At 36.0% G+C, this 72,089-nt stretch overlaps 1 long non-coding RNA gene across 1 annotated transcript; it reads left to right on the top strand.

The window, feature by feature from the left end:
* The first annotated feature begins 50,056 nt into the window (after window positions 1–50,056).
* Window positions 50,057–63,195, top strand: LOC140509697 (uncharacterized). The gene is made up of 3 exons (XR_011968886.1): window positions 50,057–50,250; window positions 62,792–62,867; window positions 63,042–63,195. It is a non-coding gene; the product is annotated as an uncharacterized lncRNA (long non-coding RNA).
* The last annotated feature ends 8,894 nt before the right edge of the window (window positions 63,196–72,089 follow it).

Raw genomic sequence — 72,089 nt, 5'->3', positions numbered from 1 at the left:
CCCTACCTCACTCTCTGGGTCATCGTGAGTAAATTATTGAACCTCTGAGGTCTCACTTTCCTCATGTATAAAATGAAAGAATTATACTGAAGGTTTTCTTAGATCTCTTTCAGTTCTGAAAAATTGTGATTCTGGAGAAATGTTTATATCATGTTGGGGCATGCACACAACTGAAACAGAAATTAATCCACAAACTGTGTAGTGTTAGAATACATAAACTAAAGACAGACTGAAACACTACAATTCTCTTGAGAAGAGGATTTCCAGTAGGGAAAACAAAAGTGAAGAAGAGCGGAAAAAGTTTATAATTCTCAAAATGAAAGCACAAAAATTCTTTCAAAATTATAAGGGAAACAGAATCATTTTAAGAGGACTTTTTAAAAAGCATTATATCATATGAAAAAACAAGCTTCTTTGACCTACTCCATGATGCCATCTATACTCATAAGAACCTACTGAAATGTACCAGAGACAGGAAGGGTTCAGAATCTACCAGGAAGTGAACACCAAGGGAACAATTTAATCAATTAATTGGAAAGCACCTTAACATGTACCATGTACTATGCTAAACAATGATATGACAAAGACAACCATAACTCAGTTCCTATTCTCACGGTGTTTACTTCATAGTAGGAGAGGAAAATACATACATATATAAGCAACTGTACCTATATATGTATGTATGTATATATTTATGTGCATATATACATACATACATACTTGTATATATAACATGTATATGTGCATATACATATATATGTATTGTGTACTTGTAAGTCTTTATAATTGTACACACACATACACATACATGTTTGTATGCCTGGCATAGAGGAATTGCTTAATAAATGTTTGTTGTCTGATGAATTGACACCCTGAGTGCTAAACTTAAAAATCCTTACAAAAAATAATAAGAAGGACACCAGTACATTGGATAGATGCTCTGTGGAGGATTCACAGAAAAGAATGGACAAAAGAAGGCATGCAATTAGCACTAGTGAAGGGAGTTCTCATATTGATAAAGTCATGGATGCATATTTAAGTATCAAAGAATATGGATAATAACCATGCATAGAGCAATTGATGAACAATACTATATATTTTAAACTTTGGCAAACAGGTTAAAACATTTAAATAAATTTTTATGTTTTAGGAAATGATGAAACAGAGTTTTAATTTTATTTTAATTTATATTTTTTCAACATTCATTTCCACAAGATTTTGAGTTCCAAATTTTCTCCCCATCTCTCCCCTTCCCCCACCCCAAAGCACCATGCATTCTGATTACCCCTTCCCCCAATCTGCCCTCCCTTCTTTCACACCCTTCCCTTCTCTTATTCCTATCTTCTGTCTTTTCTTGTAGGGCAAGACAGATTTCTATACCTCATTACCTGTATTTCTTACTTCCCAGTTGCATGCAAAAACAATTCTCAACATTCATTCCTAAAACTTTGAGTTCCAACTTCTCTTCCTACTTCCCTATCAACCCATCCCCATTGAGAAGGCAAGAAATTCAATATAGGCTAGATATGTGTAGTTTTGCAAACGATTTCCATAATAGTCATGCTATGAAAGACTATATTTCTCTCCATCCTATCCTGTCTCCCCATTTATTCTATTCTCTCTTTAGACCTTGTCCCTCCCCTAAAGACTTTACTTCTAAATACTTCCTCCTCCAATTAGCCCTCCCTTCTGTCATCCTCCACTTATCCCTTTCTCCCCTACTTTCCTGTAGTGTGAGATAAATTGTTATGTTAAATTGAGTGTGCATGTTATTCCCTTTTAAGCCAAATGTGATAAGAGTAAGCTTCACTTTTTCCCTCTCATCTCCACACTTTTCCTCTCCATTGAAAAACTTTTTCTTGCTACTTTTATGAGAGATCATTTGCCTCATTCCATGTCTCCCTTTCTCCTCACCCCTTAGTTTTATTTTTTTTGGATAACATCCCTTCCTATTCGACTTACTCTGTGCCCTCTGTCTATATATAAAGACACACACACACACACACACACACACATATATATATAGAGAGAGAGAATGTATATATATATATATATATATATATATATATATATATATATATATATATATTTATATCTATATCTACAAATATCTGTGTGTGTATATATAATCCCTCCAATTACCCAGATATTGAGAAAAGTTTCAAGAGTTACAAATATTATCTTTCCATGTATGAATGTAAACAGTTCACTTTAGTAAGTCCCTTATTTCTCTTTCTTGTTTACCTTTACATTTTAGCAATGCTTCTCTTGATTCTTGTGTTTGAAAGTCAAATTTTCTATTCAGTTCCGGCCTTTTCATCAAGAATGCTTGAAAGTCCTCTATTTCATTGAATGACAATGTTTTCCCCTGAAGTATCATACTCAGTTTTGCTGGGTGGGTGATTTTTGGTTTTAGTCCTAGCTCCTTTGACTTCTGGAATATCATATCCCAAGCCCTTTGATCCCTTAATGTAGAAGCTGCTAGATCTTGTGTTATCCTGATTGCATTTCCATAGTACTCACATTGTTTATTTCTGGCTTCTGGCACTATTTTCTGCTTGGTCTGGGAACTCTGGAATTTGGCTACAATATTCCTAGGAGTTTTTCTTTTTGAATCCCTTTCAGGAGGTGATTGGTGGCTTTTTTCAATATTTATTTTACCTTCTGGTTCTAGAATATCAAGGCAGTCTTCCTTGATAATTTCATGAAAAATGATGTCTAGGCTCTTTTTTTCGTCATGGTTTTCAGGCAGTCCCATAATTATTAAATTGTCTCTCCTGGATCTATTTTCCAGGTCAGTTGTTTTTCTTGAAGTCTTCTCTTCAGTGAGCTTTTGAACCTCCTTTTCCATTTGGCTAATTCTGTTTTTTAAAGCATTCTTCTCCTCATTGGCTTTTTGGACCTCTTTTGCCATTTGGGTTAGTCTATTTTTAAAGATATTTTCTTGGGTATTTTTTTGTGGTCTCCTTTAGCAAATCATTGACTTGCTTTTTATGATTTTCTTGCATTGCTCTCATTTCCCTTCCCAATTTTTCCTCCACCTCTCTTAGTTGATTTTCAAAATCCTTTTCGAGCTCTTCCATGGTCTGAGACCATTGTATATTTATTTTGGAGGTTTTGGATGCAGAAGGCTTGAGTTTTATGTCTTCCTCTGATGGCATGTATTGTTCTTCCTCATCTAAAAGGATGGAAGAGTATATCTGTTCACCAAGAAAGTAACTTTCTTTAGTCTTATTTTTTCCCTTTTTTGGGCATTTTCTCAGACAGTTACTTGACTTTTGAGTCCTTTTTTCAAGAGGAGGGTATACTCTAGGGACCTGTAAGTTCTCAGTTCCTCCAAGGTGGCACAATCAAGGGAGAGGAGTTTGATCCTCTCCTGATCTGTGCTTTGGTCTGGGAGTAACCATAAGCACTCTTCTGCCCAGGATCTGTGAGCAAGATTTCCTGTCCAGAACCTCCACCAGTCAGTGCTCCTCCTCATCCCAGGGCCACCACTCATGGCTGAGATCCAGATCAATGACTTGATTCCTCCAGGTCTTTAGGCAGAGGGCTACAAAATTGGACACTGCTGCTGCCTGGTACCAGGGATAGACCATGTTCCTTTCTCACTCAAGTGAAAGCTTTCTCACTGACTTTTAAAGCTGTCTCTGGCATTTGTTGGTATAGGAATCTGTGAACCTCAGCTGCTGCTGGGGATTTTGCCCTCTGAGGCCTGCTTCAGTCCTGTCCCTGCCAGTATCCTGAGGCCAAGGTTGCGCTGCATTCCGCTCTGAGCCCAGTGTGATAGACCTTTCCTGTTCAGCCTTCCAGGCTATCTTGGGCTGGAAATCTCTTTTACTCTGTTGTTTTGTGGTTTTTGCTGCTCTAGAATTTGTTTAGAGTCATTTTTCACAGATAGTTTATGGGCTGTGGGAGGAGAGCTTTTACAAGTCCATCCTTCTACTCCACCATCTTGGCTCTGCCCCCCTGAAACAAATATTAGAAAAAAAAAACTACAGAGTTGCTTGTCCATTTCTCAAGGAGTTTACAATCTGATAGAAAGCACATGGTATGTATACAAACCAATTATGAGAATAGTAAGGAACAAAGTGATAAAGGCAGTATGGTGCACTGTGTGGAGAGTCCCCTATTATCCTCCCAAAAAATCATACAAACAAGCAAACCAAAAAAAAAAACAAAACACCTTGGTTTAAGTCCTACATCTAACTCATGCTGACTGTGTGAACTTTGGCCAAGTCACCTATTCTCTTGGTGCTCTAGGCATCCTCTTAAGACTATAAGTGAAAGTAACAATGTGAACTGGTAGAAGGAGTTTCCTTATCTGAGAATTACCCATATAATGAATCACAAGTCTAGACCCTGTCCCTATTCCTACTTTATATATACAACATTATATTTGGCAGAGAATATTAAATACCTTATTCCAACTGAGTTTTAAAACAACCCTCTTAGGAAAGAGATGAGAAAACTGAGGCCCAAAGAAATTAGCTAATATACCCATGGTCACACACTATTAAGTTTCTTAGGGTTGGGGGAGAGTATGATACAAGGATAGAAGGTACAATATATACAGAGACTTTTTGTAGTAGTAAAGACCTGAATGGGTAAGAGTGTCCATCAATAAAGAAAAAATCAAATAAATTATTCAATTACATGATTTATTTATAATAATACTGTTAGAAATAGCAAATACTAAAAATTTTGAAAAACTTGTGAAGAATGGGATAAAGTGATGAAGACTGAAATAAATAGAACCAGGGGGACATGACACACAGTAACAGCAATCAAGTAAAAGAAAATAACACGAAAGACTTCAGAACTCATATTGGTCATGCACAGGAACCAATGTCAATTTCAGAAGACCAAAGGAAAAGTATGTCTGTTGCCTCTTGACACAGAGGCATTGGTCAATGGAAATACAAGGAGAAAATGATTTTCAGACATGGGCAATTTGTTGAGTTGTCTTGCTTAAAAGCACCTCTTTCTAAAAATAAAAGATTCTGAGAAAATAAATAATAAAAATTATTAAATTTCCCAAGAGAAATTAGAGAGCTGTTTAAAAGAACATCACCAAAACATTTAAAACAAATATGCTGGGGCACTGATAGTTCTTTGGCAAAACGCTGACTGAACTTTTGTTGAGGATGCTGTAATTTTCAGTAGGGTTCTTTAGGAAAGGTTTCATGGAAGATGTACCATCTCATTTGGGTGATGGATAGAGTGCTATTCTTGGAGACAGGAAGACTTGAGTTCAACTATAGTTTCAGACACCTCTTCGCTGTGTGACCCTGAGCAAATATCTTCAACTCTGTCTACCTCATTTTTCTCAACTGTAAATAGAGATAATCAGTAAATATTTTACCTGGAAAGGTCCTTGTGAAGATCAAATTAGGTTATATTTGTAAAGTGCTTTGCAAACCTTAAAGCTTTATGCAAATGTTACCCATTATTATCTGAGATTGTGTTTGTCCTTCGTTGTGGAAGAAGATAATGGAAGAAGACCATGCCATTATATGAGATAGGTCTCAAAGGAAGAAACAGACTTTAGTTGGTGGAAATGAGGGAAAATGTGTGTCCCAGGCAAAAGAGATGGCCCACATGAATGTACCAAGGTAAGAGACTTTAGAACAGTAGTTGAGATCATTGGCTAGTAATCAACTTTAGCTGAAATTTAGAGTGAAAGAGGGTGATGTGATATAAAGCTAGGATATGCTCAAATAAGATAATGCAAGCCCTTATATGCCAGACTAAGGGTGAGGGAGGAGTCTTTAAAGGATTTTTAGCCAGAGGGTAAATAGTCTCAGACTCTTGAAAGAGATGTTAACCAACATTCACGGTCATATTGCTAGTAAATTTGAAAGCCAAGATTCAAGTCTTTTTCCAAGTTCTCTACTAGTACTCCTTCCATTACCATGACTTATTTATTGCCTTATGACTGACATCCAACAAATTATACAGTAGAATGAAAGTGCCATGAGGTCTGGAATTGTCTCATTTAAAAAAAAAAATTGTCCCCAGTACCTAGCACAGCACCAGAAACATAATAAAGTCTTGTTGACTGATAAAAAAATCTAGAAATATAATTGTATAAACACAGAAGATTTTGAAGTTGAAAAGGACTTCTGTTTTTGTTCAGTCATTTCAGTTGTGTCTAACTCTTCATGACCCCATTTAGAATTTTCTTGATAAATATCCTGCAGTTGTTTTTCATTTCCTTCTCCAGTTCATTTTACAGATTAGGAAACTGAGCAAACAGGGTGAAGTGACTTGCCTGGGGTCACACGGCTAGTCAGTTTCTGAAGCCAGATTTGAATTTAGACCTTCCAGATTCCAGGCCTGATGCCACCTAGCTACCTCCAAAAAGTACTTTAGAAATCAATTAATTTATACCCCAAACAGTCAAGTGGCTTGCTCTAGGGAGTTTCAAAGTGATTAACTGGCTTCCTCTGGTTAGAAAGCAGAGAGGTTGAAGAGCAGAACTGAAGGGAAGGAATGGGGATCATTATTTACATGAAACAGAACATTGAAGTCACTGGATCAGATATGATTACCAGGTGTCCCAATCTATACTAATACAGGGTGTGCCTGTACCAGGAACTTGCAATTAGAGGACCTGAATTCAAATCCAGACTGACACTTACTCCAAGTATGAATTTGGACAACTCAGTTAAAATCAATGGACCTCGCTTTCCACATCAATGAAATGAAAGTTGGAACTGAGGATCTCTTTTTCGCTTTCCGGATCTAAATGAATAAACTTGCCAATTCATGACGTCAGCCACTGTTCTTTTTCCTGACTATTCAGAACCTCAGTCTGCCTCTCTTACATCGCTTTTTTTTAATTTAACAAGGTGAGACTGAACAAACTATGGATTGACATTTGTCCTTCACTAAACAGGAAGAGGGGGAAATATTTCTCAGTAAGGGAGCCATGGGCCAAAGAAGTCAAATAATGGAGCCCAAGGGATTGCCTTTAGGGTATGTTGAAAAGATGAGAAACTGAGAGGCATCTAACATTCCTTCCTTCCTTCTTCCCTACCTCAGGGCCTAAGGTGCTCAAAACTAGTTTCTTAATTCTTTGGAGGCCTAACCCTGAAACCTGCTCTGACCTGACTATTTCTTGTGAGTTAAGAGACTAAGCAAGGGGTTGTGGGAAAACTTCTGACCCTTCACTTTACCTAATCAAGAAAAGCTCTGCTTTTCTGTCCTCAGGAGTATTGCATTGACACTCTCCACCAGGAAGAGGATTGAAATACCCTTTAACCCTATGATTAAACCGTTACTCCTTTGAGCCTTTACCAGCTCTTCTCAGTCTGGGATTTGTAGCTTGCCCTGGATACTTCAAACCTCACATTTCCCTCACTTTAATCTCTTGCAGCAAATAGAACTTCAGGTGTTCAAAGAGGAAATAAAAAACAAAATCTAAAAATCCTACAATTGAAGGGATTTCCAAACACAAGCTAACTCATTCTAATATCTCCATACTTACAGAAAAAAAATGTAGCTGTACCTGATTTGTCTAGTTGATATCTTTCCCCAAAGCATATTGATAAGTCTCATATTAAGATTTCTCATGGGAAATCTTTTTACAACTTAAATCATTCCCAATTTATCTTTTTTAAAATAATTCTTAATATCCGTATATCAGATTCGCCAACTGAGTAGATCTACCTTTGAAGCCCACTCTTCAATACTGGCCTTCCATGGTTCCTTCACAAGAAGCTGTTAATGGAGGAGTCAGCTTAGTCCAAAACCATGACTGGGGTTAACTTAGTCTAGCTGCACAGCTAAGGGGAAAAGAGAACTTAAATATAGATATTTTGACTCCAAATCCATTTTTCTTTCCATTGGACTCTGTTGCTACTTGAGTTTGTTGTGAATTCTAAATGTTGGAATATTATGTCAGATATGACCTACTAAGGTCTCATCCTTAGGTGGCTCAGTGGATAGAGTGTCTGGCCTGAAGTCAGTCTTCCTGACTTCACATCTGGCTTCAGACACTTACTAGCTATGTGGCGCTGGCCAAGTCACTTCAGCCTCAGTTTTCTCATCTGTAAAATGAGCTGGAGAAAAATTAACAAACCACTCCAGTGTCTTTACCAAGAAAACCCCATATGAGGTCACAAAGAGTCAGACACCACTGAAATGAATGAACAACAAGGTCTCATCTAGTTCTAACCTATGGCTCCACTACAACTTCCAGAAAGGATGTCCAAGTTGCTGAAAAGATGTAGTTAACATAGAGAACGCAATACTTTAAATTCAATTCCCAGGATAAGAGATTTAGAGCTGGACAAGATCAAAGATCACTTGTCCAATTTTTTCATTTCATAGATGGGAAAACTTGACACCCAGGGAGATTAATGAACTTGCCCAACGTACCACAAATACTAAGTACCAAAACTGAGATTTAAACTCTTTCTTTCTTTCATTTTAATTTCAAGCTGAGCACATTTTCCACTATACTATCATGTAATAATTCGGTGACAAAAAAATTACATTCCTATGCTACATACAGAGAGTAAAAAACTGATCCATGAACTTCTTTTCCCATCCCACCTTTAACTTAAGCAAAGCACATACTATATAAAAGTTGGAGAACTTTAGGAGCTGAGATTGAAGACAACTTTTGAGAAGCTATGGAATGACTGAGGCTTAGTTTCACACCTGCAAAAAAAATTGTTACCAAAACTACTCTAAAAATTTAGCAGTCTCTGGGTAAAAAATTTAAATGCCATGAAGAGCATCAAGTTATTCTGTCCCTGATTCTCCTGGATCTGGATTACATTTTTAAAAAAATATTATATCATCTCCAGAGAGGAAAAGAATGGGATTTTAGAAATCTCCGATTCCCATCAAATAATTAAACAGTTTTGTTATTAAGAAAGAATTACTCTCCTTTTGAGTAGTTTCTCTGGGAGTGGGGTGGGGCGGGGGGAGATAATCAACAGAGGCATATGGCTTCTTTTTGACCATTTCAGGGATCTTTTTGAGAAGGTGTATAAGACAATTTTAAAAATTATTTTTAATTAAAAAAGTCAATTTCTTGTGTCCTCTCTTACCTCTTCCACCACTGAAATAGAAAAAAAAAAACTTTAATAATAAATATACATAGTCAAGGATAGCTTGACTGTTATTTGATATAATTATGGAAATGCTAGCAATAGCAATAAGAGACAGACATTAAAGGCATGCAAACAAGTAAAAGGAGCGGAAATTATCCCTATTTGCTGATGATATAATGGCATACTTGGAAAGTCCCTAGTAATTATCAATATGTACTAATCAAGACACTTAATAGCTTCAGCAAAGTTGTAGGTTACACAATAAATCCTCAAAAGTTAATTGCATTTCTATATAATAATAATGAAATCCAAAAGGTAAAAAGTTAAAGAGAATCCCATTTCAAATAACTACAAAATACCCAAAGTAGTTAGAGATCAATCTACCAAAGCAAACAAAAGACTTGTATAGTTTTAATTGTGAATGTTTCTTTAAGTAACATCTTAAATATCTGGAGGGATATTCAATTCTTATGACTGAACCATGCCACTATAATAAAAATGGCAATGCTAGAAAAATTTAATATACACTTTAAATGCAATACTAATAAAACTACCAAAAGGATATTTTATAGATCTTGATAAAATAATAGCAAAATTCATTTGGAAAAAGAAAAAAAAAATCTCCAGTATCAAAGAAAATAATGAAACAAGGAAGGAAGAATAGTACTTTCAGATCTTAAACTATATTACAAAAGAGGAGTCATCAAAACTATCTGGTATTGGGTAAAAAATAGAAAGGTAGATCAATAGAAAATAATAGGAAAGGAAAAATCAGAAACACAAAAATTTCAATAACCAAATGTTCAACAAAACATAAAGTACTTAGGAAAAAATAAAACTTTATTTGATTAAAAAGAACTATTGGCAAACCTTGAAGCAGTTTGGCAGAAATTAGGTTCAGACTAAGACTTTACACTATACCCTACAATGCATTCTAAATCATTATATGACCTAATATTAAAAATCAGATGTTTAAAAACAAATAAAAGAGAAGCAGATTATTATCTCTCACACCTACAATTAGAAGATATATGCTTAACCATACAAGAGATAGAGGTAACTGTAAAAGATAAAATACATTTTTTGATTATATGAAACTGAAATTTACATAGACAAAATTAATGTACTTAGAATGAGAAGAAAAGCTGTAAAATAGGAAGATATTTGTATCACTTTTTTTCTAGCTTTTTCAACTGCATGTCCAATTCATTGATCTCTTCTTTCTCTATTTTATTCATATAGACATTCAAAGATATAAAACTTCCCCTAAGAGCTGCTTTTGCAATATCCTATAAGATTTGGTAGATTGTCTCATTATTGTCATTCTCTTCAATGAAGCTATCAATTTTCTATGATTTGTTGTTTAACCTACTCATTCTTCAGGATTAAATTACTTAGTTTCCAATTAATTTTCGGTTTATCTTTCCATGGCATTTTATTACATATAATTTTTATTGCATTATGATCTGAGAAGGATGCATTGACTATCTCTGCCTTTCTGTATTGATTGTGAGGTTTTTTGCCCTAGTACATGGTCAATTTTTGTATTTGTGCCATATACCACTGAGAAAAAGGTGTATTCCTTTCTATCCCCATTCATTTTTCTCCAAAGATCCATCATATCTAACTTATCCAGGGTTTTATTCACCTCCTTAACTTCTTTTTTGTTTATTTTGAGGTTAGATTTGTCAAGTTCATAGAGCGGGAGGTTGAGAACCCCCACTAATATAGTCCCCCACTGGTACAGTATAGTCCATTTCTTCCTGTAACTCCCTTAACTTCTCCTCTAAGAATTTGGATGCTATACCACTTGGAGCATACATTTAGTAATGATATTGCTTCATTATCTATGGTGCCATTTAGCAGGAAGCAATTTCCTTCCTTATCTCTTTTGATTAGATCTATTTCTGCTCTTGCTTTGTCTGAGATTAGGATTGCTACCCCTGATACTTTTACATCAGCTAAAGCACAGTATATTCTGCTCCAACCTTTTACCATTACCCTGTATGTATCCCCCCATTTCAAATGTGTTTCTTGTAAACAACACATTATTGGATTATGGTTTTTAATCTATTCTGCTATCTATCTCCATTTTATGAGAGAGTTCATTCCCTTCACATTCACAGTTATAATTACTATCTGCATCTTTCCCTTCATCCTCTTTTCTTCTATTTATGCTTTTAGTTCTCCCTTCTCCCTTTCCCTTCACTATAGAGTTTTAATTTTTGACCACTGCCTCCTTCAGTCTTCCCTCCCTTCTTTCAGCCCCCCTCCATTTTACTCCCCTTTTCCCTTACTACTTCTTCCTTCTCTTTTAGGCTCCCCTTCCTTTTCTTTCCCTTTTTGCTTCCTACTGTCTATAGAGCCGGTTAGATTTCTATACTTAATTGAGTTTGTTGTTGCCTCCTTGAACCAAATCAGATGAGAGTATAACTCAAACTATACTTATCTCCCTCCTCTTTTTCCTTCTACTGTTTTTGTGCCTCTTCCTGAGATGTAATTTACCTTTTTTCTGCCTCCTCTTTTTTACATCTCCCATTACAATCTCTTTACAAGCTTAAATCACATTTTTATCATCACATTCTTTACTTTATACCACCCTATCTATGGATATCCCTTTTATATATCATAATTAACATACAATTCTCAAGATTAACAAGTATCATGATCCCTTATAGGGATGTAAATGGTTTGCCCATATTTAATAACAAGTTTTTTTTCCCTCTTTTTTTATACCTCTCTTGAGACTTGTGTTTGAAGATAAAATTTTCTATTGAGCTCTGGTCTTTTCATCAGGAAGGTCTGGAAATCCCTTATTTCATTGAATGTTCATCTCCTTGCTGGAAACATTATGCTCAATTTTGCTGGGTAATGGATGCTTGGTTGTAGTCCCAGCTCTTTTGTTTTACAAAATATCATATTCCAATCCCTCTGATCTTTCAGTGTAGAAACTGCAAGGTCCTATGTTATCCTGACTGTAGCTCCTTGATATTTGAATTGTTACTTTCTGACTGCCTGCAGTATTTCCTCCTTCACTTGATAGTTCTGGAATTTAGCAATGATATTCCTTGGTGTTTCCTATATCCTTTACTATATCCTATATCCTTTGGAATCCCTTTCAGGAGGTTAATTGTGGATTCTTTCTATGAGTATTTTACCCTCTGGATCCAGGACTTCTGGGCACTTTTCCTTGATGATTTCTTGGAAGATATTGTCCAGACTCTTTTTTTCATCATGGTTTTCTGGTAGACCAATAATTCTTAGATTTTTCTCTCCTGGACCTATTTTCCAGATCAGCTAGTCTTCCAATTAGATAGTTTACATTTTCTTCTATCTTTTCATTGTTTAGATTCTGTTTGACAAACTCTTGGTGTCTCAGAGAGTCATTAGCTTCTACTTGTCCAATTCTAATTTTTATCAAATTGTTTTCTTCAGTAAAGTTTTTCAACTCCTTTTCCAATTGTCCAATTGTTCCTTTTAAGGAGTTATTTTCTCCAGTTAGTTTTGTTCTTCCTTTTTTATTAGTCCAATTTTCCTTTTACGTTCTTCTGTGATTTCTTTTTTTCACATTTTTAAAATCATTGGCCAGTTTTTTTCTACTTCCCTAATTTGACTTTTAAAATCCTTCTTGAACTCTTTTAAGAATGCTCTTTGCACTTGAGACCAGTTCATATTCCTTTCTGAAGTTTCAAATGGGAATGCAGTCTCAATGCTGACCTCTTTGGTATTCATGTTTTGCTCCTTGTCCCTACAGAAAGATTCTATTGTCCTATCTTTTCTGGTTTGCTTCTTGCTCATGATGATCACCCTTTCCCTGATTTTTAAAGTGGATATCTGCAGCTGGGGCATAGGGGGCTCTGTCCCACTGTTCTTGTGCTTAGAACTTGAGACTTTGTGTATTGTCGCCTCTGGTTCTTTCAGCTAGAAGCTAGAATGCTGTAGCTTACCTGGTGCTGAGCTGGCTGATGTGCCAAAGCAGAGGACAGATGAAGTTTTTCTGAGTTACCCTACGGCTAGCTCTGTTAAGTGGGGGCAAGGATGGTCTGGCCACAAGAGGTCTCTCCTGAGCACAGACAGGCTCAGTGGTTGGTGAACCCCATTTGTGCTGGTATCTTCTCTATTCCCCTGGCTGTGCTGAGGCATGCCTGGGGTCATAGTGCATATAACTGCAAGCTCTACCACCCTGGGGATCAGGATCTCCTCCTGGTTGACTGAGATGGGGCTGTCTGGGACAATTCTGGCCCTGCAATAGTCCCCTACAGCCACAGCAACAGGGACCCCTCTCTTAGATTTTCCTAGCCTCACAGACTAAGAGACTGTTTACCCCTTCAGCTGATCCCATTGATTAGGGACTTTTCCTGGGCAAATAGTCTCTGGGTTTTGCAAGGTCAACAAGGGGAGAGCTAGAGCATTTGTCAATCACTCTGCCATCTTGACTCTAGGAAGTTGCAGAAATTTAATCTGCAGGCTGATAATCTCAGGAGCAGCTGCTACAGTTACCTAGGGTTCTGTGGTTCTCTCTCACTCAGCTCTACTGGACTCCTGTCTTGAGCTGATATGTTTGAGATTTTGCATGCTACTGCTGCTTCAAATCGCCCAGGGCTTCCTACTCAGCTGTGCTATGGCAGGGTCTACTGTGCACTGTGCACTCCTCCAGCCTCATGCAACACATCCATCCTGTTGACCTTCCAGTCTGTTCTGTGTTGGAAATCTGCCACACTTTGTCTCCTACTGGAATCTGCCACTCTAATTTGTTCAGATTCTCTTTTCAGAGGAATCAAAAGGAGTTTTCTTAGCGCTTCTATCACTTTTTTTATATAAAGGTTTGGTATCCAAGATATATAGAAATTAATATATACATAGAAGACACACACCAAATTATAGCCGTTCCTAAAAACAAAGGTGGTGAAAAGATAGAAACAAATGATTCTCAGAAGAATTGCAAAATATTCATATCCACATGAAATATTCCAAATCTCTAATAATAAGAGTAATTCAAGCAAAAGAACCCTAATTTTTACCTGATACCTTTCAAATTGACAAAGATGACAAAATATAGCAACGTTAACATTGAAAGGTCTTGGGAAGAGAGATACACCAGTGCATTGTTGGTAGAGCTGTGAATTAGTTCAAACAGTGTGGAAAGCAACTTGAATTTATGCAAAGGAAGTTACCAAAATATCCATATCTCTAGCTCAGAGATTTCCTTATCAGGTTTATACTCCAAGGGGACTAGTGATAAAGAAGAAAGTCCCCATGTATACCAAAATATTTATAGAAACAATTTTTTTTTGTATCAGCAAAGAATTGAAAACAAAGTAGATACACTTCAAATGGGGAATGATTAAAGAAACCATGGCACATGAATGCAATGGAATAATATCGTTCTATAAGATGTAATGAATGTTATGAATACAGAAATGGATGGAAAGATGTAGAGTCAATAAGCAGAATCAATAAAATAATACATGCAAAGACTATAATAATGTAAATGGAAAAAAAATCCCTCTCATACAAAAACAAAAGTCAATGTTATAAAATTACAAGGAAAAACATGGCTGAAAAAAAAGGAAAGAAAAGAGAGAGATGAGAAGGCACTCTACCTCTACATTTTTGCAGAGATTGTGGGTCTGAAAGTTTTGCACATTGCACATATTTTCTGACTTTTTCAATGTATTGATGGTTTGTACTGAATTTTTCCTCTCTTCTTTATCTTTAAAAATTCCTCGTTGTAATATGAGGTGGAAGAGGTAAGGATAATAAGCTAAAATAGGTTATATAAAAAACAGAAGACATAATTGCAACATTAGAAACATGCATATTCAGAGAAAATTAATTCTCACATTGGCCATGTTAAAAAATATATAGGTGCTATTCTGTACCCTAAATTCATTACCTCTCTATCAGTAAGTGAAATCATATTTCATCATTGGACCTCTGGAATAGTCATTATGTTAATCAGAATTCTTGAGCTTTTCAATTTTTTTGCTCTTACAATGTTCTTTTTACAAATTATGGCTTGTTCTGTTCACTTCACTCTGCATCAGTTTACATAAGTTTCTCAAGTTTTTCCAAAATCATTCCTTTCATCACACTTGTCAAAATAATATTCCATCATATTCATATATAATAATTTGCTTAACTATTTCCAAATGATGGGCAAATTTTTAGTTTCTAGTTCTTTGTTATTATATAAAGAACTATTATAAGTAATTTTGTACATACAAGACCTTCTTTCTTTGATGATTTTGAATTGTACTGCACCCTGTTCCAAATTACTTTCTTTAATAACTATACCAACTCACAGCTTCACCAATAATGTATTAATATGCTATTTTCTTCCTATGAAAACTGCTTTGTTCATATCCTTTGACCATTTAAACAATGGATAATTTTTATAAATTTGAATCAGTTCCTTATATATCTTGGAAATGAAATCCTTATCAGTGAAGTCTGCTGCACAAATTTTTACCCCCACATACCTGTTTCCCCTACAATTCTAGGATAATTTGTAAAATTCAGTTCAGTTTCTCCAGAGGAAGATGGGAAAAATAGAAAAAAGGAGGGAGTGGAGTATATCTTTGAACTCTAATATTCAGCAAGTGGTGTTGAGTATAACATATAGGGATCAAAGATGGGGCTTGGAAGGGGAGGCAAATATGAGTAACTTAACATGAACCAACATTGGGCAAAAGAGATTTATTTGAATGATCAGAAAAGATGTTTCCAAATAACGATCATGATATTATTACTATAAATAATGATATTATTATAAATGATAAATAATATGTAAATGTATTTGTATATATAAATGTAAATAAATATACAAATAATAGATAACAAACAATAATATTATTATAAATCTTTCACAAGGAGGTTTGTCTCGTAGACCTGTGGGAATGAGGTATAAGTCACAGAGGTTGCATAGGTCTATACCAATTGGAAAAGGTGCATCGTGTTCTTGTCTGAGTTCAGAGGTGAATCTTTGATCTGTGGTAGTCAGCAAATAATGCTTTATTAAGTGCTTTCTATGAGTCAGGCACTACATTAAGCTCTGAGAATACATATACAAGCAGAAAGAAATGCAGTTCCTGCTTTCAGAATATTTTCATTGTAGAAGAGCTATAATAATAATTCTATGTAGCATAGAAAAGGAGTCTGAAAAGAAGGAGACAGAGGGGGTGGCATCAAAGGTACCAGGAACAACCATTATTTCTACCAAGAGAGAAATCAGGAGTGCAACCTGAAGAGAAATGAGACACACATTGGTGCCTTCTATACATGGAGGTTCAGGTAGAAGTCATCCAATCAGAGGCAAAGGCCAAAGGAGGGGAGGTTATGTCCAATGTGTGAATTCCAGAGCTGAAGTCTTCAGGGTGAAGAGTTGGGGAAGAGTAGAGGAAGGCTGGAGTTTGTAAAGAATTTGTAAAAAGAGAAAAACTTTTTTCTAACTTTTGAGCTTTGTGAACCTTGTGTACTTTTAAGAAAACTGGGTAGGTGCTGAGGATCCCCCTGGCTTAGAAAAGGTGGATGTTGGTGCTTCTCTCTCTGGTAACTACGTATGTATGTAATGGTCAGACAGCTGGATTTGTCTGTTGATTTACGATGTATATATTGCTTATGGTCAGACAGTTGGAAGCCTTGTCTGTTGGCCTTTATTTCTCTGCTTGTATTTTCTCTGTTGGTATATGTGCTTGATTAAACTAGATTGTTGACTCCTCAAAAGTTGTTTTTAGAAAAGCATATTTAAGAACCTGTAAAGTAGGCCCTGCTGTGTATGTCGGGGCCTTTGCTGGTACAATGCATGAACTGAATGAATCACATTACACAATAAACAAACAAATTTAGCTTGGAGGCACTCTGACTGAACTTTCTTTTGTTTGTTTTGAAGCTAGTCTAGTATAAGGCAGTGACTAATAGCCCCTGTGGCTTTCTACCAAAAGAACTCAACCTACTCTTGTCTAAAGAGGCATTCTAGCCACTGAACTATACTAGATGAGAGAGAAAGAGCCAGCAGATAGTCCTGGAGAAATGATGCCTGACAAGGCTTGGAGGCAAGATGTCCAACACAGGAACAAAATACCTAATGTAGATAATGAACTTTAGTAGAAAGGGAAGAACGTGATCATATCACCAGAGAACATCAGCTTGAACAAGTTGCCTGAGTCCCACATATACCATGAGTAACCTATGTATGCACCTTCCAAGCATGCGCATTGACTTTTTTTTTAAGTCTATGTGGGCACATGCCCCATTGCAACATGGCAACTCATTGTAGGTTGGATATAACTTAACTTGTGTGGCAAAATGGGACTAGAGGAGGATGGAATATTTTCTTGTTACTTTTTTGCTGGGATTTTAAAATGATTTTTTAATCTGATATAATCTCTGATGGTGGGTAAAGGTCAATACATTATTTGCGGTTCTGGTGAACTATGGTTTTGAATGACTGCTAACCCTTTGGGCAGCTAAGTGGCACCATGGTAGAGTAATTGACCTGGAGTGAGGAAGATCTGAATTCAAATTCAACCTCAGACACTTACAAGTTTATGTGAGCCTGGGCAAGTTGATTAATCTCTCTTTGCCTCAAATTTCCTTACTTGTAAAATGAGAATAATGATCATGCCCACATTTCAGACCTTCTTGTGAAGATAAGATCAGATAATATTTGTAAAATGCTTTGCAAAACTTAAAATGATATATAAACGTAGGTTGTTTTATTATTAGTAGTAGTATTATTAATTAAGTGGAGACACATTGCGAGTGAGTACCCCAAGCAGTACCCTCCAAACAGAGTATTCAAATAAAGACCTTGTGGGAAAACCTTCAATGAAGTATCAGAAATGTTCAGGATTAAGCCCAAAGGGGTACAACATTGTGTCTATCTTTCGATCTAGCAATACTGCTACTAGGTCTCTATCCCAAAGAGATCAGAAAAAAAGGAAAAGGACCCACATGCACAAAAAATATATTTATAGCAGCACTTCTTGTGGTGGCAAAGAATTGAAAGGTGAGGGGAAATCCAATCAATTGGGAAATAGCTGAACAACTCATGGCATATGAATGGAATACTATTGTTCTATAGGAAACGATGAACAGGCAGAGTTCAGAAAAAAAAATTCAGAAAAAAAAAACAACCTGGAAAGAATTACATGAACTGATGCTGAGTGAAGTGAGCAGAATCAGGAGGACATTGTACACAGCAACAAATTGTTGTCATCAGCTTTGATAGATTTACCTCTTCTCAGCAACAGAGTGATCCAAGACAATTTCAAAACACTAATGATGAAAAAGCTAACCACATCCAGAGAAAGAATTATAGAGCCTGTATGCAGATTAATGCACACTAATTTCACCTTTATTTGTCTTTTTCTCGTGATTTTTCCCTTTTGTTTTGATTCTTCTCTCATTACATAACTAATGTGGAAATACGTTTAGCATGAATATACATGTATAACCTATGTCAGATTGCTTGCTGTCTTGGGGAGGGGAAAAGGGAAGAGAGAAAGGGAGAAAAAATTTGAAACTCAGAATCTTACAAAAAAGATAGTAGAAAACTATCTTTACATGTAATTGAAAAGAAAATACTATTAAGTAAAAAAATAATAATTTGGATGCTAAAAAAATGTTCATGGATGCACAGAGACAAATCCTTGAATTGAAGGTAAAAACATTGTTAACAAAAAAAAAAACAAAAAAAATCCCCACCCCCAGCTGTGTAATGAGGAGACTTTAAGAAGTGATAGGATGGCAAGAGCTACAGGTGATGAAAAGGAGTTCCAGGCAGTAGGAACTGTCTAAAACGAGGTTGAAAGTAACAACCTGCAAAAAACTTTTTTTTAAAGTAGCTTTTCTTTGAAAAGTACAGTCCTTAACTCTCAACAAATAACTATACCAAGGATCTTTTTTAAAAATTGCCTCCAGGAGTAATGCTACATTTCTCTCTGCTCAATTCACTAGGGAATCAAACTCCAGAAGCTAACTTTGACCATTTAATTCATTGTAAATCTACATCTCCATCAATGTGTTAGTGTTACACATATAAAAAGACTTCTTAATCATTAGCATCCTCACTTTGTAAGGGAAGAAAAACATCTTTCTTATTATTACCATACCAAGGAAATCAATTAGAATTGGATTAGGAGCAATATGAACAGACAAACAACACTATTGCAACAAAGAGCAGGTAAAACAACGCCCTAACCATTAGAACTATCCTAGTTTTTGTTTTTTTTTTTTTTTTGCTCTGGATTATACAAGCCGTATGTTATATACACATGCAAAACCTTATGTTCTAGAAGCATGATATCATGGAAAGACCCTTGGCTTGAGAGTAAGGAAATGGGATTATATGTTGGACTCTGCCATATCCAGGAGATATAATCATGTCCCCTAATTAGTTGTGTGACCTTGGACAGCTCATGCAATCTCCCTAGGCCTCTGTCTCCTCTGTAAAATTCAGGAGGCAAACTCAGTGATGTTTTTCAGAATTTTTCAAATTCTAATAATTTTTGAGCTTTTATATGAAAAGCTGAATCAAGTAGGAAATATACCTTTATTCCAATAACGTGAAAGTAGCTGTTAAAGCCAAGAACTCTTCACAAATATTTGACGTGCAAAGGAGAATCAAAAGTGTTCCAGGAGAACAATGGTTGAGAGAAGGGGTAGACACAGTAGAATAAAGCAAGTTGGTTGTACCAATGACAGTCTCTCTTACTACACTCTGCTTATTGATTGATATATTTGTGGTTGTTCAGTCATTTCTCAGTCATGTCTGACTCTTTTTGTCTGACTCCATTTGAGGTTTTCTTAGCAAAGACACTGGAGTATTTGGCTATGTCCTTCTCCTGCTCATTTTACAGATGAGGAAACTACTAAGTGTCTGAGGTCAGATTTGAACTCAGGAAGATGAGTCTTCCTGACTCCAAACGTGACACTCTATCCATTGTAGTACCTAGTTACCCTAAGATCTTCTTTTTTCCACCGCTGATGATATTCCTCACTGTGCAAGGTACAGACCTTTTTTTCTATCCTTAAGTTTTTAAGTCCTCTATACCTTATCTCTCTGAGATGGTAATTTTGTCTTTCACTTAGTAGATCAGGGACATAAGATACGAGTACCCTCATTTTCCAGATCTCAATCTATGGTCTTTGCTCTCCACTTACATGCTTCTTAAATATCTTCATATCGTATCTCCTCTTCTCTTCCTTTTCTAGTCTAGAGGAATCACAAAATACCTTTCTTGGAAGGGACCCAACATATATATATATATATACACACACACACACACACACACACACACACACACACACACACACACACACACATATTCAAAATAAAGACATTAAATTCATCTATATTGAATTTTATCTTATTAGATTCAATCCAACATTGCATCTTCTCAGTTTCTTTTTGGATCCTGACTGTGTCATTTTAATAATCCTAAAAATCTAAGAAGCTTTTATCATCTGCTATCCATGAATCAAATGAAATAATATTTGTAAAGAGCTTAACACAGCCCCTAGCATGTAGGAGGTGCTTAATAAAAGTTTGTTCCATTGCCTTTCACTTCTCAAGTTAGTCATAAACATTTTCAAATATCATAGAGTTAAGTACCAATTCCTAGGTCATTCTATTGGAACCCTCCTCCCAAGAAGACATTAAACTATTAAGAAGTACTCTGAGTTTGACCAGCTTTCAATCTGTTCAGTTGTACCATTCATTATCTAACCCATATTTATCCACACATTATACAAGGATGAGATAGTTTTTCAAACTCTGCTATAATCTGTAAACTTTATTTATAATATTTCCCTGATTTACTAGACTAACAACTTTGTAATTTTTTGCCATTTATTTATTTGATAACATTTCTTAGTGCAATTCCTCTTCATAATTCTTTGGAATTATGTTCTAATGTTGGAATGTTGTACCCTGCTCAGTACTACCATGGGTTTTTTCATTGCACTCTGAATGACATTTATGGGTAGTGTTCTACAATTCACAACTATACAACAATAATTGTATAATGTGACTATTAAAAGAATGAATCTTTGTTTCACATAGAAGTTTGGGTTCATTAAAGGAACTTGCAATTCCCTGAAGGCAACTCAACCCATTCTCTTCCTGTTTAGATTTTGGGCCAAACCTTGTGTCCATTTGAAATATCTGTTGAAAATAGAGCAAGTACCTAATACATGTTTGTAGAATTGAATTAAACTGAAATGAACAAAATGGATTCTGCATCCTTCCCCTAGGCACACATGCAAAGAACCAAGAATCTAAGCATAGTCCCTATCCTGATATCTAACTTAGAGATTTGAAAAAGCATTCATATATTATATTCATAAAATATATTCATAGTCAATATATTCATGTTTCAAAATAAGAGCTCCTGAGTCACAGAGTTGGACCTGCTGATTCAAACATAATTTAGATTAGCAGTGAACCATAGGATATACCAGTTGACACAAGCACTGAACCATTGGCAAGGTGGATGTCTGTGACAATAAATGTGAATACAGTCCCTGCAGATATAGGGAACTGATTCAGAAAATTGGAATTTTCTTGTGCACGTAGGCAAGTGTGTGCCAGAAAGTATCACTCTCACTGTGGCAATTCTTCTGTACTCCCAGCCCCAGGTGATGCTGCACTAAAGGAGAAATAAGGAGTGTCTTTCCTGGACAGGACTTTAGAAAATAAAACTCACCATTTTTTGACAGTTTGTATCAGGCTATTTCTCTTTACTCCCTTAGGAGCCAGAGTTTAGCCTACGCTTCTCCACACCTAGAATGTGTATTGACTCCAAAGGGTATTTGCTGTATGAAGCTTAAAGTGGAGTTCTTATGTGTCAGAGTGTTAACTGATTTAACCAAGTCATTTTGACAAGGTGAATTAACAGCTTTTCAGCAGCAGAGTCAATATTGCAAAGTACAGGCAAAAATCCAGCTGAACTCTCCCAATATTCCCCTCCAAACAACTTTAAAATACTCCTTATATCAAATTTCAGGGTCACTGAGTCATCAAAACGTCAGAGTGAGAAGGTTTTTGAGTCAAAAACAACATGGGAGGTCAGCAGGAGAGGTTGGGACAACCAGGTTGAGTGCAGAGGTTGCAGAAATAATGGCCATGGCTGGCCTTAGAGATGGCTTAAATAACAGCATATTTGGGAGTTCTCAGCCCAGAGATAGGAGAGGGATCAGACAAGTGGTCAGAAAGAGATCACAGGAGACCCTTTGCTGGCACTAAATGCAGTTGGATTGATTGGCAACTTTACTGCCCATAGCAATTCTGGGTCACAGTTTCAGGGGACAGAGGAGCTTGTATGGTTTGTCACAAGGAAGCAGGGGACCTTCTTTGATAAAGGCCAGGAGAGCAGTGACCATATCTCTGCCCAGATCACATTACCTTAGAAGCACTGAAAACTTCCAGACACCCAAAACTAGCTTGAAAAACACTAGCATGAAAAAGGTTGAAACTCTATGTGGTGCCATCTCAATCTCAGGTGAGCAGTGCTTAACATTAACAAAAAAATTAAAGTCAACAAATAGGTTAGAAAAATGAACAAACAACAACAACAACAACAACAACAAAAAGAATTTGACCCTAAAAAGCTACTATGGAGGCAGGGATGACCAAGACATAAGTCCAGAAGAAGACAACAAGGTGAAAACAGACACTAGCAGAGCCTCAAAAACATATGTTAATTGGATCCAAAGGCAATGAGAATTCCTGGAAGAGTTAAGGAAAGAGATGAGTGATACAGGAGAAATTGGGAAGAGAAATGAAAGTGACACAAGAAAAATATGAAAAGAGAATTAACATCTTGGTAAGAGGCACACACAAAAAATATTGAAGAAAATAACACCTTAAAAAACATAATTGGCTTAATGACAAAAGAGGCACAAAAGTTCATTGAAGAAAATAATTCCTTAAAAATTAAAATTTGGGAAGTTGAGACTTTCTAGCTGTGTGACCCTGGACAGGTCATTTAACTCCTACTTGTCTCAGTTCATTATTTGTAAAAAGGGAACACACCAGAGAAGGAAATGGCCAGGCATTGCAGTATTTTTGCCAAGAAACCCCATGGTCAAAATCTATGGCTTCACAAAGACTTGGGAATAGTTAAATAACTGAACAACAGCAAAAAGTGGAAGTTTATGACTCCATGAGACATCATGAAACAATTAAAACCAAAAGAATGAAAAAATAGAAGAAAATGTAAAAAATTCATTGGAAAAACAACTAACCAGAAAAATAGATCAAGAAGAGATAGTTTAAGAATTATTAGACTACCTGAATGCCATGATCATATTTCAAGAAATTATCAAAGAAAACTACCCTGATATCCTAGAACAAGAGGGTAAAACAGAAATAATCCAGCAATAACCTCCTGAAGGAGATCCCAACACGAGAACTCCCAGGAATATTATAGTCAAATTCCACAGCCCCCAGGTAAGAAAGAAAGCAAGTAGCAAGAAAGAAATAATTCACAGTCAGGAGTCAGAAGCAGGATCTTATAAGATTTGTTAGCTTCCACATTAAAGAAGCAGAAGCCTTGGGATATGATATTCCAGAAGGCAAAGGAACTAGGACTACCACCAAAAATCACTTACTCATCAAAACTGAAAATAGTCCTTCAGGTAAAAAGGGGATTCTTAATGGAATAGGAGACTTTTAAATATTTTTGATGACCAAAGCTGAATAGAAAATTTGACATTCAAACACAAGACTCAAGAGAAGTATAAAAAAGATAAACCTGAAAGAGTAATCACAAGAGACTCTGTAAAATTAAACTGTTTACATTCCTTCATGGGAAGGTAATATTTGTAATTTCTAAGAACTTTATCATTACTAGGGCATTTAGGAATCTACCTAGACAGAGGGCATAAATCAATTATTTTGGGATGACCTCAAAAAAAAGAAAAGATTGGGCAATAAAGAGGGATGCAGTAGGAGAAAGAGGAAGGAAGAGATAAGATGGGAAATGTTTTTTTTTTTTAAATATATAAAAGAGGCATGCAATGAAGAGATTTTATTATAGAGAGTAAAATGGTGTGTATTACAGTACTTAAACCTCATTCTCATTAGAATTGGTCCAAAGTGTGAAGCACACACACACATGTGTATATGTATATATACACACATGCACCCATACACATGCATGCATGCACATGCATCCATATACATTCAAACACATGTATCCATGCACACACACACAAACACATCTGTTAGAAATCTTTCTTATCCAATAGGGAATAGGAGGAAAAAGGGGAAAGAGACATGAGTAAGGGGATGAAAATAGAGAGGGCAGATTAAGGGAGGTACTTGGGAGAGACAAAGCAGACTTTTGAAGAAGACCAGGACAAAAAGAGAGAGAGAAGAAACTAGGATGGAGGAAAATGTACAGTTAGTTAACATAATTGCAAGTGTGAATGGTATGAGTTCACCCATGAATCATAAATGGATATCTGAAAGAATTAGAAACCAAAATTCAACAATGTTGTTTACTAGAAACACTTGAAAAAGAAAGACACACACAGAGTTAAAATAAAGGGCTGGAGAAAAATCTTTTATGCTTCAGTGGAAGTAACAAAAAAATACAGGGGTAGCAATCATGATCTCAAACAAAACAAAAGCCAAAATAAACCTAATTAAAAGAGAAAATTGGAGAAATTGCATTTTGCTAAAATAAAAAAAGTACCATAGATAATGAAGTAATAAAAAATTATAACAAGTTTCTCTGATAAAAGCATCATATCTCAAACATACAGGGAACTGAGTCAAACTTATAATAGTAACAGTGATACTCAAACTGATAAATGATCAAAAGATATCAACAGGCAGTTTACAGAAAAAGAAATAAAAAGTATCTATCGTTATATGAAAAAGTACTCTAAATCACTTTTGATTAGAAACATGCAAATTAAAACAATTCTGAAGTCTCTATCAGAAATGACAAATGGTGGAGGAGATAAGGGAAAATGAGTCCACTAATGCACTGTTGGTTGAATTGTGAATGGGTCCAACCACTTTGAAGAACAATTTGGAACTATGCTCAAAAGGCTATAAAACTGTGCGATATTTTCAACTAGCAATACCACTAACAGGTCTGTATCCCAAAGGGATCAAAGTAAAAGTAAAATAACTTACATGTACAAAAATATTTAGAAATTGAGGGGATGCTTGTCAGCTGAAAATGAACAAATTGTGGCATATGAATGTGATGGAGTAGTACTGTGCTATAACAAAGGATAAGGGCATAGTTTCATAAAAAACATGGCAAGAATTACATGAATTGATGCAAAGTGAAGGGAGAACTGGGAGATAATTGTCACAGTAACAACAATGTTATGATGATAAGCAACTGTAAAAGGCAACTATCAGAATCAATAAATATATAATACAATATCAATACAATAATATAATACCAATAAAATGATGCAAGACCATTCCAAAGAACTCATGATGAAAAATGCTATCCACCTCCAGAGAGAGAACTAATGAACTCTGGGTGTTAATCAAAGTATAATTTTGTTGATTTTTTTCTCTTTCTTTTGCAATATGGCTAATATGAACATGTTTTGCATGATTTCACATATATAATTTTCCTTGCTTTCTCAGTGTATGTGGAAGCAAAGCGAGGGAGAGAGAGAATTTGGCGCTGAAAATTTAAAAAGAAAAGATTATTTAAAAATAAATAAATACTAAATGGTAGAAATTTGGCAGCTTGTCTTATCTGATTCTCTATGACAAGTCTGTCATATGGAGATTCCATGACATTTCCACCATCTGTTATCCAATCATCTGATTGCTATGATTACCCCCTAGTGATACTGACTTGAGACTAAAATTTATTTTAAGTTTTCTTACAGTCTCTTTTTTTCAACCCTTGCTCACTGGTTACACTTGCATTTTTGCAATCAGACCAAGACTATAGAGTCAGTCTGCATTCTAGCAATTTTCGTAGGTCTTTAATGATGTCTCAAATTCTTCTCTCTGGGACCATTTCCTTCTCTGCAGTAGCAACCTGGCATTACCATTGAAAAATTTGTTCTCTATTATTTCACCTCTGTTTTGGAAGTAAGAATTTTTCTGGAATAAAAAGATGTAGGAATCCCTTCCCTGGGATATTTGATCCTCTGGACACCTTTTGAAAACTAGTTCAGAACCTGAATATGAGGAGAGGGGTGGAGTAGCAGCAAATGGAACAAAATGTAAACAAGGAACGTCACCCAAGGGTAGAAGAAGGCAATTTCTTCTCTTGAAGTGAAGGATAGGCACAGGACACCATGTACTTTTTCATTAACCATCTCCAATACGAGGAGTAAACCAAGGAAATAGATCTTCTCCCTGATGTGTATAATCACAGTGTAATACAAGCAGAAACCAATCAGGTGAAATCTGCTTGTCACTTCAAGTGACTCCAAGTGAAGACTCAGGAATTTTTTTCTGTCTCTTTCTACACAGTGTCCTAATATAGATTTTCAGGGCACAGTATACGAAAGGGAAAAGAAAAATTAGTGAATATTTTCACTTCTATATCTCTTCTTTCAAAGGGCACTTTTAAGGTTGAGAAAAATGTGTGTGGTGTGTTGTGTTTGTATGTGTGTATAATGTTCCTTTTTTTCAAAAGGAGGACAAAAGCAGAATTTTCAGCTTCAACTCAGGAACTCAAATAGTATGATCTAATTGGTGCAACTTTTCCTCCATTGATGTAGATTGCAACCCATTCATAGCCACTGTCTGGTGCAATGCTTGTCCATGATCTCCTGTACACCCTTTGTATGTCACTGAATAAAGATATCACTTTTAGAGTACCAATAAATAAGTTTTTTTAGAGTACCAATAAATAAGTTATCTGAGTCCTCCCTTCACAAAATAGGAATCAGGAAGTCGTGAAGAGTCATGAAAATCAGTGTAGGAATTAAAATATAGCATCAGTCGTTCCTAAGCTAACCACTAATGTGTGACATATTAGGAACAGAGAACATACACATCATTTTTTAGAATAAGTGGCCATTATGAATGCATCAATTTCTAAATCAAATAGATGTGACGGTCCCTGTGGTTCTTTTCTACGTTTTCCAAATGATCTCTTGGGGCCACCTTACTTCTCACTACCATGGTTCAAAGGGCAGCTACCTCAGGTAACATTTCTCAAACTTTTGGATGGACAGTATCACTTTTACTGAGCTGTTCATTTCATCTGAATGACATAGGCATGCAAATGAATGGAGACAAGATTTTCAGAGCATTGCAGTTTCAATGGAAAAGGCAGAAAGCTGAACAGATTTTTATATAAACTTGATCTCTATATATATGCATGAATCTTCAGGAAATAATTTGTCAGATTAATATCTCAGAATAGTTAAATTACTGTTCATATACCTTTGAAGGATGTGGATCACAACTCATCCGTGTTTCCTTATTCTATGAAATTATTGTCTATGTCTGCCTCTAAGTCTACCGAGCTCCCCATTCAATGTGTCAAGGGTTTTTCTCAAATTTTCTCAATATTGCATTGATAGGATTTTATACACACACACACACACACACACACACACACACACACACACACACACACACACACACACACATACACATACATTGATCCTCAGTCTTGATACTTCACCAATTTGTTTTTTTTTTTTTTTACCTAGTCATTCTTTTCTTCAATGACATTGGCCGGATAGACTCTCTTCTTTAATTTGCTTCTTGTAATGTATTGGAGCCAACTCATGCCTGCCATGCACCTTTCCCTTGTTTTCTGGGAGAACCTCAACTCAAACACTTTGGAGATTGTTGTATTACATGACTCATAGCCATACAATACCACCAGTAGACTAATTTGATTATAATGATGAGAACTTGAGACTAAAAGCAATTCCCCAATTGATAAATATCACTTTTTAGAGGAAGAAACCCAAGCTATAAATAGCCATATTTTAAGAATGCTCTAAGTAATTCATAATTAGAAAATTGCAAATTAAAACAATTTGGAGGTGTTACCATACACCTGTTGAGTTTGCAAAATTGACAAGAAGGGTAAATGACAATTTCTTGGAGGGGTTATTAGAAAACAGACACATTAATATACTGTCAGTAATATAAATTAATGTAACCATCTGGAAAACACTTTCAAAAAGGTTTTAAATTCTGAATTCTGTCCCTCCCTTTACCCTTCTCCTACCTATTTTCAAAGCAATCAATGTCTATCAATTTTATATGTAAAATCATGCAAAACATATTTCCATATTAACCATACTGCAAATAAAATAAAATAAAAATAAAGTGAAAAAATATGTTCAATCTAAATTTAGACTCCATTAGTTGTTTCTCTGGTCATGGGTAGTATTTTATTTTACTGTAAGTCCTTCAAAATTGTCTTGGGTCATTGTATTGGTCAGAATAGCTAAGTCATTCACAGCTGATCATTTACAGTATTACTCCTACAATTTACAATGTTCTCCTAGATCTGATCACTTCACTTGGCATCAATTCATATAGTTCTTGCCAAGATGATTTTTTTTCCTGAACCCCACCTTGATGTTTCTTATAATACAATAGTACTCCATCACATTCATATGCCACAATTTGTTCAGCTATTTCCAATTGATGAGTATTCCCTCAATTTCCAATTTTTTGCCACTACTGAAAAAAACTGCTATAAATATTCTTATACATATAGGCCCTCTTTCCTTTATCTCTTTGGAATGCAGACCTAGGGATAGTATTGATAGGTCAAAGGGTTCTCAAAACTTCATAGCACTTTTGGCATAGCTCCAAATTGTTCTACAGAATGGTTGGACCAGTTCCCAATTCCACCAATAATGCATTAGTGTCCCATTTCCCCCACACATTTCCTCCAACATTTGTAATTTTCTTTTCTTTATTTTGGTCATTATAGTCAATTTGATAGTTGGGAGGTAGTACCTCAGAATAGTTGTAATTTGCATATTTCTAACCAATAACTATTTAGAGCATTTTTTTTCATATGACTACATATAGTTTTGATTTCTTTTTCTGAAAACTGCCTGTTGATAATTTTGACCAGTCATCAATTGTGGAATGACTTGTATTCCTATAAATTTGACTCAGTTCTATATAAATTTGAGAAATAAGGCTACCAGAGAAAGTTGGTATTATTTTCCCCTAGTTTCCTTTTGATTTTAGCTGCATTTTTTTGTGTGAAAAACTTAATGTAATAAAAACTATTATTTTAAATCACATGGTCCTCTCTGTCTCTTGTTTTGTCATAAATCTTTCCCTTATCCACAGATAAGACAGATAAAATTTCCCATACATTCCTAATTTATTCATTACTCCCTGTATGTCTAAATTATATACCTATTTTGACCTTATCTTGGCGTATGGTGTGAGATGATGTTCTACATCTAGCTGTTGCCAAATTGTTTTCCAATTTTCTCAGCATTTTTTGTCAAATAGTGAGTATTTTTCCCCAAAGTTTGGATCTTTAGGCTTACCAAAAAATAGATTTCTATGGTCATTTACTGTCATGTTGTTTTTTCTTGTTGTTTTTGTTGATGATGATGAGGATGTTGTTGTTGTTGTGTTGTTGTTGAGTTATTTCAGTTGTATCCAACTCTGGGAGTTTATTTGGGATTTACTTGGCAAAGATACTTGCAATTTCCTTCTTTAGCTAATTTTTCAAATGAGGAACTGAGGCTAATAGGGTTAAGTGACTTGACTGAGATTACACAGCTAATAAGTCTCCAAGGTTGGACTTGAACTCAGGTATTACTGATTCCACAGTTGGCACTCTCCATTGCACCACCTAACTACCCAGTTATTATGTATATTACATAACTAATCTATTCCTCTAATCTACCACTCTATTTCTTGATCTGGTCATAACATGATCTTTGTGATATATTTCTGTAATCTCCTTACTAGTATCATTTTTTTCATCAATATGTTAGAGAAATTAGTCATTAGTTTCCTTTCTCTGTTTTGACTCTTCCTGGTTTAGATTTCAACAAGAGGATTTTGATAGGACTCCTTCTTTGCCTGTTTTCCTAAATACTTTATATAGTATTAGAATTAATTGTTCTTTAAATGTTTGGTAAAATTCACTTGTGAATCCATGTGATCTGGGGGGATTATTTTCTTAGAGGGCTCATTTATGGCTTGTTTGATTTCATTTTCTAAGATAAGAGTTATTTAAGTATTCTATTTCTTCTTCTGTTAATTTTGGCAATTTATATATATATTTTTTCCAAATATCCCTCTATTTGACTTAGTTTGTCAGATCTACTGGTATATAATTAGGCAAAATCACTCCTAATAATTGCTTTAATTTCAGTTTCATTGATTGTCCATTTACCCTTTTTCCTTTTTTATGTTGATAATTTGGCTTTCTTCTTTTTTAAAATCAAATTAAGCAATGTTTTATTTACTTTAGCCTTTTCCCCCGTAAAACCACCTCCTAGTTTTATTTACTAGTTCAATTAGTTTCTTACTTTCAATTTTTTTAATAGCGCCTTTGATTTTCAGAATTTCTAACTTGGTGTTTGACTGGGGATTTTTAATTTGTTCTTTTTCTAGTTTTTTTTTTTTTAAATTGCATACCTAATTCATTGTTCTTCTTTTTTTCTATTTTATTGATTTAGAGATTTAGATTGTTTTCCCTAAGTACTGCCTTGGCTGTATCCCATAAATTTTGTTATTTTCTCTCATTGTTGTCATTCTCTTCAATAAAATCATTTATTGTTTCTATGATTTGTTCTTTGACACACTTATTCTTTAGGATTACATTATTTGATTTCCAATTAAATATATTTTTCAATGGCATTTTATTGAATGTAATTTTTATTGCATTATGTTCTGAAAAGATCGTATTTATTATTGCTGCTTTTCTGCATTTGTTTGTGAGATTTTTAATATTCTAATACATAGTCAAGTTCTGTGAAAGTGTCATTTATAGCTGAGAAAAAAGATATACTCTTTGCTTTTCCCATTTAATTTTCCTCCAGAGGTCTGTCATATTTAACTTTTATAACATTCTATTCCTCTCCTTAACTTCTCTCATTTATTTTGTGGAAAGATTTATTTAGTTCTGAGAAGGGAATGCTGAGGTACTCCATTGATATAATTCTACTATTTCCTCCTGTAGCTCATTTAACTTTTCCTTCAAGAATCTGAATGCTTTGCCATTTGGTGCATATTTGACATTGATATTTCTTCATTTTCTATGGTATATTTTAGCATTTGCATTTTCCTTGCTTCTCTGTCTTAATTGGGACTATTTTTGCTTTTACTTTGAGATTGATTGCTACTCAAGCTTTTTTTTTAACCTCACCTGAAGCATAATAGGTTCTGCTCCAGACCCTTATTTTTACTCCCTCTGTGTCTCTTTGTTTCAAGCATGTTTCTTGTAAACAACATATTGCTCGATTATGGTTTCTAATCCATTTGGCTTTCCTTTTGCATTTTATGGGTGAGTTTATCCCATTCACATTCAAGTAATGATTACTGTATATTTCCCTCCATCCTATTTTTTCTTTGTTTATCCTGCTCGTTCTCTCTCTTTACCCTATCTCTCTTCATAAGCCTATTTTGCTTCTGACCTCCCACTCCCTTAATCCTCCCACACTTCCATCATCCTCTCCCCCTCCTCTTATTCCTTTTCCTTCCTACTTTCTTATTTTGGTGAGGTATATTTCTATACTTGAATGTATATGTTATTCCTTCTTTGAGTTAATTCCAATTAGAGTAAAGCTTAAGCCTTTCACCTCCTCCAATTTCCCCTTTATTGTAAAGACTTTTCCTTGTGTGCCTCAAAATAATTTTCCCTGTTCTTCTTTTTCCTTTTCTCTTTTCCAATACATCCCTGTTTTTCAATTCACACCTGTTGCCTCTGTCTATGTAGACTCCTTCTAACTACACTCGTGTTATTCCTCTTAACCCTGGAACTGCGGTCAGTTACTGCATACTGATAATGCAACAGGGTCCTGAACCCAGTGCCAGCAGATTCACTTGTAATCTCTTTCTGACCAGTTGCTTGACCCCCTTACTGAGAGTTCCCAAAGCTGTTGCTGCTGTCACTGCTGCTACCACAATCACTTCCAAGGCTTGTTTCTGGTATTGCAGTGGCAGTGTTGCTGAGCTAACTACCCTGATCAACCTCCTAAGCTGTCTTGGCCTAGAAAAAAATATGTATCATCTCATCATTTTATTGGCTTTGCCACTCTGGAATTTGATTTAATGTGTTATTTTAAAGTTGTGTGAAGGGGAATGCTGGAAGAGTTCAAATGAGTTGTTGTCTACTCTCTGCTATCTTTGGCTCTGCACCTAGAAAACAAGTTGGAACTATGTAAAGTCTACATATCCTTTGACTCAGTGATAACTGCTTCCAAGTTGGTACCTCAAAAATGAAAGAAAGAGGGAAAGGATGCAGTTGTACAAAAATATTTATAGTAGCTCTTTTTACCCTGAGAAATAATTGAATACTGAGAGAAAGTCCCTCAATTAGGGAATGACTGAATAAGTTGTGGTACACTGATGCAGTGGAATACTACTGTGTTATGAGAAATAGTGGAGGAGAATGTTTCAGAATAACCTGGGAATAATTGCATGAATTGAAACAAAGTGATGTGGGCAGAATCAAGAGAGCAGTTCATGCAATAACAACACAACTGTACAGCAAAACAGCTGTGAAAGACTTAGAAACTCTGGTCTGCACAATGACAAAACACAATTCCAGAAAGCTCATCATGAAATTTTCTAACCACCTTTAGATAAAGAAATGGTAGGTGTAGAGTGCAGATAGATGAATGTGTGTGTGTGTGTGTGTGTGTGTGTGTGTGTGTGTGGACATACTCACATACATATGTGGCATGACTAATGTGGAAATTTGTTTTGCTTGATGATACATAAAAAATTTTCTTTTTCTTGGTTTCTTAATTTGGGACAGATTTCAGAGCTGAAAATAAAATTAAAATCATTAATAGTAGTTGTAGTAGTAAAGATGAGCCCTTATTTCATTGACAAGCTTAGAGTCATTAAAAGAATTGAGTAATTTCTCAAAATTCATTTAATCTGTTGGACTCTTATTAAACTCTGTGCCCAATTGTAAAGTCTAAGATTGATGTATCAATGAACTAGCTTTATTTTTCTCTTCTTTAACTGCTCTTAATCTGGAATACAGATATTCTTCATCTGCATTTCTTTCCTGTTGGAATAAGAATTCCCATGTTAATGGATTTTTATTTAGGAATGTCTGAAATGTTCTGGAGGTTAATGCAATGAGCACAGTGCCATTCATAAAGAGGCACCTATATGGTATATATGGTGCCTATAAAACATCCCAGTTGAATTCTGTAGGATATTCTTCATGATAATGGCAAACACTCTTGAGAAATATTTGACTAGTTTTATGTCTCAATGTTAACGATCAGAATATCATCAAAAATATTTCTGTTCTATATTTTGAGAAATATATGAATATAATAAACTATTGCTGTGCCATTAAACATTAGGATATGAAAAATAGGGAGAATGGGATAACCTGTATGAAGTCATGTAAAATTGAATTAGTAGAACCAGGAAAACAACACACACAATTCTTGTTGTTCAGTTCTTTCAGTCATGTCCGACTCTTTGTGATACTAGAATGATTTTCCATTTCCTTCTCCAGTTCATTTTACAGACGAGGAAACTGATACAAACAGGGCTAAATGACTAAAGACTAAAGCTAAAAGACTCAGATCTACCTGACTGAAAGGCTGGTGTTCTATCTACTGTACCCCCTAACAAAATAAGTGAAAATAACAACAATAGAAAGAAAAACAATAAAAAAAGAACGCTGCAAACTTATGATAACCAAGTTTGACCCCAAATCAAAGAAGATATTTTCATCAATTCTTTAAAGAGGTGGAAGACTGTGAGTGTGAAACACTAAACTTAGCGCCAGACTTTCTGTATATTGTTTGCTTTTGCTGAACTCGTCCCTCCCATTTAATTCTTCCTAATAATGAAGGGGGAAACAAATGAGATATATTGGGAAATAAAAGCAAACAATAGCAATTTTAAAAATTCAAAATATTTTGTGCAACTTTGATAGGTGCAAGGAAGATACTTTTTTGGAGAGGAGTGTTTGGCTCTAACAAATCAAATCCTTTTACATAGTTAACAATATGTGCAGTATGACCTTCCATCGTCAATAACTCTCGATCATTTGTGAGACTATAAAGATATAGTCGGCTACAAAATATCAGTGGCCTAATGATTCTATTTGCATATCCTCATCAAGGATATTTTTGATGCCTGAGTAGAACCTAGCTAGGTCCCAATTAGTGCAAATAGTGCATACTCACAACTGGTAACATTATTGATATTTGTACTTTACATTTGCATTCAGGGAACCAATTACCATATTTTCTATAATTATAACTTTTAATGGTGCAGGTTCAAATACATGCATCCATCTTAGGGGATTCATTATTCACATTAATCGAGAACTAACTATTCACATTAAAAATTTTATGTCTATGAATGTATATATTTATGTATAAACCTGAAAGCAGGTTTATGGGTCAACATGTATTATATGTTATTAAAACATATTGAATTAAGAATATGTGCTAATTATGAAAATAGTGGCAAATAGATTGGGCAGTTACTCAGATGAAGCATGAGAAAGCAGATCTCCAAAGTTTTCATCTTAGATGGGGAAATTTTATATCTTCAGTATTAGCTACGAAGAATCTCTAAGAAATCTTATTCTTCATTCTAGTCTAACTATAATAACATAATATTTAAGTAGATTATAACAAACATTGGAAATTCTTTATAGGATTTAGAGTTGACCTTGGGCAGCCCAGGATAACTGACTCTCATTTCGAATGAACCTATTGGCCATTTAATTTAACTATATTTGAATAGCAATCTCCAAAAAAGATGTCATACAGTTATAGGCATGGGCAAACCCGTTACTTTCAGAGGCAGATTATTCCACTTTGAGGTAACTCTACTTGTGAAAAAGTCTTCCTTTGTATCAGCCAAATTCCACTTCTCAACCACATTCCCCCATCCCTCTTAGTTGTACCCTCAAAGGTGAAGAAGAATAAGTTTATTCCTTCTGCATAACATTTCCTCTAATACTTCAATATAATTATTTCACTCCACCTACCTCCAAGTCTTCTCAGAATAAAATATTCTTATTTAATTCAACTACCATTCTTCTGGTATGATGTCAAGACCACTAACCAACCTAATTCATTCTGGATGACCTGGATGACCAATATCTTTCTTAAATGTGGTAGCCAGAACTGAATGTAATCCTATGGATGAGTAGCGACCAGGGTAGAATATATCTGAGTTATTACTTCTCTTAGTAAAGAACTTTAATGTTCCTTGAGATTGAATAGATTTTTTTTGGTTGCCACACAATACCTACTTTCTCATAATGGGCTTGCATCCACTAAGGCCTGCAGATCCTTTTTAGAGCCATCAATCAATCATTCTTTTAATCACCTGCTATCTATTAAGAGCCTACTATGAATCAGGCACTGTGCTAGGTTCAGAGAATAGGAAGATAAAGGTGAAAGAATCCATGCCTACAAGAAATTTATATTCTTTTGGGGGAGACAATGTATAAACAATTAGATATGCAGACATAGATATAACTATATCTACCTACATATCTATAGATATGACTACATCAATCTATATCTAGATAGATATAGAAAAAATAAATATGAGGAGGGGGGTAAACCATCTTTAATGTTATAGATAGGGCTCCCCTGAGCAAACTAAATTCTAGGTTGTCAAATGGGGTAAGGACATTTAACCTTTGCCACACAGAGAAATCTCTGAGACAGAGCTAGAAAAGTGAAGTTTCCCATCAAAATTATATCATGAATATGTGCTAGACTGGTTATCTTCATTCAAATATTCTCCAATATGTTTCTCATTTACAAGTTATGTGACCTTGCCAAGTCACTCACTTTTCTCACTTATAAATGAGATAATGCATATAAAGCTCTTTACAAACTTTAAAATACCCTGTAACTATAGCTATTCATATTATTATTAATACTCCACATGAACGTGAGCTTATCATATTAAAATATAACACATATTTCTTTCCTTTCCACCTTTTTGATTTGATGCCTCTTTAGAATAGGCTATGTCATTTTGGCGCCATATTTTAGTCATGATATCATCAAATTTACATCTTTATCATCAAATTTACATCTTTACATAATTACCACTTGTTCACCTTGCTTGTTAACTATTCACTTTTGAAGTCATGGGTTTCATTGTTTTTAAAGTCATGCACTTTATTGTAGTCTCCCATCTTCAGATTTTCGCCTGTTTCTCCTTGTTTTTCTTCCTATTCTTTTCATATTGCAGATAATCTCAATGATATCTAGCTTAGTAGAAACAAATAATTCACTATATAAACCCTCTAAATTTTATTTATAAGAGTCTAAGCAGAAACATATTTACCAACCCTTGTTTGCTGCCCTCCTTCATTCCATCATTCCAAGATTTTGAAAACCTCATTTTAAGACCTTATCTTCTTAAGCAGTTGTTTACTTACATGTGGTTCTCTCCTCTGAAGCCAGCACCTTTGATTGGAAGTAGTGATGAACAAAAGGTTCTTCAACCTTTTGCCCAGCACTTCATAATTATTCACAATGCTTTTTATGCTCCCCTTATCAGTCATACTGCTGTCATTTGTGTGCTTTGTTTCTAAGTGAATCACTAGAGGTGGATAGCATTCATTTTCTTTGTCTAATTTTGAAGGTTCTCTTTATCATCCTGAGCATAGGTGTAGAGAAGGCACCAGCTTCGTAATATTAAATAAGTTGATAAGTCTCAATCTTTCATTTTAAAGATGAGGACAAGGCATCTACACAGAGAGAGTAACTCACCCAAGATTATCCAAACAATGAGCAACAAATTGAGGTTGGCCCCCAGACCTCTGAGCTCAAGATGCCCTCCACTACTGTACATTACTTCTTTTACTCCAGCAGTTGGTCCTTAAAATCTGGAAAATCATTTAACAGGCACAACTGACTTCAAGTGATGTGAATGCTTTTAGAAAATGAAATGCATCTCCTTAGGGAAATGGAAGCTTTTGTTGCCACCTTATTCTTCTATATCAGGGGTGGGGAAACTGCAGCCTTGAGGCCAGATATGGCTCTTTAGGTCCTCAAGTGCTGCCCTTTGAAATTCAATTGAAGGGTCTCCCCTAAGGACCTAGAGGGCCACATGTGTCCTCAAGGCTGCAGGTTTCTGACCCCTGTTCTAGATCCTTGATTCACCCTGTTTTTTTTCTATGAAGACTTCCTAATCTCAGATCATTTCCCAGTGCTTTTTATGTGTTTATATAAGAGGAAGCAACAGTTTGAGTAGTGAAGAAAAATAATGCGTGGTTTTTTTTTTTTTTTTTGCTCAGAAACTTACCTACATTTAAGTATCATGAAAACAGCCTTCTTTGTTTCCATAAGTCATAACCAGGAACAGTAAAATAAGCATGCAGGAAGAGACTCTCCATCGGTTCCACAGAATGTAAGCCTTTTTTTTTTCCTTACTTGTAGTTCAGAAGATGCCAGCTGAAATCTAAATCAATACAACAAATTCTCCATTGAATTATTGGCTATGGGGCTTTCTTGATAAAGGACTGAAGTAGATGAGGAAAAGAAGCCCAATTCTGCCAGTGAACCACAGTCAGGGCAGGCCACAGGCAAAATTATTAAGTAGGTAGAATTTGTCCTCCCTCCTTCCCTCAGGTCATTGCCTTCAGCTAGCCCTTCAGCAGACTGTAAACTAATCCTTTCTGAGGTCTCAGGGATAACTAAGGTGTTCATTTAAGACATTTCTAAACCACCCCTCCTCTCCACTCCACGCCCAGACTCAATGCTCTTGGGGTTATATACATTTTTAAATAATACTCTTAAAAACTGGGAAAATGTCTTCAATATACAAAGAAATATTGTAATGCTGACAGAATCATTGATTATGTGGTATTGTATTTTACCAGTCCACCTGTCCATCACTCTCATCACATGCCAGATTGCGTGAATTCCAAGGACATGCAGGTTATCTATTGCATTCACTCTCGGACTTGACCATATATATTTTTTCCAGTCATATATTTCTTTGATAATACTTATAAAACAGAATTTAATAGAATTATTTCTTTATAATTATATTACATGTAATTATATATTAGAATTATTGAATGATATATTCCAATTACACATTGTAATGCGTAATAATTATGTATCATTTATAATTATATGCTATGTATGTAATGTTTTGTATGCTATATAAAATTATTATATATAATTATATGTAATTTTTTTAATGTACTACAGTCTACTCACAACCATTATGCTCCTCTTCCTCACCCTTCCAATATGTCTAATTTCAATTCTTCATAAACTGCAAGTTTTCCACGTCTCTTAGCCATACAACTAGTGATATGGCACCATAAGAAGAATATTTGTGATTTTTAAAATGAATTTTGTTTCTAGAAAAAAAAAATCTGGGGTAACTAGAAGCCCTTTTCAATTTCCCAGAGGGATTCTAGCTTGATCTCCTCCCCCTTCTAAAGTTGGGGACTATTTTATTATCTATTTGCATGTATACCAGATCAGTTTTTGTTAGGATTTAGGTAGAAAAACTTGAGAAAAAATTAAAATAGCACATTATTATGATTGTGATAGATTGATAGATAGATAGAAAGATAGATGAAGTAGCTCTATGGGTTGTTCTTTCAACTGAATGTTGAATCTCGACCATAGATACATTTTAAAGATTTTTATAGGCATGTTTTAACCATTCATTTTTCCCCTTTGTGTTGTCAAGTGAAGCCAAATTCCTTCATGAATCTCATCTCATGTAAGAGCATTTGTAATATCCTGGGGTTTGCTGGCATCATCATAGTGTTTTCTGCAAATGGCAGGAGCATCTGAAGGACCCCATCATCTTTGGGAAATTTCTCTTCCACTTGCACCCTGTTCTGGATCTCCATCATGGCAGTGACAAATACTCCTAGTGAGTGTACATATTCTACTTTTATGTCTTACTTGTTTTTAGTAATCAAAGCGCTATGGGGGGAAAAGTCATCTCTGTTGTTAGTTTCAAGAAATTCTATATAATTTTTTTATGTAATCTTGACATATGCACTTGAATTACTCACCTGAAAAAAGAGCTTTTAAGGTTGCATTTTGCCATACCAAATCAATGTTTGTTAGTCTATAATCAGCATACAATTAGCACAATGGAATCTCACATTCTCTACACCTTTCTGTAATAGTGCAATGGGAAAGATGTGGCCTACTATAGAATATCACTTGTCCTGAAAGTCTACCTCTTATCATAGATCTCATCAAGAATTCCCTCACAAAGCACACAGGTACACATAAAAATTTTATGAAAGGAGAAGTATTGGTTGGTAGTTAAAATGCAAGATCTTGATGGCCAAATGAACATCCTCTTATTAACAACCTGTTGGCCTTATTAAAAAATTGCTTACATTACCCAAGAACTATGTCTCTTGAGCCTTCATAAAGGTTCATGACAAGACTAAGGGACTTTAGAGGAAAAGAGATAGGTCTGGGTTTAAGTCTCCCAGAAAGCAACCTCTTTTTCAAATGCTCATGATGAGATTTCTTCCCCTGGAAAGAAGGCCTTCCCAGAGAAAGTAGCTCTGAGCCCACAGATGGTGGGGGATCAAGTGGCTAATACAAAATCCCTAATGCCTGGGACATTATACCCACCCCCACTGCAAGCAGAGTTCTACCTTGAGAAAGAGAAAGTCAAGTGGTTTGGCTGGGAAGATGAGTAAACATCATAAAAAACTCAGACAATAGAATCTCACTTTGCTAACAAAGAATATCAAGGCATACAAACAGAGGACAGCAGAGTCAAAACTCCTACACCAAAAACTTCCAAGAGGAATATGAATTGGTCACAGGCCATGGAGGAACTCAAAAAGTAAGAGAAGTAGAGGAAAAATTGCGAAGAGAAATGTGAATGATGCAAAGAAATCATGAAAAATGAGTCAACAGCTTCCTAAAGGAGATTCCCCCTCCCAAATACTGAAGAAAATAACACCTTAAAAATAGACTAACCCAAATGGCAAAAGAGGTCTGAACAGCCAACGAGGAAAACAATGCCTTAAAACAAAAATTGGCCAAATGGAAAAGGGGGTCCAAAAGCTCACTGAACATAATAATTCCTTAAAAATTAGAATGGAGCAAATGAAGCTAGTGACCTTATGAGAAATCCAGAAGCTACAAAACAGACTCAAAATATTGAAAAAATATATCACTGGAAAATAGATCCAGTAAAGTCAATTTAAAAATTATTGAACTATCTGAAAGCCATGATCAAAAAAAGAGTCTAGATATAATCTTTCAAGAAATTATCAAGGAAAATTGTCTTGATATTCTAGAACCAGAGGGTAAAAAAGAAATGGAAATAATCCACTGATTACCTCCTGAAAATAATCCCAGAAGGAAAACTGCTGGGAATATTGTAGCCAATTTCCAGAGTTGCCAGGTCAAGGAGAAAATATTTCAAGCAGTCAGTAAGGAACAATTCGAGTCTTGTGGAAATACAATGAGGATAACACAAGATCTAGCAACTTCTACAATAAGAAGTTGAAAGGTTTGGAATATGATATTCCAGACGTCAGAGGAGCCACGATTAAAATCAAGAATCACCTACCCAGCATAACAGAATATAATACTTAAGGAAAAAAATATGTATTCCATGAAATAAAGAACTTCCAAGCATTCTTTATGAAAAGATCAGAACTGAATAGAAAATCTGACTTCAAAATCAAGAATCAAGAGAAGCATGAAAAAGTAAACAGAGAAATCATAAGGGACTTATTAACATTGAACTGATTACACTCCTACATTGTAAGATATTTTTAACTCCTGAGACCTTTTTCAGTATTAGGGTCATTGGAGGAAATATAGATACATTGAGAAAGAAAGAGAGAAAGAGAGAGAGAGAGAGAGAGAGAGAGAGCAAAGAGTGAGTTGAATATGAAGGAATGTTATCTAAAAATAAAATTAACAGATGAGAGAGAAATATATTTGGCTGAGAAAGGGAAAAATAAAATGGTGCAAATTATCTCACATAAAAGAGGCAAGAAAAAGATTTTATAATGGAGGGGAAGAAGGGGGAGGTGAGAAGGAATGAACAAATCTTATTCTCTTTGGATTTGGCTTAAGGAGGGAATAGCATATACGTTCTCAATTGGGTATCTTACCCTACAGGAAAATAGAGGGGAAGGGGATAAGGAGGAGATGACAGAAGCAGGGGAAGATGGGGGAAGGGGGCAGTCAGCATGAAACATTTTTTTAAAATGACTGGGTCAAAGTTGAAAATATAAAATGGGGTGGGGTAGGATGGAGGGAAATTATAGTTGGTCTTTCTCAACATGACTTATAGAAGTGTTTTGTGTAATCAGTGTAAGTGTATATTGAATTGCTTGCCTTCTCAATGAGGGTGGGTGGGGAGGGAAGAAGGGAGAGAATTTGGAACTCAAAGTTTTAAAAATAAATGTTAAAAATTGTTTTTACATACAACTGGGAAATAAGATGTACAGGCAATGAGGTATAGAAAGCTGTCTTCAAGAAAGTAAAAGGGAAGGCTATAAGAATGTGTGGGGACGTGATAAAAGAGAGGGCATACTGGGGGAAGGGGTAATCATAATGCATGCCATCTTGTGGCGGGGGAGTGAAAAATTGGGAGAAAATTTGGAACTCAAAATCTTGTGGAAATAGATGTTGAAAACTAAAAATAAATAAATGTCAATCTTAAAAAAACTAAAAATAATAAAATGTAAGATCCTTATGAGTACAGATTATTTCATTTATGGTATTTCTATCCCTATGGCCTATAAGAGTTTGCTTAACATATCAGGGACACATGCTTATTGACTGATTGATTGAGGTTGTTTGTTGATTACTGATATTCTTACAGTCACTTCTGTATTTTATTTTATTTTTTGGCGTAACAAGTTTTGAGATTTTCAAAATTGTGTTGCCTCTAGCACAGACCTCCTGTGGATATACTTAAACTAATTCTGTTGCTTTTCCCATCTTTATCTTTCCCCATCAAACAGAACATCAAAGGGTCCCTCAGATGGCTGTTTTACCCTCTCTTTTTTAAATATATAATTCATTTATTTTTCAGTTCTTAACATTCACTTCTATAAGAATTTGACTTCAAAATTTTCTCCCCATATCTCCCCAACCCCTACCACAGGACATCATGCACCCCATCCGCCACTTCCTCCAGTCTGTCCTCCCTTCTATTATCTACCCTTCTTCCATCCCCCTTCCCCTCTATTTTCCTGTAGGGCAAAATAGATTTCCATGCTCCATTGCCTGTATAGCTTACTTTTCAGTTGCAAGCTAAAACAAATTTAAACATTCATTCTTAAAGCTTTGAGTTCATATTCTCTCCCTCCCTCCCCACCCACCCTCATTGAGAAAACAAGCAATTCAATATAGGTCAATTCAATATAGGTCATACATACATAACAATGCAAAGTACTTCCTTAATTTTTATATTGAAAACACTAACCACATTTCCCTCTGTCCTGTCCTGCCTTTTATTTATTCCATTCTCTCCCTTGACCTGTCCTTCCACAATAGTGTTTGCTTCTGATTATCCCTTTCCCCAATTTGCTGTCCCTTCTATTATCTTCCCTCTCGTATCCTCTTCCCCTTTGACTTTTATGTCTTCCTCTGATGGTATGCTTTGTTCTTCCTCATCCAAAAGGATGGAAGAAAATACCTGTTCACCAAGAAAGCAACTTTCTATAGTCTTATTTTTTTCCCTTTTTGGGGTATTTTCCCAGCTAGGTACTTGACTTTTGAGTCCTTTGTCAAGTGGAGGATATATTCTAGGGACCTGTAAGTTCTCTGTTCCTCCAAGGCAGCACAATAAAGGAAGAGGAGTTTATCCCTCTCCTGGCCTGCACTCTGGTCTGTAAGCAACCACAAACACTCTTTTCTGCCCAGAATCTGTGAGTAGGATTCCCTCTCCACAGCCACCACCAGCTCCACCACGCCAGCGACAGTGTTCTTCCTCACCCCAGGATCTCCACTAAAGGTTGACATTCAGATCGCTGCTCCTCAGGGTCTTTAGGCTAAGGGCTCCAAAAGTGGAGCTGCTGCCACAGTGACTGCAGTCACCCTGTGGCTAGGGGCTGGGGCTGAACCCATTCCTCCTTCTCATCCAGGAGAAAGAACTTTCTTACTGCCCTTTGAAGCTGTCTTTGGCACTTGTGTGTTGAGAAATCTAGAAACTGAAGCTGCTACCTATGATTCCATGCCATGAAGCCTGCTCCAGTCCTGTCCCTGCCATGACATGGGGCCAAGGCTGGGCTCCGCTCCTCTCTGAGCCTGTGGAGATAGACCTTTCCTATCAGTCTTCCAGTCTGTTTTGGGCTGGAAATCTCTTTCACTCTGTCATTTTGTGGCTTATGCTGCTCTAAAATTTTCTTAGAGTCGTTTCTTTACAGATATTTTATGGGCTGTGGGGAGAGCTAGAGCAGGCTGTCCTTCTATTCCGCCATCTTGGTTCCACTTTGCTTCTCTTTTGTCTTCACCAGACTCGCTCATTACTTCTCAAAGAGCTAGTTTCATAGACTGCCCTGACAGTTATGAGAAGGGGTGTGAATTCCTTTCAGGTTCCATTATTCTCCTGGAAGCCAGTACCAAGGCCACAAAAATTACCCTGAAACTTCAATTAGCCTCAACAGAAAGAGTTCTTGTCCCTTTATATACATACATACACACAGACACACACACACATATGTAGACATACATATAAATATCTTCACATATTACATGTAGTACACACAAATATCACCACAGTATAACTCCTATGTGAACACCATTTCTAAATAGAAAGCAATAATCATATGTGGCAGGTAAACACAAATTTAAAATACATACACACACACATGCACATGTGTGTATATCAGTGTATGTCTCTATATAGTAAGAACAATGTGTAACAAAAACAGTATTCACACATACATAGAATGCCTCCTAGCTCTGCCATCTAACTATCTGTAGATATAGATTTTGGCAGGACCTGTGATTTTTATTGACAAGTGACCAGTAAACGCTTGTTGATTGATTGTTAGGGAATTCCCAGTGAAGACACTCCTCTCTCTTTGGTGAAGCAGAAGCTGCATTTTATAGTGTTTCTTGGGGGCACTGAGAGGTTAAGTTAGTTATTCAGTCAAACAGCTAATATGTGTTGGAAGCAGACCTTGGACAAAGCTCTCTCTACACATGGTGCCACCTCTCTGTGTAAACAGATATAGGGACACCCTGCAAATTGCACCAAATAAGAAAACCTCATAGTTTGCTCACATATAAAGCCAGACTTTATTAGGATTTAGGAAGAAACACTTGGGAAAGTCTTGAAAATTTCATATTATTATTGTGATAGGTTACTTTCCAATTCACATTAGAACAGAATTATCAAATTATAGAGATGTCAGCGCTGAAGGGGACCTTAGGGTGCATCTAATCCAATCCCCGTCTATTAAAAATAGGAAACTAAAACCCAGGGAATTTTCACTCACATGTTAGCCAGGAAAGCCAACACAAATAGGGATGATGAGAGACAGAATTTTCTCTTGGTGGATTTCTGGTTTTCATGGAAAATCCCTGGATGTTGCCATTTCTTCCCCTCTCCTACACCCCTTGATACTCTTTAGATTGTCACCTTATGGTTCCTATTCAGTCTAACCTTTAGAACACTTAGCTGCAGCTGCAGCTGAGCATACTTATCCTCTGAACCTCCGTGTAATTTCCTGAAGATGAGCTCTCGTCTGCAGGTGCTGAGGTCTCCCATGAATCTTCGTCACCTAGTCTTTCCTGACTACTAATGAATGCAACCTGCCCCAACTTTCTCCCCCCTTTCAACCTTTTGATTAATATGCCCTCACTCCAGCAATGAGACCTTTTTCTGGGATCCTGTCCCTACATAAATGCCATTTTTGCCTCTCAGAAGCCTGCCCAGTACTTAGCACAATGACTGGCACACAGTAGATACCAACAAAGATTGATTGATTGATTGATTGATTGATTGATTGATTACTCACCAGACTTTCCTCTTTGGCATCAGAATTCTGCTTACTTGACCCCAGGGACCAAATTACCTACCACTCCACCTTCAAGTTTTGAAAACATTATTTAAAAGTTCATGATTAGTTTTTGTTTTTGTTTTTGTTTTTTAATATGAAAACACTCTCAGAATACCAGAAAGAAAATGTGATTCTTTGAATTTTATTTTGGGCACACCAGCAGAAATCTGGTTATACAAATCTCAAATATGAATGCTTGGATTCATTTTAGCAAAGTTAATCATGACTGCCCTTAGCTATATGTTACACATAAAGTTTGTTGTTGTTGTTTTTTTTTTAATTTGGTATACTTTAAGTTCTACACAGATATAGACTGATACACAAAATCTCTTTGTATATTTATATGTGTATTTCATTGCTATAAGGAACTCTAAGATGAAGTTACTTCCTCTACAAATATAGGTAAGCTCTAACACTTAAGTGTTTCCTGTGAGAATAAGAGGTTGACCTATCCAGGGTCATTCAACCAGTATGAGCCAAAGGCATGAATTGTACTGAGTAAGGTCTTCTTGATTCTGAGGGTGTCTCTCTATCCAGTATACCACACTGTCTCTTTTATATTGAATATATACTATATGTGTAATTTATAAAATTGTAAATGTGTATATGTAGATGTGTTTGTATACATGTGGGAGTAATAATACTACCCATTTTCCAAAATTATTGTGAGGGAAAAATGAAATTATATTTGTAAAGTGCTTTGCAAAGCTTAAATGTTATATAAATGCTAACTATATTATTATTTACATATGTGTGTGTGTATAGAATCAACAATTTAGAACTAGAAGGCATCTTAGATGTCTTGTCCAACCTACTAGTTTTATAGATAAGGAAAATGAAACACAGAGAAGTTAAATAACTTGCTTAGAGTCATACTGTTAGTAAATACCTTAAGTTTGGTTTGATTCCAGATCTTTCTGACCCCAAGTCCAAGGACAGAATTTATTTATTTTTTCTTTTCCTCCCTCTCCCCCTCCTTATGTGTGTATATACATACACAAAAATGTACATATTTGCATATATACACATATATGCATATGTGTATATTAAGGTATCCAACTGCAGAACTGCTGAGATAACATGCCCTGTAAATTAATAGTATTATTGTTAACTATATTATTATTTTTGTTGTTGTTTCAATGTTGAAGGAAATTTTTTTTTTCTCTCTTTTGTTAATAGATAAGTATTGAATCAGGACCAAGGTTTTTTCCCCTTTTCTACTTCCTTATCTAGAAATCAAACAGTGTGGCAAATCTTTCTCAAAGACTTACCCAGTTAGGAAGATTAAGATCTAATCAAAGAGAGCAAAAGAAATTCTAAGTATAGGGGCAACAGGTGGATTCCTGCTCACAGTGTTTTCTTTGGCAGGTCTTGGAAAATGTGGATTGTCCCTTTTGTCAGACAGGTGATATGGAAATTAACAATTCTTTTTGACCAAGACTTGGGTGATTCAAGTCACATACTCAAAATCTTCATTGGAATATAAGCCACCTTTCATTAATTGTTAACCAATCAGATTTGATTGACCCCCTCAGGAATACCCAGGGCATATAAACTGTGAACCCATCACCATGAGGAGCCTTTGGCATTGGAGAGTGCCACTGACCTCTTTTATTAATAAGATGCTAGCTTCATTAATAAAATTACTTAATTGCTCAGCAACTAACTCTTGAATTTTTTAAACATCACAGTGGAAAAGGCAATGCTACCTTCTGTTCAGAGCACTGCATGCCTAGAAGTTACAGATTTTTAGTTTCTTCTTATTCCTTTGTTCCTACTGTCTCCACCCCCCAACCCCTATCATTTGTTCATTGTGCAACTGTGGATAAGGCACTCATTAATTAGGTGGAATGATTATATTACTGACCTAAGTCAGAAAATGTTTTGAGAAAATACCAAATTAACACTTTAAAAATACTTCCTTGATACTTACCAAAGATCTGTGATTTCATTTTCCTCCTTGCATTACTACGTGATTTCAGTAGTGATCATGGCCATAAACTAGCCAGTAATCAAAGGAGCTACTCCAGACTAATCGAAATTCAATAAAATGGAATGGTGGTGGGTAGGCAAAGGGAACTAACTAAATGAATGCCAGGCTTTTTGAAACAAATCCCAGGATTTTTATTTGACTGAAAGTTGGTACAAGAGTCTTGCCAGAGCCAAAGGCTTGCCATGAGGGTATCTGTAGTGTGTATTGTTACAAAAACTGTTGTTTGGGAAATTCTAAGATTTTCTCCTGGTTAGCAGAGAATCTATTGCATTTGGCATTTTTTTAAAAAAAAATTATTTGTTTTAAGTTTTCAACAATCATTTCCACAAAATTTTGAGTTCCAAATTTTCTCCCCATCTCTTCCCTCCCTCCATCCCAAAATGTTGAGCATTCTAATTATCCCTATCATCAATCTGCTCTCCCTTCTAACATTCCTCCCTTCCCTTATCTCCATCTTCTCTTTTGTCCTATAGGGCAAGATAAATTTCTATACCCCATCACCTGTATGTCTTATTTCCTAGTTGTATGCAAGAACAATACTCAACAGTTATTCCTAAAACTTGGAGTCCCAACTTCTCTTCCTTCCTCCTTCCATACCCATCCCCACTGGGAAGGCAAGTAATTCAATATAGGCCATATATGTGTAGTTTTGCAAATGACTTTCATAATAGTCATGTTGTGTGAGATTGACTATATTTCCTTCCATCCTATCCTGCCCCCCATTACTTCTATTCTCTCATTTGACCTTGTCCCTCCCCAAGAGTGTTGACTTCTAATTGCTCCCTCTTCTCAGTGCTCTCCCTTCCATCATTGCCCCCACCCTGCTTATCTCCTTCTCCCCCACTTTCCTGTATTGTAAGATAGGTTTTCAAACCAAGAGTGTGCATTTTATTCCTTCCTTGAATCAAATGTGATGACAGTAAGCTTCACATTTTCTCTCTCACTTTCCCCCTTTTCCCCTCCATTGAAAAGTCTTTTTCTTGCCTCTTTTATGAGACATAATTTGCCCCATTCCATTTCTCCCTTTCTCCTACCAATATATTCTTCTCTAACCCCTTAATTTCATTTTTTAGATATGATCCCATCCTATTCAACTCACCCTGTGCTGTGCTGTGTGTATGTGTGTGTAATCTCACCAACTACCCAGATACTGAAAAAAGTTTCAAGAGTTACAAATGTTGTCTTTCCGTGTAGGAAGGTAAGCAGTTCAACTTTATTAAGTCCCTTATGATTTCTCTTTCCTGTTTACCTTTTCATGTTTCTCTTGATTCTTGTGTTTGAAAGTCAAATTTTCTTTTCAGCTCTGGTTTTTTCATCAAGAATGCCTGAAATCCTCTATTTTATTGAAAGACCATTTTTTCCCCTGAAGTGTTATACTCAGTTTTGCTGGGTAGGTGATTTTTGGTTTTAGTTCTAGTTCCTTTGACTTCTAGAATATCATATTGCACACCCTTCTAACCTTTAATATAGAAGCTGCTAGATCTTGTGTTATCCTGATTGTATTTCCACAATACTCAAATTATTTCTTTCTAGCTGCTTGCAATATTTTCTCCTTGATCTGGTAACTCTGGAATTTGGCTGCAATGTTCCTAGGAGTTTCTCTTTTTGGATCTCTTTTAGGAGGTGATCAGTGGATTCTTTCAATATTTATTTTGGCCCCTGGTTCTAGAATATCAGGGCAGTTTTCCTTGATAATTTCATGAAAGATGATATCTAGGCTCTTTCTTTGGTCATGGCTTTCAGATAGTCCCATAATTTTTAAATTGTCTCTCCTGGATCTATTTTACAGGTCAGTAGTTTTTTCCAATAAGATATTTCACATTATCTTCTAATTTTCATTCCTTTGGTTTTGTTTTGTGATTTCTTGGTTTCCATAAAGTCATTAGCCTCCATCTGTTCCAGTCCAATTTTGAAAGAACTATTTTCTTCAGTGAACTCTCGAACCTCCTTTTCCATTTGACTAATTCTGCTTTGTAAAGCCTTCTTCTCCTCCTTGGCTTTTTGAACCTCTTTTGCCAAATGTTAGCCTATTTTTCAAGGTGTTATTTTCTTCAGCATTTTTTTGGGTCTCCTTTAGCCAGTTGTTGACTTGCTTTTCATGATTTTCTTACATCTCTCTCATTTCTCTTCTCAATATTTCCTCCACCTCTTATTTAATTTTCAAAATCCTTTTTGAGCTCTTCCATGGCCTGAGACCATTAAATATTTATTTTGGATGTTTGGGATACAGAAGCCTTGACTTTTTTGTCTTTCCCTGACGGTAAGCATTGTTTTTCCTCATCTGAAACGATGGGAGAAGATATCTGTTCCCCAAGAAAGTAACCTTCTAAAATCTTATTTTTTTCCCCCTTTTTGGGCATTTTCCCAACTAGTTACTTGACTTTTGGGTTCTTTGTCAAGAGTAGGGTGTACTCTAGGTATCTGTAAGATCTCAGTTCCTCCAAGGTGGCACAACGGAGCATATACACTGGTCTGGGTGCAACCAGAAATTTTTTTCCCTGGAATCTGAGTAGTAAAGTTTCTTCTCCACAGCCACCTGGCCTCCAGTTCCACCAAGCCAGCACTGGGGGCTGAGATTCAGATAAGCTTAGGGGGCAGGGCTTCTGCTCTTCAGTGTGAGATAAAAATATTCAGTTTGAGATAAAAATCAGCTGCTCAAATCCCCCTGGAATATTAGGTGGGGGCAGGGCTGCTACACAGGGCTGAGGTAAGAATCAGCTGCTCAGTGCCCCTAGGGTTTTTATGATCCAACAATGGATGCATGCTGCTGTAGGGGCTGCTGTGGGAACAGCTACTACCCACCAGCCCAATGTAGCCTCTGCTGCCTGAGGCTGGAGCTGTGGGAAGCCCCTTCTTGCTTCTTAGCCAGCTGAAAAAAAAAGCCCTCTCACTGACCTTTGGCACCTGTGGGTTTAGGGATCGGGGAACCACTGCACCATGCCACCGAGACCAAGGCTGGGCTGGGCTCTGCTCTGCGTCCAGTGGGACAGACGTTTCCTATCAGCCTTTCAGGTCACCCTGGGTAGGATATCTCCTCCATTCCATTGTTCTGTGGCTTCTGTTGCTCTAGAATTTGTTGAGAGTCTTTCTTTAAAGGTATTTTATGGGCTGTGGAGGAAGAACTAGTGTACGTGCGTCTTTCTACTCCATCATCTTGGCTCCACCCCCTGCATTTGGCATTTTTAACCAGAAAGAAGAATACTATGCAAATTTACTGTGGTCTATTGGGTCTAATAGGTCTGTTGGGACTTTTGGCCAGTATTGGGGTACTTTCCATTATGGCCTGGAATTGTGCTGATTTAAACCACAAATATTACTCTCTGGTCACACTCTGATCAAGAAATCCCTGAGAACTTATAGCACTCGCCAACACTGTTGTTCTCAACTTGTAAGACCACTGCCTATGTCCTACTCCAATTTTCATCAGATTCAGGAGGTTTATTATGATATACTTATTTGTTACTGGCCAGTCAATAAACCCTAATTAAACACCTACTATGTGCTAGGCTCTGTGTTAATCACCTCAGAAGACTAAAGAAAGTGAAAATACAGTCTGATCTAAAGGTGCTGAAATTCAGAAGTGACTGGGATATTATACACATAAGAGATGCCCAATGCTTTTTAATTTTAATAATTTAATCAAACATCATTTCATCATGAACTTGATTCTTAAGCAATTTGTGAACAACACACTGGACGTAAAAGGAAATTAGAATTCTTTTAGTGAGATAAGGCATATAAACCAACAGCAGAGCCTAAAAATAATAGGACCCATGCCCCTTATTATTTTTAAAAGCCAGGCTCACATGCATGCATACATACATACACATGTGTGTATATATACATACATACATATGTGTATGCTATTATATAACATGTTGAATTTTATATGTATATTAATATATATCTTAATTGGAATAAATATAATTAATATCTCAATAATTCCATGTTCTCAAAGACGTTGCATACTCCTTACAGTAGCATAGAATTTGATGAAAATGCATTTTTCTTGTCCTATACAACTTTTGTCCAGGTGCTCCTATGAAACCTCCACTGGAGAGCCATTCAATGTACTTGCAGGTGATGGTGATGATTGGGTTTTCTGTCTTGACAATTGGATGGGTACCAATGTAGGATGCTCATCTGGCTAAAGTTAGGTACCCTTTTCTTTTCACTTTACTGTTCTTGAGTCAGAATACAATGAGGAAAATAGAGATAAAGTTGTCAACAAATTGTGATTGCCTCGGGAATTCCTGTATGAATGAAACTGGTGAGGGTACTTTATAAATAACCATGTTTGAGCTCAACTATATATGTGTCAACACTAAGTTGAATAGTTTTCTAACCATTCAAATCCTAGGAATCCTAGGATAAAACACCTTCCCTTTTAATCTGTAAGCTATGATCAAAATATGTTTAAAATTCAGGAGTATTCTTATAACATAAATTATCGATTCCATTCCCTCTCTTATCACTTAGGAGATAAAGACTATGTGACACCTTCCCTCCCACAATATTTTTGTAGCAGCCAGTTTGGCTCTTTTGTTTGCCATAGGCAATTATCCTTCCATTGTGTCTGACACTAGAGCCCTTCGTAGGAAGGGTGTTGTTGAAGCCAACCTGTAGCTCAGCATGGCTTATGATGGGTATTGTTCTCTACTCTAGGGGAGTCAGTCATGACTGTAATATTGTGATCCACTACAGTTGACATTGTGTGAATTATCATATTTCATGCTTGGTTATATTCTTGTGTTCCATGCAAAATAGAAAAATGGATCTTTTGTACAATGTAACATTTTCCTTTGGATTTGGAAAAGTTCCAAGTAATATTTTATTCACAGTTCTCTCAGACAAAGTTTGTTTTTTTAACCAAAGATTTTACCACCTGCATATTTAATTTTTTCACATGGCAGGATATTTCAAACAAGAATTTGAAGTGCTGCTAAAATGCAGTGAAGAAATCCTGGTGTGGTTTTGTGTGTGCTAGAAATACAGAGAAAATAATATTAGTCTATCCAAATGATGAATGAGAAAAGAAATGGGGAGAATTTTTGGAAATTCAATAGAATGTTAAAGCATAGATTACCTGAGCAATAGAAGATATAATGTGGCATATAGCAGCTCCTTGACCTGCTCTGAGAGATCTCCTGCTTAAAAAAGAAAAATTCAATTCACAAATTCCATACAAGAACAAGGATAAAAATAATATTCAGTAGAGTGTTCTAGTTCCTTATATCTATTCATCTCAAAATGGGCTTTTAAAATATCAGAAGGGATTCCAAAAGGCTGAGTAAACTATATTTTTGCAGATAAGGACTTGTAACTTTTGTAGTCACTTCTTTGGGTTCAATTTATATTTCTAGTCACCTCTAGGGTAGAGTCTGGAATTTAGTTGACATTAATGAAGCTTTACCTAAAATTTTAATAAGAGAAAAGAAAAAGGAAAAAAAAATCTCCAATGAAACAGGCATTGACTGGTTTCCGCCATCCCACATAGTTAGCAATTTTAGTGGATGAGCACTTTTAGCAAGAGTCGTTATAAGAAATGTGGGGTTAGCCCTTCCAGGAAGTAAGGAGCTTTACCTCTCTGTAGAAAGTAAGGCCATGGGTTTTCATAACTTAAATAAATAATGGGTCCTAAAGATTTCAGAACCAAACAAAGGGTTAATCAATCAATAAATAAATATTTATTAAGCTCCTATCATGTGTCAGGAACTATGTTAAATACTAGAGATACTAAAAGAGACAAAAGATGCGTTTCTGTCCTCATAGAGGTCAAAATCTAATGAGAGAAAAAAGGGAAGCTGATTTTTTTCTAACAAACCAATTTAAAAATGGCTAATTTCATTTTAAAAGAGAGATTGGAAAACCAAACCAAACTGTCCATATAAAAAAAGAGAACTTTTTTTTACGTCCATCCCAAAGAGAACTATTATCATCTTTCCTGATTGGGCATAGTTACGCTTTTATTTCAAGACTTTGGCTTCCTGTCAGCAGCCTTGCTAAAAGACAGATAGCTGCAAATGTTTTAGTCTTGAATAAGGCACCAATAGCACTTTACCTGCAATGAAGAATATTTCTAATGAAAGTTAAAAGGATGAACTTAGAAAAAACAAAGGACAGAAAATAATAGAGTTGATGATAACAGTAACAAAGACCTGTCATAGGTTGTCTCACTTAGATTCTTAATCTTGCTATTTTATATGGGTAAAGGGTAGAATTAAAAAAATAGATAAAAGTACCATTGATGTCATTTCTTTTTATAGCATAGTCATTTCTGGATTATATTACACATACCTAAACACACATACACACACATGAATCCTCCTTTCAAAAAGAATATACGTGTGTGTTTGTGTGTGTGCATCTGTATTTTTTTAAATAAAAAATGAAAACAGGTTTAATATTTTAAAAATAAGGAAAAAACTTGAATCAAAACAAGAAAAATGACTCTATCCTCCAATAGCCCATGTTTTGAGCTCCTAGATTTAAGCCAAGAGTTCTTAAGTGGTTTTTTTTGTGTCATAGATCCCTCTGGAATGCAGTGACATTTAGGGAACACTTGTCAGAATATATTTTTTTAATAACTGAAGGAAATGCTATATTTCAGTTAGAGGTTAGTGAAAATAGATAATATATTTCCCATCTAAGTTCCACCCTGTGGAATCTATAAAGCCCTGACCTAAGTTCCTAGTGACCTTAGTGGTCAAGTCCAAGCCTGTCATTCTGCAGATGATGACACCACCGAGTCTCAGGGAGGTTAAATCACTTGCTCAGTATTGTCCCAGGTATTATGAGGAGAGAGATTTGAACCCATTACCTTTGACTCTCTCTTCTGTTCCATTTTGCCACCCAGTAGGCAGGAAAGTTTCATTCTCTGTTCTCCAAGGTCATTATTGTTCTTCAGCTGACCAAGAGTTTGGTCAACTCTTTGTCGTCTTTTCATGTATGTTCCTGCAGTCACTGTTAACTCTTTGAAGGCTAAAGGAAAATTTTAGGAAAAATCCAAAGACTGATGAGTGTGTTCATTGCTCTCATTTTATAAGTAAGACAATTGAAGGTGAGGGAGGTAAGTGGCTGTCTCAGTATCACATAGGTAGCTAAGTAAGGATTTGAATTCAGCTCTTCTGACTCCAAATCTTCTGTTCTTTCCAAAATAGCATGCTACCTACCCAATTGTTTTTATTTAATAGATCATACAATCATTGATTTTTTTTTTGCATTGTATGAGACAAGAGATATCACTGAAGTCAAACCTGCTCGTTTTACAGATGATTAAACTAAGCAATGGATGTACTACTAAATGTATCACATGGATCTTTTCTGGCTAAACAGAGAATTGAACCCAGGTCTCTTGATTTGAAAGCAGTGAACACAAAACTGTGACTATTCATAAGATGTTCATATGAAAATAAATAGAGAAAAAAATTCTTCCAAATGTAGCATTTGAAGGTACCTCTCAACTCATTGAGAAGGTCCCCCAGTTGATGAGTACTATTGAATATAGCTGACCTTGCCCAATCCCAGGGCAGCAAATTTCCTGATGATGCCTCCCCCAGCCTTCTCTATGGACTTTCAGTCCATAGCTTCTGGAGCCTGAGCATCCCATGAGATTCCCTCTCTGTTGAAATTTATTTAACCCTGCCCGCTTCTGCCCCTTCTTGGGCACTCCTGCACCCTGGTGCTACATGGTGGCCTCAAATTACAATTCTCTTGCCTGGGTTAAAAGACTCTAGGTTTTGTTATTTAGCAATCTTCTTTATTTCAGGTTGACAGTACTCTGAGTTAAAAAATCTGTAAGTCTGTACACCTTAGAAATATATAGCTTAGGGCTGGGGAATCTGAAGCCTTAAGGTCACACATGGCCTTCTAGGTCCTTAAGTGCAGCCTTTTGAATTCAATCAAAAGGCAACATGTGTTCTTAAGGCTGCAGGTCCCTTCACCCCTGATATAATTCATGAGGCTCCACCAATATGCTCAACCTTTCCTTGACAGTTATAGGAAGCAAATTCAAAATAAAAACATTTAATTAAAGAGTACAATAATAGAAGAGACAACAAAGCATTTTCCAAATAAATCTGGGGCACACTCTCCCACGAAAACACACAGATTCATGGGAGGAGTGGATACATACGAATGGAAACAGATTTAGTGAAGACTTCTCAGTGGTGTGGAGACTCCTCCCTAGAGTGGAGAAGGATCAATGATTGGCTATGGCTCAATAACTCCTCAATACCTAATTTGCATATACCCAAGCAATCTGCAGTCCTCACTTTGGTCCACCTGATTTGCATAAGTTCTCAATGCCCAATATGCTGAGTTGTCAATGCTTCATTTGCATATGTTTTCAATGCCCAATTTGCATATGATGACATGTATTTTTGTGGGCTTTGTAACAGTCCCAGGTGCAGGAAATTTGAACCGGGTTCCAAAAGGCATTGGTTAGATTTCTCACCTAGAATGTAAGACCTTGCTTCTCATCTAATAAGAATAATAGTCAGCGATGGGAGGGGGACTTCCTTGTTAGGGTCTGTATAAGTTGCCATTCTGTTTCTGTAAGGCTCCTCCCCACTCCAGCTTTACTGGTGAAGGGATCACCCGCTTCTCAGGAGAACCAAATAAAGGAGATTTTCTGTTTTTACTTTGAGATGCCTCTGAGCAGTCAATTTGAGTAAGGGGGGGGGGGGGGGGTCATGCTATCTCACATACATATACAGGTCCCAACTAAAGAGGTGCACATATCAGGAACGTGTATGGTCAAGCACATGTGTGAAATGGCACACATTTAGGGAACACAGATGATTACAACATATCTGGATGAACAAGTTATGCTTCTGCCACTATGGGGCAATTGTTACCTTTCAGTGGGGTCAGGATGATGCTCCCACTTTCACTGGTCTCAGTCCCTGATGAAAGCTGATCCACTGGTCACTGCTGGACACTGTTCTGGATAATGCCAGATGCTATCCTCTGTTGGGCCTCTGGTCCTTGCAGTAGCTCCAGCTTCTGACTGCCTTGGCTGAAATCTCAAGATAGGGTGCTTCCATATTGTTACTAACTAGTTCTTTCGAAAAATTTGGAAACCTTTGCCCTAGGACCAGCAAAAATCTCTCCTGCTTTGTTACCTTATAATATGGGCTTTGAAGCTCCCCATTTCTGGAACAAGATCTCAACCCCAGGTTCTTTAGAACAAAGAGCAGGGTTATTCCAGATAGCTACAGCCCTCCGGCTTCATCTTTTCTTTCTGTTCCTTCTTCCTGGTACTGTACTTGTTCTCCCTGGAGGAGTCTCACACATGGCATCTGTTCAATAGATTTTTCAAAATTCTTTGCCTGCAGGCTATGCTACAAACCAGACAATGGTTATTTGCTCAATAATTTGCAAATGGCTCTGGAGGTTTGGAGTTCCCCAGATTTTTAAACCCCAAGTCTTTCTCATTTGCTCATGTAGATGAAGCGGCAGAAAAAAAAGGTAATGAGGCAAGGTAAACTCAGGGGCCTGTATTCCTGTTCTTTTAATACGCAAACACAATCAGTCAACTAGAACTTATCAAGTGACTACTATGTGCTAAGCAATGCAGCCAATCCAAGTTAGAAAAGGGCATTGAACACTTCATTAAGCAAATCAATAGTGATTCTGTATATAATAGCGATAGTCATAGGGACTGAATATGTATTTAATTAGTATAGAAAACTCCCAGGTAAAGATACTTCATCTACTAATGTAGGCTGGGGCAGATGGGTAAAATAGTTGATAGAGTGCTGGGTCTGAAGTCCTGAAGACTCATCTCCCCGAGTTCAAATATGGCATCAGATATTTATTAGCTGTGAGAACTTGGGCATGTCACGTAACCCTGTTTGCCTCAGTAAAATGAACTGGAGAAGGAAATAGCAAACCACTCCAGTACCTCTGCCAAGAAAACCCCAGATGGGATCACAAAAAGCCTGGCACATAGTAGATGCTTAATAGTGCTTATTCTGTACTTTCCTTCTGCCTTTCCTTTCTTCTTATCCTCTTTTTTCTCCCTCCCTTCCTTCCTCCCTCCCTTCCTTCCTTCCTTTCTTTCTTCCTTCCTTCCTTTCTTCTTTCCTTCCTTCTTTCCTCAAATACTACCATTGGCTTACCCCAAATGAATCATTTAGAAAGCTTTTACTGCTCTATAGTAAGTGCCAAATGTTGAAAAAAACTGAATGGGAGAAACTAATCCTCTTTCCCGTCTCCCCTAAACCTATATACAAACACTTCTAATACACAATAACATGTTTTAAAAAATGCCCTAAAGAAGTCCTCCATTACATTAGGGAGATCTATAGAAATTTTTGGGAAAAAATGGACAAGGTTTGTGCAGGATAAGAAAACAAGATAGGTTGTGATTTCCCTTACCTTTGAGATCGCGGATCCTTTGTAAGTTGTTTAAGAAGATACTATTCTTATTGGGCATTGTAAGTATAAGTTACTAATCAGACCACAAATAACAAAAGTTACAAATCTAGATTCTGTTCCCAAATGAAAAAAGAAGCAATGTTTTGAATTGGATCTTCTTTATTTAGCAACTCCATTTTAGCAATGATATTGAATTGTGGAAAACAGGGGCAATAGGAAAACTTGGTGGTCTGAAAATAAAAGTTGTCCCCAGGTGTCTCTCTCTGGCTTTCAGTCCTCCTGGTCATATCACTTTGTATTTGGAAGACTTTGTTTCCAGGTCTATTAAATGAAGATGGGGAAGGTTGTTCTAAGTTTCCTTCTTTTTCTAACAATCTATGATGTTGTCTCTGAAAAAGTAGAATGTAAGCTATTGAAGGGTAGATATTATTTCCTTTTGTGTTTTTCTATCGCCAAGAACATTTAGAGAGTAAGTGCTTAATAAATGCTAGTTTAATTTTTTTAGTTGTATCAGGAGGTGATTTTGCTATGTGTCAACATGCTCACATGGCAGAATTTTTAATCAATCAGTCTTTTTCTTCTGTCAGTAGTATTCTCCTCCTGCCTCTCTCCTTTCTGAATTTCCATTCATTGTTTTAATTCCAACTAAAATACCATGGTCTACCTGGAATCATTTTTCATCTACTTGTCAATAAAGGAATGCAAGGGAAGAAGCTATAGAAACTGAATACCAAGCATCTCTCCTTGAGGTTTTCCTTATTTGGTGAAAGGCCTAGAACCCAGTACTTAATAGATACTTGCTAAATCAAATGAAGCATCCCTCCTCACTACAAACTCCACATAGTACTTTCTTCTACAGTTCTATAAAACAGTTATCAAATTATATAGTGCATTATAGTTATCTCTGTTTATATCTTATAGCCACTCTCCTACCTTCACTACTTTCTAGACTGATAAGTAGTACAGTGAGCAAGAACCCTGCCTTTTCTAGAGTAGATGTGTCTCTCTGAACCGAGCACAGTTCTCTCTACACAAAGCAAGTACTCAATCCAGGATGGCTGAATGAATAACCATTTTTTTTCAGTTCAATCCCTCCCTCCCTGTCCACCTTCTATTTCCTAACTACTGGCACATTTTAGCCCCAGGCTCCTCTGAGACCCTTCAAGTACAATGTTTTATTTTGTGTGTGTAGTTTCTATGTCAATGACTGGGAGGTAATCAGATTTTATAGAGCTTTAAAGGTCTTTTTCTTTTTTTTTAAAGAAAAATCTATAATGATTCCCAGATGACTTTTGTAAATGGATTTGAAATCTTTGAAGACAAGCTTGACAACTTAACGCATATAAACCAGCATCTATCCCCATCTCTGTCCCTTAAGGGGCCAACCAGAAACTCCTTCTCATTCTATACCATCCCTGGGCTCTCAACCAGGGTAGTTGTGACTAGCATTGTTGCTGATTGCTATTAAAAAAGAAAACAAACAAAACTTCATTGATATCAAATGAAGGAGCTATTTAAGGTGAACAGAAGGCAACCCTCTTTGACATTTTCCCTTATTCCCTGAGAAGCCTATACCTTAGCACATAATGATAATAATAACTGAAATTTTAATAACATGGTTGGCACAGCACTTCACATACATCATATTATTTGATCTTCATAGCACCCCTTTAGTGTAGATACTACCTCCAGGGGGTGGGGAACTTGCTACCTCAAGACCACATGTGGCCTTCTACATCCTTCGGTGTGACCTTCTGACTGAATGCTTATATTAAGGGCATTTGTTCTGTGAAGTTTGGATTCTGTCAAAAGACTGCATTTGAGGACCTAGAGGGCAACATGCGGCCTTGAGGTTGCAGGTTCCCCACCCCTGGTTGTTATATAGATGAGAAATCTGAGCCTCAGAGAGGTTAAGTGACTTTCCAGGAGACATATTATTAACAAGTGTGAGAGGCAGGACTCAAAACTAGGTTTGTCCTGACACCAAGTTCAGTGTTCTTTCTACTCATAAAGATATCTGACATTTATATATTGTTCTAAGGTTCTAAATGGCTTTGCATATGTCAGCTTATTTGATCCTTACAATAGCCTTGTAGGTAGATCCTATTATCATATGCGTTTTACAAATAAAGAAACTGAAGTTTTTACAGATTAAGTGATTTGCCCATGACTACAAATGTCAAAGAAGAAATTCCAACCCAGGTCATGCCAACTCCAAATCCATCATTCTTTCTTTTACACCGTAGCGCCTGTCATGAGTACAAGTCTATGGGTGAGTTAAAAAAAAACAAAAAGAACTTCAGGTAAAGGCAGCAAGGTGTAAGACCATTGGTGTGTTTATCAGAAGATAGTCGCCATTAGACTATAAGCTCTGAGGACAGGGAATATCTTTTGATATACACCACACACACACATATATATATGTTTGTGTATATGTGCATGTGTGTTTGTATATGTATACATGTGTGCATGTATATATGTATTGTATATATTTGTGTATATATACATGCTTACACATATACATATGTATGTGTGTGCTCACATGCATACACACATATACGTATGTATATGTGTGTGTTTTTCCCCAGTGCTTAGCACATTGCCTGACACGTAGTAGAGGATCACTGACTGACTAGTGCAATTCCTAGTTCTGACACCTTCCAGCTACTTTCAGTCTCTTCGTCTCTGAAATAGGAATAAGGATAGTGGTAGCACTCACCCCATAAGACTGCTGTGAGAAAAAAAAAAATTAAAAAAAAAAATCTTAAAGAGTTATGCAGGGTGTCCTGAAAATCTTAGTACAATTTTAAGCTTTAATACCTTAAGATTATATAAGCTTAAAACTGTATTAGAACTTTTGTAATATATAAGTAGGAGCTTTTATCCTTCCTGAGTTCTGCCCCTCTTCTCATGTAAGTGTTTTGTTTTGTTTGTAAATATCCACTACAGTTTACAAGAGCTAGCTATTGTCTTAGTTAAAAATAGATAAAAAAATGAGTACCTCAGGGTAAAATTGTTATCATCATCATCAACATTAATAGCTAGTGTGTGGGATACAGTGACCCTTACTCAAATTAAACTCAGAGGCTTCTCAAGGTAGAAGCAAAAAGGAATTTATTACAATCTCATGAGAAGGGGCACTTCCTGCCATACCATGGGTGGTGTCAGCAAGGGAGTGCACCGGAACAAGGTGGAGTACAACGTTATATAGTCCCTACTGCAGAAGCCCATTAGCCTCTCTTCCCATTGGCTGAGAATCCACACATACAGTCTAAGAGCAGGAATCTACCCCAAAGACAAAGAACACAGAAAAGATCGTTGCTCACCAATGAGGGTTTTTGTTACCAAATATGAAACTTTAAAGGAAGAGTGCTGAGGTGGCATAAGGGGAAAGTGAAGGGGGAAGGGTACACCAGGTTGCCAGGAACTTCAGTGATTTTCCTCCATCCAGGAGCATCTTATTTGCCTAAGGCAGATACTTAATTATTTTAGCTTTGGCAGGAAGGGTGTGGGTTTTGGGGAATTCACGCCTGAGGGGTCTTCATTTAATCTGATTTCACTTAGCTAGAAATTAAATAGTGCTTTAAGATTTGCAAAATACTTTCCATATATTATCTCGTTTTATGCTCACCATAAACCTGGGAGCTAGGGGCTATTGCTCTCATTTCAAGAGGAGGAGACTAAGGCAAAGAGGTTAAGTGCCTTCTCTGTTGTTGTGTCAGTCATGTCCTACTCTTTGCTATTCCATTTGGGTTTTTCTTGACAAAGATACTGGAGTGGTTTACCATTTCCTTCTCCAGCTCACTTTACAGATGAGAAAACTGAGGCAAACGTGGTTAAGTGGCTTGCCCAGATTCACACAGCTAATAAGTGTTTGAGGCCAGATTTGAACTAATAAAAATGAGTCTTACTGACTTTCCACCAAGTACTTTGTCCACTAGGCCACCTAACTGCCCCTTAAGTGACTTACTCAGTCAAAAGCAGAATAAATACTCCTAATGCAGTACACTCAGCTAGCAAAAACATTCAAAAGAGGATATGGAAATCATAGTTAGCTTTAGCTACAGATTCCTCTTTGGACACACACACACACACACACACACACACACACATACATATATATACATATACACACACATATATTAGGCACAAACTGTAACATGATAGGCACTGGTATAAACAAAAATCTTTTCATCTTTCTTGTGGAGTGCCAAAACAAATAGGAAGATTTTGCTCTGAAATGTACTGATCAAAACTCTCCCTAGGAAAAGAGCACAAGGGTATCAAACTCATATTATGTGAGTAAAATACGAATGAAGCTTATAAAAAAAAAATTCCCAGCATTTTGTCTCTGATCAAAGCCATGACAGTGTACCCAGCTGAAAGATTTAGTAAAATAACAGGGTCAGAAGGGACCTTAAAAGCCATCCAGTCCAAACTGTATGTGATAGAAAAATTCCTTCTATGAGACAGCTAATAAGTGAATATCCAACTTCAATTTAATGACCTCTAATGAGGGAGAGTTTCCAGCTTTTTTTGTTACTGTGCTACATGTTGGGTTGGGGGTGTGTGTGTGTGTGTGTGTGTGTGTGTGTGTGTGTACATGCATTCCCTCCTTCATAAAATATATGTCTCCCTCCCCACCCTTGTCATGCCAAAGAAGTATTAAACTCTCCCTCTACCCAAAGAAGACTTCTTATAGAATAACTATATAATTAAAATCTCCTATTACTACTACAGTAGCAGGCAATTTAACTGGAATGAAATCATAAGCTTATTGACTTACAGAATAAACCTCATATTTTTGTACATCTTCCAAAACTTCTAATATACAGTATGTTGCCTCTGCTCATTTTTTTATGTGATTGAGCTCTCAAGATTTTGATGCCTTCTTTAATTCTTTGTTATGAAATCATACTTCTAACAGTTGATTTTAAGCATACTTTTGACAGTATATTTTCCAAAGTCTAACTTCAATTAGGGCCATAGATTTTAAATGGGATATAATTCCAGTGACTTCCCAGACTGCTGCAGAATATTTATATCCAGCTTTTTAATAGGTTTCTTAGCCTTTCATAATATATATGGCATGGTGTAAGGATGCATTGTAGTATTCCATCTCTATTTGGGAATTTTATTATTCTAAAACAATTTTGATTCTATCTAAATATATTTTTCAGAGTTCATCATTTCCTCCATGGAGACAAGATTTCAGGTCCAATGGAAATAAAATCACATTCCTTTGACTTCTTTCAGGTGAATACTTTATAGTCTGATGAAAATATACAGGTATCACAGGCTCATGTGGACTTCTGACAGGAGAAAGAAAAAGTGAATTTCGGAAGTAAAAATTAACTTTTTCTGGTCTTCAATACGCTGGTCTTTTTATTGTCTTGTTCATAAGAAGTATTTTTTTTTCTTCATTACAAGGTTATTTGCTGCCACTGTTTTCCTCATCTTCTAGCTCCTCGTCCAAATTGAAGAAACTTATACTGAATTGAAGAGGAATTATAACATCCTTCCAGCTGCCACACTCCTCTGAAAATCTTTGCTTCCTTTCTGAGGATTTATTAAGCTGTTTTGTAGAAGAAAAAAAATTGTATCATATTGTAATTGGTTTTGTTTGCTTCTTTTCAGTCACGTTTGGATTTGAACAAATCTTCAATCACTTTATTTTTACACACAAATACTACAGCAATACCTCTCATAGTCTTTGAAGGGTGCTCTTTAAAAGCTACAATTTTAATTATTTCCTTGGAGGAGTATTTACTCTTTAAAAAAGCAACCCCAAAAGACTGATAATAACTAATAAAAAGTGAAGAAACTAAAGAATTACATTTTCATCTGTTCAGTCAGATATTTTGAGTGAGCTTAGTTTAAATAAAGGCACATATGATCAGTGTGTCTCACCAAATGTAACCATTATCAAAATTATAGCTTGTCCCAGTTATCACAATAATACAAATCATGCCACCAACTGTTTTGATAATGCAGTTTTTATTTTAGTATAATCAAGTGCCTCTAGTTGAATGATGTGATTAAAGAAAATCCCCACCCATTAATGGGTGGAGGAGGTTTGTAGGAAGGCCCACACCTTTTGTTAATGAGGCCCTGGTTCTCAAGGGTTGTGATGCCCTGTGGCTCTGAAAAATGTTTAAGTACTCTGAGATGAGGTTTTACTTTGGGGCTTACTTTTAGAAGAAGGTTGAGCCAGATGAGACTCTGGGAAGCAGCCCTCCTACTTTGAAAACCCAAAGGTTGGTGCTTCTCTCTCTGGTAACTGTATATGTACGGTCAGACAGCTATCTGTCTGTTTATTTGTGATGTGCAAATTGCTTATGTCAGACAGTTGGAAGCCATTTTCTCTGAAGTTGAGGATGCTCACTTTTTTCCCTGAACTAAGTGAATGATATATATGTTTGATTAAAGTGATTGTTGACCCCTCAAAAATTGCTTTCCTTTAAGAAATGCAGCTCTAAGAACCTGAAATATCAGGCAGACCCTTCTCGCTTGCTGTTATACCAACCAAGATTTATGATCTATTCCAAGGTTCTCATCTATTTTCTTTTTCTGTCTAGGTACTCCATAACTTTTGTAAGCGATTTAAAAGGAACAATATTGCTATGTAGTAACAATATTCTGTATAAATGAATACTATGAATTTGTTCTCAGAAATATCTAAGAACTGTGACAAAACCGTTAATGACAGAGGAGAAAATTTTCATATCACAGATTTAAAACTAGAGGGAAATATAGAAGTTATTTAGTTCAACCTTTTCCCTTTTTAGAAGATAAGGTTAAGCTTCAAAAAAGTTAAATGACTTGCCCAAGGTCATGTAGACAATTTGACCATAAGTCCTCTAATTCTAAGTAGAACAATATTACCACATTGGTTTTAAGAGACACAAATGCCTTAAATTTCCATGTCCATCTAAAGACCATATGGGACTTTCACATGATTTCTTGTAATTCCACATGTATTCAACTGTGGAAATTGTCTAACTTTGGTTAGGGTCAATAACTATTTTTCCAGGAACTTCTGTATAACCTCCAAAGTTGGAATATGCTAGGTAATAGTGGCTTTCATAAAATCAAAGACCCTGGACACCCAAGGAATCCCTCCTTGTGTCATCAAAGCATTTCGACAAAGAAAATTCTGGATATTTTAAAAAGGCCAATCAGATCTTTTGGAAGAAGTTTTAATTTAGTATACATATGGATGTACTTCAGCAATTAGAGCTATATCCATAGAATAAAGCCCCAGTATTTAATTCAACATTTTCAAGAGTTTGTCAATTTAAATTAAGAATCTGTTAAATGTTACTTATTGCTTTACAGATTTGAATCTCTTTGCATAAAGCTGATACTGGTCACATTGCTTCCTTGGAAGCCAAGATACAAAAACAACAGTAAAGGGCAATGACAATAAAATTGAGTTCAATGCCCATTTGTTCAATGAAAATTCTCAAGACTCTTGAATATAGATGGACTAAGTTGGCTCCCAATAAAGAATGTATTTCCATGCTTTACAGAAGACTGGTTTCCTGCTCTATCAAGTAAAATATTTATTTACTTGAGGGAACTTCATTGGATTACTACAGGACAGCATGGGAATTATTTTTAGCTAATGTCATTTTCCTTTCCTATCCCCAAGAATCAGATATATTAGACTATATCATTGTTTTAGTGACATTTCCTCATGAAGCTAGAGGAATGGAGGTGAGTAGAAGAACTAAGATATAGGCTTTAATCACCTTAATCACAGAATCAACTTTGCCTCAGTCAAGCTGAGATCTGTTAAAGACCTTAGTTTGAAAAGATTGAGGGTCCCTGCTGCATACTGGACCATCTCCAGTTGTTCTGATATATATCTGACCACTGAATCTAAATGGCTTTAGTTGGAGGTAAAAGTGAGGCTGGTGACTTTGCACAGCCCTCCCTCACTTACAACATCTACCCATTGTTCTTGGTTCTTCCCTCAGAGATGAAATAGAACAAACTGTTCTTTCTTTGTAATAATAGCCTTTCACAAGGGCCACCATGGGGCAGTCAGATGCCAGTGAGGTTGGTGACTTTGCCCAGCCTTCCCTCACTCAAATCAAAGTCAACTGCAAGTCATGTCACTATCTTGATGTCATGGTCCTCTTTGAGAAGGAAGGACAAGCACAACTCCAAGGCAGCATAACACAGTAGGAAAATCACTAGCTTAGGTATCAGAGGATGCCAGTTCAAAGCCTACCTCTGATATTTACTACTCTTGTGACATTGGACCAAATATTTATCCTTCATGTGTTTTAGTGTTCTTATCTATAAAATGACAGATTTGAACCAGAGGGCTGCTGAGGTCTCTTCCAATGTTCAATATAGGGTTGTATGAGAGCTAGGCAAATGCCAGAATGTGATAAAACCAAAGGTCTTGAAACCAGATGAATGAAGGGGCCAGCCAGTTAGTGGTGCTGAGTAACCAAGAGAAAGATAGCTAGGAGTCAAGATTACAAAGAGCAGCCACATGTATGAGCTCAAATCAAGCACGACTCAGGAACCTAGGGGTTAAGATAGCTTCAGTTATAGCACAGAAAGCAGAGAACACCTGAGTGAGTCTGGTAATGGGAAAGATTGTTAAATGCTTGCTGTCTAACTAGGAAATGGAAGAAAGGCAGAGAATAGTTATATCTGGGTTTGAAGGTATGTGGGAGCTGGGTTAAGGAAAGGTGTACAGAACGGTGGCTAAAGGAAGTCTGGATACCTGAGTTTTAGTTCTACTTCTTCCAATAATTTGCTGTGTAAACCTAAGGAAGTCATTGTTGTAGCATAAAGAGGAGGCCCTGATTTTTCCTTCTTATGAGTGAGTAACTCCATTTCAGATGGTCTCCATTTCAACATAAATAGGTAGTCATGTCCACCGCCTATAGTTTCTCTTTCCTTCTCTCCATTTTTTGTGCATAGACAGCCAAAAGACAGATTCTGCTCTATTTTAGGCCTGAGGTCAATGAAAAAGGAGCATCTGTCCTCCTTCTTAAAACACAACAACCTGTCCCCCGAGGCCTGTGGTAGACTATGAACCCAGAACGACCATGATTTCAGGAAGGAAGGTAGGTAAGGAGGGAGGGAGGGGAATATTTTAAGTGTTTCCTATGTGTTTGACACAGTGCTAAGACCATATAGATAGTATTCTCATAAAAATGTATATATAGATGGGAAAGTAGGCATAAGATTCGTTATTTATTGATATTGCTTTAATTACCTTGGGCTGATATTGAGGATGAGGGAAGTTCAGATGATAGAACTACTTTTTTTCCACCAATCTTCAGTGTCCTCTGATAGTGTCCTCAAGAATCAATCCTTAATTTTTTTTATAACTATATTATCTCCAACGATTTCTTTGTGTATACTTGGAGTATTGTCCAACTTTTTTCATCTTGGGTTCATTTGGTTCATTTATCACCACTTTACTTCCTCATATGAAGAAATGTGTTGTGGGAATCTTAATGTGGTGGCTCTAATGTTACTGATGGAGAATGAATTTATGATAAAAATATTTATTTTTTCATTAAAAAATTGTTTACTCTTCTTCCACGTCCAAAGTTAAATTTTCTCCAAATAATTTCATTTCATTGTGTCACTCACCAGTTTTGTAAACTTGCTCTCATCCCATACACACAAAATTTTTCATACTGCCTCATGGGGCAATGCCGTTCATAATCTCTCACCAACATCTTCCAAGATTTTTTACATATGTTTGCCTACCAAACTAGTTTTGCCCCTGGACCATGAATCTCCCTAAGTATCAAGAAGATCAAGTGTTTGTTGTCAACAGAGTTTTTAGAACATGTTAGACTCTTCATACCAGCATTTGATTTATATAATTTAAACTTCTTTGGGAAGTTATGAGAATTTATACTAATATTGGTCTTTCTATGTTTCTCCAATTTTTAGTATCAACAGTTTGTATAAATAGGTCAACATGAAGTTGCTATAATTATCCATCAATTGACCTATTGATCAGTTGATAGACTGATAGATAGATAATTGTAGCAACTTGATATACACACATATGTCATATATACACACATATACACATACACATACATACACGGGTATTTGTGTATGTGTATTTTGTCATTCGTATTTGTTTTTCCTGTAAGTTATATATGTTTGGGTTTTAGATAGATAGATATAAATATAGGTATACAGATAAAGATATATATATATAAAGATATGACTAGATATTATCTGAGGTCTACCTACAACTGTAGACAATAAAGAAAGGGGCACATGGACACCACTTGAACACTAGGTGGGATCAGCTGTGAAAGTCTTAATGATTCTGATGAATACTCCAAGACATTTTTGAAGGACTCATGATGAAAGATACTATATACCTCTAGAAAGATCAGTGATGAACTCTGAGTGCAAACTGATGTATAATTTTATATAGTAATATGTTTTGTATGATTTCACATGTATAATTGATATCTTTTTTAGCCCTCTCAACGGGTGGAGTGAGGCTGGAAGGAGGCAATTTGGTACTCAAAATTTTAAAAAAGAATGATAAAAATAAATATTATGTGTGTGTGTGTGTATGCATATATAGTTGGGAGAAAATTCTACCTGGAGCATTAAGGCAAGAAAAAGAAATTGAAGGAATTAGCATAGGCAATAAGGAACAAAATGATCACTCTGTGGAGACGATACGATAAGGTACTTATAGAATCCTAGATATGCAACTAAAAAAGCCTTGTTAAAACAGGTAACAACTTTAGCAAAGTTGTAAATGTAAAATAAACCCACAGAAATCACCATTGTTTCTATATATTGCCAACAAAGTCAAACAGCAAGAGGTAGAAAGAGTTATTCCATTTAAAATAAAAGCAGATGATATAAAATACTTGAGAGTCTACCAGCCAAAACAAACCTAGGAACTATAGGAACACAATTATAAAACACTTTTCACAGATATAAACACAGATCAAAATAATTTGAAAAAAATGTTAATTGATCATGAGTAGGCCAAGGCAATATTATAAAAATGACAATTCTACCTAAATTAATTTACAATGCCACACAAATCAAATTACCAAAAAAAAAAAATTTGTAGACCTAGGAAAAAATATTAACAAAATTCATCTGGAAGAACAAAAAAGTCAAGAATATCAAGGAAATCAATGAAAAAATGTGAAGGAATATAACCCATCAGTATCATATCTCAAATTTTATTACAAAGTGGTAAACATCAAAACAATCTGGTAATGGCTGAGAAATAGAATGGTAGATTAGAGGAATAGATTAGGTGCACAATACACAGTAGTAAATGACCATGTGAATGTAGTATTTCATGAACCCAAGCTTTTAGGACAAGAACTCACTATTTGACAAAAATTACTGGGAAAAATGGAAAGTAGTAGAAACTAGATATAGACAAGCATCTCATACTTTACATAAAGATAAGGACAACATGGATACATGATTTAGACTTGAAAAGTGATATCATTAGCAAGTTAGGGGAGCATGGAAAAACATTTATTTGTCAGATTTTTGGATAATGGAAAAATGTATGACCAACCAAGAAACAGAAAGGATCACAGGAAATAAAATGAATAATTTTGTTCACATTAAATTGAAATGTTTTGCATGAACAAAACCAATACAGTCAAGAAGGAGAACAGGAAATGGGGTGGGGGAATATACAGTAAGTTTCTCTGATAAAAGCCTTATATCTCAAATATATAGACAACTGACTCAAATTTATAAGAATGTGAGTTGTCCCCCAATTGAAAACTGGTCAAAAGATATCAACAGAAAGTTTTCAAAGGAAGAAATCAAAGCTATCAAAAAGCATATGAAAAAATAGATCACTATCAATTAGAGAAGTGGAAATTAAAACAACTGAGTTATTATTTCACAACTATCAGATTGATTAATATGGTTTAAAAGAAGACAATGTTAGATGTGAAAAAATGACACTCTAATGCATTGTTGGTGGAGTGGTGAAGTCATCCAACCACACTGGAGAGTAATTTGGAACTATGCCTAGAGGGTTGTAAAAATGTGCATACCTTTGACACAGCAGTACCACTACTAGGTCAATATCTCAAAGAGATCAAAGAAATTGGAAAATTTCTTTATATGCACAAATATGTACAAAGATATGTATAGCAACTCTTTTTGAGATGGCACAGAATTTGAAATTAAGGTGATGATCATCAATTGAGGAATGGTTGAACAACTTGTATATGATCGTGATGGAATACTATTATTCTATAAGAAAATATAATATAAGTATTATTCTATACTATTATTCTATAAGAAATGATAGAAATGATGAGCAGGATAGTCTCAGAAAGAAAAAAAAAACTTGAGAATACTTCTATGAACTGAAACAAAGTGAAATAAGCAGAACCAGGAGAATATTATACACAGTAATAGTAATATTGTACATTGATCAACTATGAATGACTTATCATGAACAATATAGTGATTCAAGAAAATTTGTGTAGAAAAGAATGCTATCCACCTCCAGAGAAAGAACTGATGGAGGCTCAGTGCAGATTGAAGCATAATTGTTTCACTTCCTAATTTTCCTTGCTTTTTGTTTTGCAACATGGCTATCATGGAATTGTGTTTTGCATGATTTCATATGTATAATTGATATCACATTTATTGCCTTCTCAATGGGTTGGAGAGGACTGGAAGGGAGAGAATAAAATTCATAATTCAATACTTTTTAAACAAATGAATGTTAAAAATAAATAATGAATTATATATATTTTAATTTTTTTTTTGAATTATATATATTTTAAAAATCAAGATCACATATATAAGATAAGGAAGCTTGGTCAGAAAGGAAAAAGATATTGGCTTACCAGGCTACAAGAACAACATATTCCACAATGAGTCAACATAGCAGCCAAAAATTAATGTTACAAGAGCCTGCCTTAATAGGCCTATTCAGATCATGTTTTCAGTTCTTGGTTTTAAATTTTTAGACAGAAATTGATATGCTTGACAACATATAGAAGAGTATGACTAGGATGATGAGGAACCTGATGACTTAAAAGCATCAAAAGGAGGACCTAGGAATGTTGAGGCTGAAAAAAAAAGATGATTTGGGAATGACATTATAATTACCTTCAAGTAGCTGTGATGGTAATCAAATTAGGATCTTTTGCTGTTTTCGTATAATCAAGAAGAATAATGCCTCTATTTGACTGTGATTAAAGAAGATCTTCCCCATCCATTGAGGGAAGCTTGATTAGGGCAGTTGTTTTGTAGGAAGATCTCAAGTATCTTTTATTTTTTCTATTGAAGCATTGGGACAGAGGGTTATGCTCTCTGGCTCTGAATAGTGTGTATATACTCTGAGGGTAAGGTTTTACTTTGGGGGTTTATTGACTAGAAGTGTTTGGCCAGAGGAAGACTCTGGGAAACCACTAAGGATCCCCCCAGCTTTGAGAAACGCAGATGTTCCCTTTCTGGTAAAGATGTATGTATGTTTAATGGTCAGACATTTTGGAAGCATATCTATTGACTTTTGATTTCTCTATATTTTCTCTGTAGTTCAGGGTGCTGACTTTTCCCCTGAACTAACTGAAAGATATATGTGCTTGATTAAACTGATTGTTAACCCTTCAAAGGTTGCCTTTTCTTTTAGAGAAGCAGGTCAAAGAACCTGTGGTAGCAGGCCCCCCTGTGTATGTTGGGGTGCTTACTGATACAGTAGCTGAAAAGATGGTATATGGAAAATAGGTTAATATACCCTGCTTGGACTCAGAGAGGAGAACTAGGAGCAATACAGACATTGCATAGATACTAGGTTTAGTTCCTAAATCTAGGTTTAGTTTCCACAGATGCAATAGGCTGTTTCAGGTGATACTGGCTTCCTTTTAACTAGAGGTTTTTAACTGAAAACTACATTACCATTTATTGAGGATGTTTTAAAAATATTCTGATAGGACTTTCAAGTCCCTACCAAATCTGAGGCTATTATAATCTGAATTTTATATACTTGTGTACTAAAGTGCTGGGAAAAGAATTGCCTTTTTTTTACCACCAAATGAAAGATCCAACTTGTTGAGTATGCTTCAGCAGACCACTAATTGCAAGATCTGACAAGAATTATGAATATTATCAGATAGGAAGAGTGGGGCACCAATCCTGAAAACCCAGGGATTTCAAAGGAACCTTTGGCACCCAGATGGATAGACTGGTTTCTTCATGAGAATTGGAAGAGGGATATAAGGTCAAAATAGTTTTTTTTTGTTCCCAAGTCAAGAAGACAAGTTCAATGGATAGCTTTGAAGGGAAGTTCCTAAGTCAGCTGGCTATTGAATACAATGACTATCCATTGAATACCGTGTTCTAGATTAGAAAAAACAGATTCTAGGTAGTTCTGAAAGATAGCCCCTGACAGCCAAATTCACAAAAACATGGGTATCAAGAACAAGACTGAGAAGGGGACATTTATGCAAGAGGAAGACA

Source organism: Notamacropus eugenii, chromosome 6, assembly GCF_028372415.1.
Source record: "Notamacropus eugenii isolate mMacEug1 chromosome 6, mMacEug1.pri_v2, whole genome shotgun sequence".
Taxonomy (NCBI): domain Eukaryota; kingdom Metazoa; phylum Chordata; class Mammalia; order Diprotodontia; family Macropodidae; genus Notamacropus; species Notamacropus eugenii.
The sequence above is the reverse complement of the archived record's forward strand: the minus strand, read 5'-3'. Positions and strand labels throughout refer to the sequence as shown.